Here is a 72,089-nt window from a genome sequence, read left to right as displayed (position 1 = left end):
TTCAATTTAGTCGTAAATAACTCCATTAATTAGTCCAAATAGTCCAAATTAGTTAGTCCATATTGTCGAAATTGTCCAAATTAGTTAGTCCAAATTGTCCAAATAATCCAAATTAGTCTGTCTAACTTTAGTCCAAGAGTGTAACTTTAGTCATTAATAAAGATAAGTGTAATTTTAACAGGAAAAAGTGTAATTTTAACTGAAAGAGGTGTAATTTTAAAGTAAAAAAGTGTAATTTTAAAGTAAAAAAGTGTAATTGTAACATAAATAAGTGTAATTGTAATGGAAAAAAGTATAATTTTAATAGGAAAAAGTATAATTGTAACAAAAAAAAGTGTCATTGTAACAGAAATAAGTGTAATTGTAACAAACAAAAGTGTAATTTTAACAGACAAAAGTGTAATTTTAAGCAACAAAAGTGTAATTTTAGTTACAAAAGTGAAATTGTAACAGACAAAAGTGTAACTTTAGCTAACAAAAGTGTAACTTTAGCTAACAAAAGTGTAATTTTAGCAGAAGAAAGTGTAATTTTTGCATAAAAGAAATGTAATTTTAACAGAAAAAAAGGTAATTTTAATAGAAAAAAGTGTAATTTTAACAGAAAAGAAGTGTAATTTTAACGGAAAAAAAAGCTAATTTTAATAGAAAAAAGTGTAATTTTAATTAAAAAAAGTATAATTTTAACCCAAAAAAGTGTAATTTTAACCAAAAAAAATGTAATTTTAACAGAAATAAGACGATATTTTAGAGTATTAACAAGACAATATAACAAAATTCAAAAATTATCAAAAAATTCACAAGACAATATAACAAAATTCAAAAATGCACCAAAAAAAACGAAATCAAAAAATACGAAATCAAAAAATATGAAACTGACGAAATCAAAAAATATGAAATCTTAAAAAATACGAAATCAAAAAAAAAAAAACGAAACCCAAAAGAAAGAAAGAAAAAGGCGCAGATAACGAACAAAGAAAAGAAGAGATTAATAACAAAAACCAAAACTGAAATAACAAGACAAACAAAATTCAAAAATGAAAAAGACAAAAATGAAATTAATAACAAAAACGAAAACTGAAATAACGAACAAAGAACGACAAAACCGAACTAACAAGACAATAACCAACACAGATTTGATTTAAAAAAAAAAAACAAAACTCAAAAAACGAGAAGAGGCGGTTTTGTGTTGTTGTGGATGGCAGGGAAGGGCAACGGCGGTTTTGTGTTGTTGTTATTGTGTCGGGGTGGTGGTGGGTTTGTTTTTGGTTTTTGAAAGAAGAGGCGGCGGTAGTAGTGGAAGGTGGCGGGTTTGGTGGGCTGAAAAGAAGGTGGTGGTCGTGGGGTGTAAAATGAAGGAGATGTGGATCTGATTTTTTAAGGTTGTTGGTAGTGGTGGTGGGGTCATGCGCGGCAGCAGGAGGAAAGGAGGAGGCGACGTTTGGTGGGCTGAAAAGAAGGTGGAGGCCGTGTGGGCTGCGTCGAGGTAGTGCTGCGGCGGCCGTGGGGTGTGTGGTGACGGTGGGTGGTGACAGGAGGCCGAGGAAGGAGGAAGTATAGGGATAAGCGGAGTGGTAGGTGGCGGTCGGTGGTGGTGGGTGAGGAAGTTTTGTTTGATTTATTTGGTTTTTTTGGTGGTGGTGGTTTTTGGGTTTTTTTTGGTTTTTGGTTTTTTTTTTTGTTTGATGAGATAATGTGAGATATAGAGAGATATGAGGGGTTTGTGATAATGATTTAATGAGGGATGAATGATGATTAGGGAGGAATTTAATTGAGTTGAGAAGCTAATTAGAGTAGATTGGTTTATAGCCCTCCATTGAGATCTAATCTCACCCATTAATTCCCTTCATCCAAAGGCCCTTAGAAAGACTTAGGGACTCAATAGATGTAAGGGACTTAGGAGAACTTTGCTCTCTCTCTCTCTCTCTCTCTCTCTCTCTCTCTCTCTCTCTCTCTCTCTCTCTCTCTCTCTCTCTATATATATATATATATATATATATATATATATATATATATATATATATATATATATATATATATATATAATTCTATATAGAGGCAAGATCCGGTGAGTCCACCTATCTTTTTGAGTCCCGTGAGTCCAAAAAAGTATCACACGCTATACAAAATAATATCAGTCACACGTATTTTACATCATTTATAGTAGTTAATCTCATCTCTAAATCGATTCTCTACATTTCTATCGGATCCAATGATTACATACATTACTATCTTCTAAATGTATCTGGAGTCCAATCTGTGTACTCTCCCTGGAGTTTCAACCGATTCCTGGCTAACACAATGAAGCAACAAAACAAGGTAATTAGAATTTCGACAGACGACAGTCTTGTTAATGATGTTTCCTGGTTTAATATTTTTTTTTTGTATGGTGGTTAATTAAAACAGAATTTATATTTCGGAGAAGTAAGAAAAGTGGTAATAATGGGATTAGCACCAATGGGATGTGCGCCTCACTATCTATGGAAGTATAAGAGCAAGAATGGAGAATGTATTGGCGACATTAATAACATGATCATGGAGTTCAACTTTGTGATGCGGTTCATGGTTGAACAGCTGAACGATGAGCTCTCTGATGCCAACATCATATTCTGTGATGCCTATCAAAATCAAAAAATCAAAAACAAAATTCAGATTCTAAAAAATCACACACCAAAAGTCGATAAGCTCAGCCAAATGGTGAAGGAACGGGTCCTGCCAGAGAGTCTGATCTTTTGATGCTTCCCATGCCACAAATGATGCATCTCGGTGATGATAGGGCAGCAAATTTCGCCCCGCACAAATCACAAACATCATACCCAATGGTCGATAAACGACTAAGAGTGGCAGCACAAAACTGAGACGGGTCTTCCACGGGATCCATGGACTTGTTGGTCAAACCCCTTCTATGATGTACTCGTAAGAAGGGTAGTAAAACTAATCAAGGTATAACATGTTGGTCAACTTGTGGAAATCTTTGGGCAAACATTGAAGGTTTCCTCTGTCCTTGACAAGCTTAAGAAATTTCAAAGCTTGAAGTTCAGTAAGTGAATCGGGTAATGAATTTATGAGTGTGTGAGAAATATCAAGATAGCGTAGGCGTTTTAAGCACTTAATGGAATCAGGGAGCTTCTTGACATCGGTTTGGGCTAATGACAAAACTCGAAGACGAGTGAGAGCCGTAAAAGCAGATGGAGGAATTTTGCCAATGTTGCTTTTACACATAGACAGAAAAGTTCTGAGGCCTGTGAGTTTCTCCAAGTCAACCCACGAAGGTAAGCCAGTATCTTTGTAAGACAAATGACGTATGTTGGTACTATACGCTTGCACTCCTTGAACGAGTTGCAAACATGTTCTAGAAGCAGCTAATTGAGCAAACTTATGACCAAATGGATTCAACTCATATTTTTCCTCTTCATCTGCTGTTTTCATTTGATCTGAAAGTCGAATGATTGACATCCCTTGTAAATCAGTGAAATGGTCGTCGGGAATTTGCAAGTGTCTTAATGTACCTTGGGATGCTTGAACAAAACTGAGACGGGTAGTAAAACTAATCTTCTATGATGTACTCGTAAGAAGGGTAAACTGTGATATTGTTTAGTATAACTCGTGATATTGTTTAGTACAGCCAGTGATATTGTTTATTATAATGTGTGATATTGTTTTGTATAACTTGTGATACTCTTTTATTGGACTCGTGGACTAGATACAATATCACATCTTATACTAAACAATATCACCAACTTAGACTTTAAAAAAAAATTAAAAAAAAAAGTTTTTTTTTTTTTTTTTTTTTTTTGTAAAAAAAGTGATATTTTTGTGTATAACATGTGATACATAAGTGGACTCACGAGACTCAAAAAGATAGGGTGGACTCATGTGATCCTAATTATATATATATATATATATATATATATATATATATATATATATATATATATATATATATATATATATATATATATATATATATATATATAGTATTAGGATCAAGTGAGTCCATGTCTTACACTTGAGTCCATAAGTCCTCATCCAAGCCTTTGGATGAGGAAAATGGGTGGCTTAGATCAAACCTCCTAAAGGGAGATTAATTAGCTAATCTAACTCTCTCTCTCTACTCTTTTTAATTAATCACTAACCCATATCAATTAATCACTAATTTAATACATACACTTTTTCACACAACCATTTCTCTCACCTCTTACACAATTTCATTTCCCTCATCTCTCTAAAATCCAAATAAATCAAAAACCTCCAAAAATCACCCAAAAAAAAACCCAAAAAAACCCAATAAAATCACCCCAAATAATTCACCCTCTCTCCCACTAACCACCACCCCAACCCATCACACACCACCCCACCCAACACCCCACCCGCACACCCACCCACACCACCCACCACAATCGTCACCAACCATCCCGCCACCACGCCGCCACCTTCCTCCTTTCATCGTTTTCGTTTTTTTTTTTTTTTTTTTTTTTTTTTTTTCGTCGATCCGAAGTTTCGATTTTTTTTTTTTTTTTTTTTTTTTTTCGAGTAACATTGTGTGTGGTGGTGTTGTGATGGTGGAGATGTGAGTCTTTTCTAACAACCGTCACCAACCACGCCGTCACCTTCCTTTTCGTTTTTTTTCTTTCTTTCTTTCTTTCCGGCCAGATCTGAAATTTCTGGTTTTTTTTTTTTTTTTTTTTTTCCGAGTAAAGTTGTGTATGGTGTTATTGTGATGGTGGAGATGTGAGTCTTTTCTTAAAACAAATACTAAATGTGGTTTTTTTTTTTATGAAACAAGTACATTATTTACATTAGCATATTTTACATCTATTTTTTTGTTGAAAAGAAATTGTTGGTGTTTTTTTTTTCTTTTTTCTCATATTTGTTGGTGTTTGCTTTTTTTTCCCAGTGATTCGTTTTTTTTTTTTTTTTTTTTTTTTTTTTTTTTAGTTGTGATTGTTGGCTTCTCATTATTTTTTAAATTTTAGATCTAGGTTTTTTCTTCAATTGTTGTTATATTAGATCGTTTTATTTTAGTCTTAGATCTAATAAATAGATCTAAGGTTATTTGTTGATTTTCATCTTAGATGTGCATTTTTTTCTCCTAGAATTACTCTTTTTCCTGCTATTATTACTCTTTTTTCTGTTAGAATTACACTTTTTTCATCTTAGGATTACACTTTTCTCTACTAGAATTACAATTACTCTTTATTAAAATTACACTTTTTTCTATTAAAATTACACTTTTTTCTGTTAAAATTACACTTTCTTCCGTTAAAATTACACTTTTCTCCATTAAAATTACACATTTTTTTGTTAAAATTACACTTTTCTCCATTAAAATAGCACTTTTTTCTGTTAAAATTACACTTTTTTGTTGTTGTTAGAATTACACTTTTTTCTATTAAAATTACACTTTTTTCATTAAAATTACACTTTTTTTTTCTCGTTAAAATTATACTTTTTTCTCGCTAGAATAACACTTTTTTCGGCTAAAATTACACTTTTTCTGCTAAAATTACACTTTTTGTTGTTGTTAGAATTACATTTTTTTCTGTTAAAATTACACTTTTCTCCGCTAAAATTACACTTTTTCTGCTAGAGTTACACCAACTTCTATTGGACTAATGTTACACTCTCAATGGACTTGGTCATATTCTCATATTCTCATTGGACTAATGTTACACTTTCAATGGACTAAAATTACATTCTCAGGGACTGAAATTATACTTTTATGGACTAAAATTACACTTTTCTGGACTAAAATTACATTCTCCTTGACTAAAAATAACAATCTCATTGGAATGAAATTACACTTACCTGGACTAAAATAACACTTTTTGTTGTTAAAATAACACTTGTAAAATGCTAAATTACAATAACTTGTGATAAAATTACAAAAATTCAAAATATTATTCGTTAAAATCACTCGGAAAAGACTGAAGTTAAACTCGTAAAACGCAAAATTCTCGTTAACATTCCTTAAAATTACAAATTTCAAAATAATATCCGTCAAAACCGCTAAAGTGTAACTTAGTAAAAATTGATAGTGTGTGCATCTTTTATCATTTTATGAGAGTGTAATTTTAGTCCCTAAAAGTGTAATTTTAGTCCAAAAAAGTGTAATTTTAGTCTACAAATGTGTAACTTTAATCCACAAATGTATAACTTTAGTCTACAAAAGTGTAATTTTAGTCCACGAAAGTGTAATTTTAGTCCATAAAAGTGTAATTTAAATCCAAATTGTATAACTATAGTCCAAATTTGTGTATCTTTAGTCCAAATTGTGTAATTTTAGTCCAAATTGTGTAATTTTAGTCCAAATTTGTGTAACTTCGGTCCAAATTGTTCTAACTTTAGTCCAAAAGCGTAACTTTAGTCATTGAGAAGTTAACCTTAGTAGAGATAAGTGTAACTTTAATAATAGAGATAAATGTAACTTTAATGAAGACAAGTGTAATTTTAAAGGAAAAAAGTGTAATTTTAACAGAAAAAAGTGTAATTTTAACGGAAAAAAGTATACTTTTAACAGGAAAAAAACTGTGATTTTAACCAAAAAAAGTGTAATTCTAACGGAAAAAAGTGTAATTTTAACGGTGAAAAGTGTAATTTTAACCGAAAAAGTGTAATTTTAACGGAAAAAAGTGTGATATTAACGGAAAAAAAATGTAATTTTAACCGATAAAGTCATTTTAATAGATCCTAAATCACACAATACCAAAAGAAAATTTTAAATACGAAATTTGGCAAATATATAACAAGACGGATATTAACAAAGTTATATCAACAAGAAAAAAGTAAAAAATAAGATTTCATAACTAATAGATTTAGTACTAAAAACCAAAACATCAAAATTGAAAAAAAAAAAAAACAAAACGGAAATGAAAAAAAACGGGTCAATGAAAATTGATCTATTTTAGTAGATCTAAAATTAAAATAAAAAAAAACTCACAAATTTGAAACAATATTATATAGCAAGACGATATAAGGAGAAAAAAAACAACAAAATAAAAATAAAAAGAACACACAAACATCAAGTATTTAAAAAAAAAAAAAAAAAAAAAAAAAAAAAAATTAAAAAATTAAAAAAATGACGTCGGATCGGCGACGGCGGTGGTGGTGGCGGCGGCGGTGGCGGCGGCGGTGGCGGCGGCGGTGGCGGTGGTGGTGGTAGGTGGATGGTGAATGAGGAAAGGATGAGTAAATGATTTATTTGGATTTTTTGGGTTTTTTATTTGTTTGGTTTTTGGGTTTTTTTTTCTTGGGTTTTTTTTTTTTTGGGGGGGTTTTGAGAGAGAAAAGTAGTGAAATGTGTGAGATGAGAGAGAAGTGAGTGAGTGGAAAATATATATAGTGAATTAGTTTTTAATTATGTTGTTAGTGATTAATTAAAATGTGTAGGAGAGAGAGTGGAAAATTAGTGTTAATGGTGCTTTTTGGTTTCAATCTCCACCATCCATATTGGATGATCCAAGGGCCATAGTGAAGACTTAGGGACTCAAAGGCATATGGTGGACTTAGAAGAACTTTGCTCTATATATATATATATATATATATATATATATATATATATATATATATATATATATATATATATATATATAGGTCGGTCAGTGCGAACTAAAGTACGGTGCGAACCGTACGAACTAGCTTCAACCAAGGTTTTTTTTTTTTTTTTTTTCCAGATACACTTTATTTACTTACTAGATACACCTCTTATTCAGATACATTTTATAACATATATAGATACACTTTTTCCACCCTAAAATTCTAAATGCACTTTTACACTTTTTTAACATTAATTTTTTTGGGAGTTTAAAACTAACTCCGAGATACATCTTATACTATTTGCGAATACATTTTATATTATTAGCGGATACACTTTGTGGAAATTGTTACAAGTTTTAACACTAACTCTCGGATACGTTTTTTATTTTTTGCGGATACACATGACATTAAAGCCAGATACACATCTTATCAAACTCAGATACACATGTCATTAAAAGTCAGGTACGTATTTTCAGATACACTAGCTAGTACCTGTGGATACACATGATATTAATACGGGATACACATGTATCCCGTATCAATACCAAGTGTATCCCGTATCAATACCATGTGTATCTGGGGTGGTATTTTGTGTATCCACTTCCACCACCGTCATCAAATCCCCCCCCCCCCCACCACCACCGCCACCACCACTACCACCATTACCACCACTACCAAGCTGAACCGACTAACACCACCGTTATAATTGCACGAATAATCCGAAATCCCATGACGTCATTTTTCGAGTTAGGAACATTATCAATGGTACTAACTCCGTCAACAAATCCCGCAAATCCAACTTTATGCACCCACCGCCAACCACCTCCTCTGCCACGCACGACACCAGGCTCGACGGCACCGCTCTCGCCATCAAGACCTCAACCAACAACCGTGTGTAGCTACACAACCACCAAGATGAACTCGTCTCCGTCGTACATCACCCTAGCCCAACTTGCCACCACACTCCTTTGATATACCTCCTTCAGCACCATGGTTAAACACCACGGTTCCGAGCTCGAACTCGGAATCGAAACCCAAGCACAATTTAGTTTTCTTACCCGATTTAATAATTCGATCTGCAAACAACAAAGTAATATTTCAAAAAAATAACAGTTCCGGCGACATAATCGACAAATTTGGAGCTAGAAAATTGACTTAATCGACATTATTGTCGCCGGCGAAGGCGACGAACAGAGGGGTTAATTCGTCGACGTGGTCACCAACACTTCCGTCCTTTATTAATTATTTAGATCTACTAATTTGACACTGTACAGTGACATCAGGTGGTTTTAGATATCAACGTCTAGCTGGTCGGCGACGTTGGTGAGTGAAGGGCGGCGTCGTGGAGGGAGTGATGGCGAGGGGGTAGTTCACAGTTGCCGGAGAATGAGGAATGCAGAGTTTGTGCGTGTGAGGCAAAGAGATAGAAGGTGATGGCGACGGTGCTGCGGTGATGACGACAGTTCTCCGGTGATGACGGCGGTGTTCCATCGACGGCGGCGATATTGTGGGACCATGACAGTGAGTGTGTGAGATATGGGAGAAGATGTAAGGAGAAGATATGGTTTGTTTTATTTTCCTGTAATGTGAGCCATTCATTTAACTAGTCTAGTGGTTCATATTGAGTGAGCAGAGGATAGGGAACTAGGGGAGTGACGGGCCAGACATTGGATAAGAATGTGAGAGAGTGAAGTCATTGGTATTTGGGCTTTTTTAGTTTTGGGCTGTTAACATGTTAATATGTGTTTTTTAGACAGTTCGTACAGTTCGCACTGAACTTTAGGTTCGCACAGGATCCTATTTCTATATATATATATGTATGTATGTATGTATATGTATATATATATATATATATATATATATATATATATAGAGAGAGAGAGAGAGAGAGAGAGAGAGGAGTTCTAATGAGTCCTCCTCTCCAATTGAGTCCATAAGTCCCTCTAAGGGTCTTTGGATGGACTCAATGAATGGTTGAGATGCATTTGATTAAGGGCTATTAAAAAGAAAAGGAAAATAATGTGGATGGTTGGATTGAGATGGATGGTTGAGATTGAAAATTACCAAAAAAAATTACCACTAATCAAATTTTTATACACTAATTAATTTTTCTTTCTCTCTCTAGCCCCTAATTAATTAGTTTTGAGTTAAGATTTCAGAAGTGTAAATGTAATGTTGTCTGAGTTTAACAAGTGTAAATCTAACATTTTACGAGTGTAAATGTAACATTTTAAGAGTGTAAATTTGATTTTTTGTGACAGAAATTTTGAATTTATATAATTTGAACATTTTACAAGTGTAAATGTGATGTTTTACGAGTGTAAATGTAACATTTTAAGAGTGTAAATTTGATTTTTTGTGACGGAAATTTCGAATTTATATAATTTTAACATTTTACAAGTGTAAATGTGATGTTTTATGAGTGTAAATGTAACATTTTAAGAGTGTAAATTTGATTTTTTGTGACGGAAATTTTGAATTTATATAATTTTAGCATTTTACAAGTGTAAATGTGATGTTTTACGAGTGTAAATGTAATATTTTAAGAATGTAAATTTAATTTTTTGTGACGGAAATTTTGAATTTATATAATTTTAACATTTTACAAGTGTAAATTTGATGTTTTACGAGTGTAAATGTAATATTTTAAGAGTGTAAATTTGATTTTTTGTGACGAAAATTTTGAAATTATATAATTTTAACATTTTACAAGTGTAAATTTGATGTTTTACGAGTATAAATGTAATATTTTAAGAGTGTAATTTTAAAGTTTTTGTGACGGAAATTTTGAATTTATATAATTTTAACATTTTATGACTGTAAATTTGATGTTTTGCAAGTGTAAATGTAAATATTTTAAGAGTGTAAATTTAATTTTTTAGGCAATTTTCTATATCCAAATTTGAATTTATATAATCTTAACATGTTACCAAGTGTAAATGTGATGTTTTACGAGTGTAAATGTTGTATTTTAAGTGTAAATTTGAAGGTTTAAGAGTGTAACTTTGGTCCTTTAATTGTGACTTTGGTCCTTTATAAGTGTAACTTTTGTCCTTTATGAGTAAAACTTTAGTCCGACTACCAAAAAACACCACCACCGTCGTCCTCCACCACCAACTCATATCCACACAAAATATGAGTGCAAATCTATATAATTTTAACAAGTGTAAATGTACAGATATATAAGTGTAAATGTAAAAAATATGACTGTAAATGTAAAGAAGTACGAGTGTAAATCTGAATAATTTTAACAAGTGTAAATGTTCAGATATGCAAGTGTAAATGTAAAGAAATATGAGTGTAAATGTAAAAAATATAAGTGTAAATGTAAAGAAATATGAGTGTAAATCTGAATAATGCATGTAAATGTGAAGAAATATGAGCGTAAATGTAAAGAAATATGAGTGTAAATGTAAAGAATTGTAAGTATAAATCTGAAAAATGCATGTAAATGTAAAGAAATATGAGTGTAAATATAACGAAATACAAGTGTAAATGTAAAAAAATACGAGTATAAATCTGAAACAATAACAATAACATCAACGAATAACAAAAACAGATCTTAAAAAGACTAAGTATCTATTTTATAGATCTAAAAATAAAAGTAGATCTAAAAATTTTTAAAAATTTTTTTGAGTGTAAATTTATATAATTTTAAGAGTGTAATACTAAAAAAAGCCCAAAAAAAAATTAAAGATAAAAAAAAGAACTAAATAAAACCAGATCTGAAATATAAATCTAAAAGAAATTAACAATCACTCCATCCTTTAAAAAAAACAGATCTAAGCTAAAAAAAATAAAAAAAAAAAATGACAAACACATCAACAACCACTATCCATGCCCAAAATCAGATAAAACAATTATTTAACCAAATATACTATCACTAAAAATAAAAGAAATAAAAATTAAATGTTAAAATCAGAAAACCAAAATCACAAAAACTAAATGTTAAAAATAAAAGAAACAAAAACCAAAACCAAAACTAAAGATAACAAAAGAAATAAGGAGAAGGTGGTGGTGGTGATGGCAGCCGCGGCAGAGAAAGAGGGGAATGGGACGGTTGTGGGTGACGGAAAGAGAAGGAAGGCGCCAGATCTGGACGGAGGTAGGTGAGGGGGCGCTAGATCTGTTTTTTTTAGTCGTGTTGTAGGTGTCGGGTTGATAGTGGTGTTTGTGGTGGTTGTGTGGTGGAAAATTAGTGTTGGTTGTTTTGGGGTTGTGAGAATGGCGGTCGTGAGGGTGGTTTTGGCAATGGTGGAGAAAAGGTGGTGCTTTGTGCGGTGGTGTCGGCTGTAGGGATGTGCGGTGGTTGTGTGGTGGAAAAGTAGTGCGGGTAGGGGAGGTCGTGCGGTGGTTGTGGCTCACCGGCTCGAGTGGTGGCAGCCGAGTGGAGGCCGTTTGGGTGACGAGAAAGGAGAAAGAAGGAAGGTGGTGGTGATGTGCGGTGGTTGTGGAGGCACGGGTTTGAGGTGGGGTCGGGGTGAAAGGATTTTTTGATGAAAGGATTTTGGTTTTTGGTGAAAGGATTTTTTGAAATTTTTTTGGTTTTTAGAGAGATGAGATGAATGATAATTGTGTGAGATGAGATACAAGGGAGTGAAAAATAAATGATATGTAGTAAAATTAGTGGTTGATTAGTGAAGGTAGTGAGGGAAAGTGTTTAATTAGCTTTAATCCCCTAATTTTTGCACTAATCATCCCTTTTTCTCTTTCAATCTCAGCCCTTCATCCCATCTTTTTAATAGTCCTAAAGAGGACTTATGGACTCAATGAATTTTGGTGGACTCATTAGATCTCCATGTCTTACATTTGAGTCCATAAGTTCCCTTTAGAGCCATTGGATGAGGAAGATGGAGGGTTGAGATTGGAAGCAAAAAGGAGGGGATTAAAGCTCATTAAACCCACTCTCTCACTACCTATACTAATTAATCACTAACTCTTCCTAATTAACTACTAATTTAATATATATACTTTTCCAAACACCACTTCTCTCTCATATCTCATAATTTCACTCATTTTTTATCTCTCAAAAACCTCTCCTCTCTAAAAAACCAAACAAATTCAAAAACAAAAAAATCAAAAAATTTCCTCCCATTTTCTCTCCAACCCAACCCACCGGCTACCACCACCTCCCCACCCCGCTGCCACTGTGCCACACCGCCTGCCAGCCGCCCACCAACCACCACCATCTCCTTTCTTTTTCTCTGCCGCGTCAAACACCTCCCCCCACGACGACCACACACCACAACAACACCCACACCTCACCACCAGATCTGACGCCTCACCAGCCGCCCCCACAACACCCACACCTCACCACCACCTTCTCCTTTCTTTTTCTCTGCCGCGTCAAACACCTGCTGCCGCCCTATTCTTCCGCCTCTCCTCTAACCCACGCCACCATCAACGACCAACCTCACCTCTGACCCACGTCACCACGTCCTCCAACCGCTGACCCAGAAACCACGCCTGTCGCCGCCCTATTCTTCCGCCTGCCGCCTCCCTCTTCTTCTTTATTTTTTTTTCAGATCTGGGGAAAAGGTGGTGTTGGTGTTTTGTGTTGAACGACTATGGTTGGTGTTGGTGTTCTGTCTTAAACGACCCTTTTGTTTGAGCATTTTTATTTTTTTTCGAAAACCAGATCTGAACATCTTGTTTTTTTGTTTTTTTTTACACAAATTTCCTCTTGAATCACCCACTGTTATTATTTGGTGGTGTTAGTAATTTCTAAATTTTATTTATTTCATATTTTGCTTTTGCCTTCGACTTTTTTTTTTTAATTTCAGTTTTCGTTTTTTTTTTTCTTGTCATTTTTAGATGCATTTTTTTTTCGGGTGATAGCATGAACTTAGGTATATTTTTTAAAATTTTAGATCTCTTTTTTTTTTAAAGATCTAAGTTAATTACACTTTTTGTTTTTGTTAGAATTACACTTTTTTCTGTTAAAATTACACTTTTCTCCGCTAAAATTACACTTTTTTCTGTTAAAATTATACTTTTTTCTGCTAGAATAACACTTTTTTCGGCTAAAATTACACTTTTTGTTGTTAGAATTACACTTTTTTCTGTTAGAATTACACTTTTTTCTGTTAAAATTACACTTTTCTTCATTAAAATTACACTTTTTTCTGTTAAAATTATACTTTTTTCTGCTAGAATAACACTTTTTCGGCTAAAATTACACTTTTTGTTGTTGTTAGAATTACACTTTTTTTCTGTTAAAATTACACTTTTCTCCGCTAAAATTACACTTTTTTCTGTTAAAATTATACTTTTTTCTGCTAGAATAACACTTTTTTCGGCTAAAATTACACTTTTTCTGCTAGAATTACACTTACTACTATTGGACTAATGTTACACTCTCCATGGACTTGGTCATATTCTCATATTCTCATTGGACTAATGTTACTCTCAATGGACTAAAATTACATTCTCAGTGGACTGAAATTACACTTTTTTGGACTAAAATTACATTCTCCTTGACTAAAAATAACAATCTCATTGGACTGAAATTACACTTACCTGGACTAAAATAACACTTTTTGTCATTAAAATAACACTCGTAAAATGCTAAATTACAATAACTTGTGATAAAATGACAAAAATTCAAAATATTATTCGTTAAAATCACTCGGAAAAGATTGAAGTTAAACTTGTAAAACGCTAAATTCTCGAAAATATTCCTTAAAATTACACTTTTTGCTGTTAGAATTACACTCGTAAAATCCTAAAATGTCGAAAACTTGTCTCGAAAAAAAAAACGAAAAAAACCGAAACAGGAAAAATGTTAACAAAATTTTCATAAACTTTGAAGTATAAGACAAAATATGGTGTTAATTGTGTATGATAATGAATTAGTGAATGTATTATTAAAACCAGAGAGAGAAGTGAATTAATTAGTGTTAAGTGTGTTTTTTGCTTTCAATCTCAACCTTCTACCATGCATGATCCAAGGGTTGTGGGAGGGACTTATGGACTCAAAAAATATAAGGGACTTAGGAGAACTTGACACTATATATATATATATATGTGTGTGTGTGTGTGTGTGTGTGTGTGTGTGTGTGTGTGTGTGTGTGTGTGTGTGTGTGTGTGTGTGTGTGTGTGTGTGTGTGTGTGTGTGTGTGTGTGTGTGTGTGTGTGTGTGTGTGTGTGTGTGTGTGTGTGTGTGTGTGTGTGTGTGTGTGTGTGTGTGTGTGTGTGTAGAGGCAAGTTCAAATGAGTCCACCTAAAAAAAATAAGTCCCTAAGTCCTAATTTAAACCATTAGATCTAACAAAATGAATGGTTGAGATTGAAAAGATAAAAACACTCAACAACTAAGTAATTAATGCTACATTAATTCTTTTCTATCATCAATTCAATTTCCCAATCCACCTAATAAATTACTCTCTTTCTCATCACCTCATTTATTCAATTAATTTGCTTCCATTTCAAAAATCTGAATTTTTTATTATTTCGAAATTAATTCCGCGTAAAACAAAAGCGGTTTCATAAAAGGCTCCGTAAATCTTCATTCGGACTCCGATTTAGTTGAAACAAAATCCTAAATTTATTATTTTTTCGAGCCCGTCGCAATGGTAATATTTTCGTATACAATTGAATTTCCAAAATTTTCCAAAATTTTGTGTACTACTAATTACTTTAAGTTACACCCCATTTGCTTGAAATTGTACCCTATTTGGTTGAAGTTACGTCATATCCGCTTAAAATTACACCATATATACTTGAAAATAATTAATTAATTTACTTATATATTTGAAATTTCATAGTAATAAGTGAAATTCTTGAAATTACACCATATCTTAATTAAAGTTGCATTATATCCACTTAAAGTTACACAATTATTGATTTGCAAAGTATCAATTTCAATTGCACCATATTTATTTGAAGTTATACAAGTATCGATTTGAAGTTATACTATATCCACTTAAAGTAACACACTTTAAACATTGAAGTTGCACACTTACAATTGAAATTACACATTGTACATTTAAAGTTACACTCTTTAAACATTAAAGTTACCTTAAACTAATTTAAAGTTAGATTCTTTAAACATTAAAATTACACAATACAAATTTAAAATTACACTCTTTAAACATTATAATTACACATTTTAGTCATTAAAGTTACAAAATACTAATTTAAAGTTACACTCTTTAAACATTAAAGTTACACAATACTGATTTAAAGTTACACACTTTAAACATTAAAGTAACACAATACTGATTTAAAGTTACACAATACTGATTTAAAGTTACACACTTTAAACATTAAAGTTACATAATACTGATTTAAAGTTAAGCTCTTTAAACATTAAAGTTACACAATACTAATTTAAAGTTACACTCTTTAAACATTAACGTTACAAAATACTTTGACTAATTTAAAGTTTCACTCTTTAAATATCAAAGTTACACAATACTAATTTAAAGTTTCACACTTTAAATATTAAAGTTACACAATATTAATTTAAAGTTCACATTTTAAACATTAAAGTTACACAATACTAATTTAAAGTTACAAATTTCTATTAGAAATACACAAATACTAATTTGTGTATACACCTCTAATTGAACTGTACCAGCCACCACCATCACCATCACCATCATCGCGCAACTGCCATCCCCACCATCATAACTAGCGAACTCGACTTTTGCCAACGAGGATATCTTTCAACTCGAAATTTTTCGATCAAGTCACTACCACCGCCACCAAGCTACTAACGCCCTCCAAAATTGTATTGAAAGCCAAAAAAAAGAAACAAGTATTTAAAAAAATTACAAATATATAAATCCGATAGAAGTATTTAATAAATTGATCAATCACAAAGTTTTTTTAACAAACTTATAATAACAATAATAAAGTCAAAGTGTTTATAACATTGAACATTAAGAAAATAGAAAATTGAAATCTTTACAAAACGCCAAGAACAGGAACGTAAATAAATGGAAAAAGAATGAAACTTTATGAAATATAAACTTAAATATATATATATATATATATATATATATATATATATATATATATATATATATATATATATATATATATATATATATATATATATATATAAGCTGAGGTTGAAACGCAGTTGTGGATGCGCCACGTGTCAACCCAAAGATTAAATACGAGTATTAATTACAAATTTGAACATTAAATATAAACATAATAAATGCTTTGTATAAATCTCAAAGAAAATATATTATAATTTAATAAATTTTATTATAAAATTAAATTAAATAATTAGAGTGATTTGATTCTAAATTTATTAAAAAAATTATTTTGATATAAATTCTAAAACGTAAATAATTACGTTCATTGCGAAAAAATGCTTCAAATTGAGTATAATTTTCATTATATTTATTGAAATATTTTTTATTTGTAGAAATGATTAAAGTGAGTGTCTCATAATGTTTTATGTTTACGTAAAAAGACATTTTGAGAAAGTTATAAAACTTAGTGTGATCCCGTGAATTTTCACAAACACTAAGTTATAAAACTTAGTGTGATCCCGTGAATTTTCAAAAAGACATTTTTGAGAAAGTTATAAAACTTTATATCTATATATAAAGTTGGGTTGCAACAATGTAGATTAGACATGTAGCATGCAAAAGAAAATAAATAATTGGAAATTGGAAATAATATAGTACTTTGAAATATAGTAGGTACACAAATTAGTAACTTATCAGTAGTATGTAAAGGAAAATGATAAATTGACTAGAAATGAAATGAGGTGTACTAAATTACTAAATTACTACGCACATTCCCAATGTATGATTTATCTTCCGATACTCCGTATGAGACTACGAGTATACTATTATGTGCAATATTTTGTTTCAATGTAATGTCAACAAACAATGTTCAAAGCACATTTTCCCAATTTTTCATTCAAAAGAGTGGTAGACTCATCATTGAATTATAACTCATATCTTTTTATTGACTACCTTCTCTTCATCCACTTATTTACCCTATAAATTTATTTCTCTCATCAGATTTGAGTCACATCCTTCTTTTTCTCTTTATTTTAAGAAGATTTGCAAAAAGTTTCAAATAAAAACTTAGCATTTACAGTAGTCACATTGATCATTTCCTAAATGTTAAATGTTTTTTTATCATTGATTTGAGTATCATCGTCTAAGATCAAGATGATCCATTAAAAACTTCACCAACCCGACCTCGCTCCCCTGGCAAAATGGCTGCCAAATGCATCGGAAATGATAACCCTTTATTTCAAGGAGAAGACTGAAATTGGTCATACTTCCCATGAAAAACAAATACTATACAACTTCAGTTGTTCAATGAATAGCAGAGTGGAATCACACATTCACACATATATGGTGATATTATTAGGTTCAAGTGCAAGATCAACTATGAGTTCAAGTGAGGACAATTCCCTTACTAATATGATTCTATATTAGTTGTGGATAATTGAATATGTATATATGTGTATGATGATGTTCTCTAAGAATTACAACCAAAAAGGGAAGTTAATGAGATTAGAGGTTTATATTTCCTTATAGTAGAATGAAGGTCAAACTACCAAATTTTCACTTTGTCTTATTTATTCAAATCTTTGCATCCGTTTAGTTATGCATTCTTTCTAAATGTAAAAATTTCAATGGGTTCAATGAATAAAGAGTTCTAAACGGCTAACAATTTTGCATAACAAGCGGTATAGTTGTTGAATAAGTTCAAAACAGTTAGAGAAAATGGTGTAAAAACAATCGAGTTGGTGACAGTTATGCCAAAAATAAAAATATGGTACAACTTTTATTTTATACATCCATGCTTCTTTTCTTTAATTATGCTTATTAATTTTATATATATATATATATATATAGGCTTCTTTTCTTTCATTATGCTTACCCAAACTGATAAAACAAAATCTAATGTATAAAATAGTTGATATTGATACTCCGAACAATTTTACGAATGTTGCCACTATTAGGGACTACTGTATCTATATATAAGTATAATAGAGAAACCACTACCCATTAACTTGTACACATGTCAATCTCTCCTTACTCCTTTTCCCGCCTAACACAACTCTCTTCAACATAACCCTAAAATAATCTCTTATTTACCTTTATCTAATCGCCATTCACTTTTCCTCGCTGTATACATCCATTGCATCCTCCTCCTTCATTCTACTTCTTCATCCTCCAAACACACGATTAGAGTTTAATCAATCAATCTGCATCCACTGACTTTTAAGCCAAATTTCTAAATCTATCCTATTCCCCTACAATTTTCCTATTCAGTTCGTTTCTCTCAACCACTGGCGCTTCGCTTCGCTGCAAAATTGATTGGAGATTATCGAATGCCAATTTTCTTAATGGGGTATTTTCATCGTCTATTAGATTTCGGTAATTAGCTTCAGTCATTTATATGTATCAGATAGGATTATAAATTTGCATTATAATTGACAATTGAATTAAATTGATTAATTATTAACCCTAAAATATACGAAGTACTCCGTATTTCTCTGCAACTTTTTCTACTAAGTACTCTGTTATTGTTTGGGCGATTTATGTGAGATTTGCGTGACATAATGCTTTTGAGGATGTTTTGATGCTCATCACTTTACAATTAAGAGCCCTTATCCATTAAATTTAAGCATTAATTATAGGAAAAGATGCACAAAGTAGTTACTGAAGCATTAGAGTTTTCAAATCAATTGTACGAAGTTCTTAAAGAGGTCAGTTAGGAATCTTACTATTAGTATTAGAAGTGTCGTTGTTTAAGTTTCTGAATTCCGACCAATTGGAAAAGAAAATTTGCAAAGCTATAGTCATCTCTATTATGATTGACTATTGCGAACAATAAATTTAATTAAATGACTTAGGGTTATTTAAGACAGGTATAACGGGGATATTGAAATGGAGGAAGTATTATTTAAGACCGGTATATCGGGGATATTGAAATGGAGGAAGTATTATTTAAGACCGGTATATCGGGGATATTCGTCTTAAACTTAAAACGGGTCAAGTAAGTAGAATAAAACAAACATCCGTCCTAAGGAAGGCTAACAAACTTTAATACTCCCTCCGTATCAGACCAATGATAACACTTACCTAATACGATCGTACCACACCAATGGTAACATTCCTTATTTGGCCCACAACATTACCAAATTATCCTTATATCCATTTGATATTTACATAAAATGTCACTACATACCCCATCTACCAACTCACAATTAAACCCACAATTACATACCCCACAATTACATACCCCACCTATTTTCTTCCTCTTTACCCCTTCTTTTACCCTCTTTTCTTATAAACCCCATCATTATATATATAAAAGAATCTTGTAAAATAGCTGACGTGGCGCAACCATATTTCAGAAAAGTACTCTACAAGGCCTCTCCTTCACTCTCACAATTTCAGTTTTTCTCAGCCAATCAAAACTAACACCATTGCCATGTCAGCTGTCATGTCAACAGTGTGAAATTATTGACTTCTGAACCCAATTTTCCATAAATTACAATTGAACCCAATTTTCCATAAATTACAATTTTCAAAAAAGAAACGTCTGCAATACACAACTACACAAGTCACTGCTACACCTACACTGTCTGCACTCTTTACAATACAGATTACAATTTTCAAAAAAGAAGCGTGGTTCACAAAGAAAAGACTCTAAAACTTCCACCCATCATCTCCCCATTATTATTAACTTTCTCAGAACAAAATTTCAATTCATAACAATTCAAAAAAATCTCATATTATAAAAGAGGAAACTGGAAAAATTCAACAAGTATGTCTTGAGCCTTGAGGAGATAGAAATCCCAGAGAAAACTACAATTGAAAACCATCAATGGAGGAACTTGGAGCTTGCTTTATATATTCAAAGCCAAGAAATCAAACCCCAAAAGTTGGTAGGGGCGAAGGTAGCAATTGCAACCCAATTCAAAAAAAATGTTTTGAGAAACAAATAATTTACAACCCCATAAAATTAATTAGATGTATATAATTATAATTATAATTATACTCCTACTATTAATTCTTAAAATAAAAATATGCTCCATACAAAACGTTGATTTCCTTAATAACCTCTACAATATAGGGAAATATATTCGAAATTTCTATTAAGAAGACAACTTACTAAATTTATTCTCAAGAAAATCAACGCATATTCTAATTCCTATTAAGAAGGCACTTTGATTACTCCGGAATCTTCAGTTTTTTCCTCCCCGATTCCCGATCTCGCTGTCAGATTGATAGTCGCCATTTCAACTGAAAATCTTCCAGTAAAGACGGTCGACAGTCGACAGAGCTTCTTTTGTTTGAGGTAATTACGAAACCTTTGTTCTAAAATTAAATTAATGTTGTGATTCAATGATTTGTGATTGGAAGTATATAGTAATTATTGAATCAATTCATAATAGACGTTTAATACTTAAGTTCCGATTTTGGGGATTAATGTTATGATTTGTGATTTTTAATTGGAGCAGTAGTAGTCTGGGATTTTGGGGGTTTGTGGAGAGTTTTGATTTTGATGATTGTAATTTGGGGAAATAATATGATTGAATTGGGGATCTGGGTTTTAAATTAGGGTTTCAAATTGGGGGAAAATGTGAAGTATGTTTGATTGTCTGATATTGTTGTGTTGAATCTGTTGATTGTTGAATGAATGAAGGAGTAGAAGGACCATATGATTATGAATTGTTGTGTTGAATGAAGGAGTAGAAGGAGGATATTATTGTTTGGTCGTCTGACCATATGATTATGAATTAGGTAGAGTTAGTGTGCAGTGTGTTAGTTTAGTTATGCGTTTTTTTTTTTTTAAATAAAACCTAAAACCGTGTTAAACCGGGTATACGCTTTTCGAGGTCTGGTGACCCGGATACGAAACGGTTTCTAAAAAAAACGTATCGGGTATCCGAAAAAAAACCGTATATACGAAAAGTCGTATAATGAGAACCGTATACCGTATTGTATCCGTATTAAAAATCCGTTTCGGAATTTTTTGCTCAGCCCTGGATATAATTGAACGATGAAGAGAATTTGCAAGACTCAAGTTCAAGTTACAGGTAGATTAGATAGGACCTAGGTAGCACGGACACTCCTCCTAACTAGCCGTTCCGTGTCGGACACCCGACACTCGTCAGACACACGCCTAAAAATGTTATAGTTTAGACGAGGAAAAAATTGTCAAAAGAGATTGATTAGAAGATTGGTTTGGGTGAGAAATGAGAATTAGTTATAGTTAAGGTTGAATTTTACCTTCAATTACGTAAATTTAGTATCAAATACATTAAATTTAGAATCAAATACATTACAAAAATAAAATCATACGTTATTTATAACCATAAAATATGTTTTTTTATTAAATTTAAATAGCGTGTCCCGTGTCCTAAATTTCATGGGATGCCGTATCACGTGTCCGTGTCGTGTCCGTGTCCGTGTCCGTGTCCGTTTTGGTGCTACCTAGGATAGGACTATAGCCTAGGAGTAGTATTATTTGATTTATTGTGGGGCATGCCACTTTAGCATATGGGTTTATAATCAATTAAAAAGAAACTAATGATATAAGAGTAATGCATTTGAAACTAATATATAGGAGATTAGCTTTGTTTGTCTTGCTTTTTTAAAAGAAAATAATTAAAGTTTAAACAAAATGAATACGACAAAAATTTACAACTTGCTGTTCGCTTACTAAAATTACAGTTTAATTAAATATTTGTAGTCAATTATCTTACTCATCGTAATTAGTTTTTGTGTGATGGCAGGAAAGTTTCATGTTTACTTAACGGCTTAACCTGTGAAGTGTTGTATGCCAATCCATGGAAGGACACTTCAAAACCAATGTATGTCCTTACCCGAATGGACAATCAACTACGCATTATGAAAACTCGGGCAAATGGCAAAATATATTGGATGAATATTCTTCTTTCCACCTTCAACAGAGTGATAACATACCTTTTCGGCTCTTCCTGATGAGTTATTTGTGTGAATGCATCAATTTCCGAAAGAGTATTCCACTTTTGATTCTAGACTATTTTATTAATATTGAAGATAGCTTGCAACTTTTATGCACCCAAGTGTTTCTACATCTAAGCTCATATGCTAAATGGTCTATAAGTAAATAGCTTTATTGATGTGATCGAAATAAACATAGATATGTCAATTGGGGCTGGGACGCCAAAATTATAGTACGTCTCTTGAGAGACTGTCTTTCACTACATTAGTTAGAGACAATCAATAAATACATTAAAAGCTCCATAAAAAAAAATACATTAAAAACTAACTAAAAAAGAAAAGATAAAATTAAACAAAAAATGATAACTATCTCTTGCGAGAGAGGTATTTCACTACCATTAAAGAGTCTTCTCTCTTGAGAATTTGGGCACCACAATATACGTGCATATATAGACGTATTAACACGAAGTATACGTTAGTCTCACAAATCTAGCACATAAATTTAATTTTTAAAAATTTAAAACAATCCCGTGATTTTTCACGGGTGTTACACTAGTATAGTATGGAGTACTAATGTTTCTATGAGTAACGAGTTTCCCTATTTCTTAGAAAAAAAACGAAATGGATGTTCATTACTTCTCAACTGTTCAGATTCTCTAGGCCTAATCGAATGGTTGTGAATTTACTTAAAAATGAAAAGGGTTAATGAGTAAAATTGGAATATAGTATATAATAATAATAATAATAATAATAATAATAATAATAATAATAATAATAATAATAATAATAATAATAATAATAATAATAATAATAATAATAATAATAATAATAATAATAATAATAATAATAATAATAATAATAATAATAATAATAATAATAATAATAATAATAATAAACATCTTTGTGAGAGAAAATGGACAACAAAAAAAACGGAGAGAATCCTCTTCCCTCATAGCTTTACAATTAGTAATTGTGTATACATTTTCAAGATGTTTAAATGCTCATCGCAATTTTACAAGTGGAGTACAAAAGTAGTGTGTTATACAAATATGTTGAAGTTTCAATGGTTTTTTTCAAAACGTCATTTCGCGCTTTCAAATAGTTGAATTTCCAAATATTAAGAAGTTTACTCAATATGTAATGTTAAATTGGTAAAAATTTTATGCCACAATTGGCGCTAAATTGTCTTCATAGAAACTATGGAGAAAATAAAATACCCCCTTCATTCAAATGAATTTCATATATTTTATATTTATATGTGAAGTATATTTTAACAAAATTATAAAATTCATTTGAAAAGAGAGAGTACAGGAGTCAAAAGAAGTTAAATAGAGGTGTTTATGCGTAATAAGTTAAATAGTGATGAGAACTCGATGATTTAATAGAGGTGTTTGTAAGAATTTTTATGAGGCTTGGTGTCAACATGTCTTTTTACGTAAACATAAAGCTATTGAATCGACACCAAGCCTCATAAAAGTTCTCATAAACCCGTGAATTTCACGGGTCACAAACCTAGGTAGAATCCCGTAATAAGTTAAATGTGAGATTTTGATAGCTTTAAATAGTGTGATAACGAGTATGTATGTACACAGTGATCGCGAGTGCATTTAAATAATCAAAACAAAAGTAATGATTATAAAATAATATAGAATTATAAACGACATGAAAAAGTAGAAAAAGTGTTATATTTTTCTTTAATATCTTCAATTAAAATATGTATACGTCGAGTATAAATATTGATCATGACTAGCTAAATATTACTTTTAGTTAAATATTTTATATGGCATCTTCTAAATACTTTGAAGTTAAACCTCAAAATATATTATTTAAGAAAGTTTAACCTATTTTATTTACAAGTAAACTCTTAAACATCATTTATATATAGTTGTTTAAAAATACAAAAGGTGCAATTCTTATAGATATGTTTGACACATAACACGTGTAAGACACAATGAAAACATTTGAATAAGTTGAGTTTGAACTCTATATGTTTGATACATTAATATCACACGTTATAAATAAAAACAAAAAATTATATAAAATTGTATTCACATTATTTTGAACAAATATTAATTGATTTGGAACATAAAGTATAGTGAAATGATATAATTTGAGAACTTAATGTTGAATATTGCATTATTCGAATAAATTTTATTTTAATTAATATGATATTTGATCAGTCATAAAATAATTTATAAACATTGATCATACATAATTAATTATCACTTATTAGTTTTAATTAAAACGGTATGTATTTTATTTTAAAACATTGAAGTTAAACCTAAAAAATTAAATTTGAGAAAAATTGATTTATTTTTATTTATAGTTAAAAATATTAAAGGTCATATACAAATTTTGTTATTTTTCTTCAATTATAATAATAAAATTTTAAAACAGGCCGCGCGAAGCGCGAGATACTACCTAGTGTATAGTAATGATTAGATCTAACTACAAATAGAAGAAAAGCATTGAGTTGTGTTGACCACAAAAGAGAGGAGACAAAGAGGTGTTGTAATAATATAAGAGAAAAGGGCAGAGAGCACAACATAGAAGGTATGACTTTAAAATCAACGAGGTTTAATTCGACTACCATAGAAATATTAATTGCTAAATCTTGCTTCGCCAACTTACCTCAAATACTAGTGGCGACGATGAGTCACTTGCATGATAGGCGACGTAACCGGTCATAACTGGGCTCGATATCAACGATGGCGTGTAAATCGCACAGGTTGGGAAACAAGTAAAGAGGAAAAAAAGGGATTGGTAGTGCAGCACGCCGGCGAGGCACATGACGGAGTTCCGGCAGTAGTAATTTCATTCGAGGAGGGAGAGTTTAAGGATGAAAGAGAGTGAGAATTTTTTTTTTAGGGAGAAAAAGAATGGAATATCAGAATGGTTTGAAATTGAATAGGAATGAATAGATGTTGGGAAAGTGAACAGAGATTGGGAATTGTAGAGATTTAATGGAAGTGGGTGAGTGAGTGTATTTTTCTGTTTTAATCTTGACCATTCATTAGGTAAGATCTAATGGTTTAAAATAGGACTTATGGACTTAAGTTACTAAGGTGGACTTAGTTGAACCTAATTCTATATGTATGTATGTATATATATATATATATATATATATATATATATATATATATATATATATATATATATATATATATATATATATATATCAAAGTGCTTATGTGTCAATAGAAAAGATGATGAGACATGAAATGGGACATAGGATAATACAAGTGTGACGAAGGACATGGTTGCAGGGGGCAAGACACGAACTCAGGACTAAGTAAAATAATTACCCGTCTTCGAAGCAGCGTGTCAATTAATTATTTATTAGTTTAGTCAAATAAACTAATTCTAAGATTAGAATTAATTAGCTGTTAGATTAATCTTAGTTACTACACTTACTAGCATAGATCCCGCGCATTGAATGCGCGGTATTTATAGAGTTCTATTTTTGTATTACTTAATCATGTTAAATTAACCTCTCATTAATGTTTCATATTTCACGTCATTATATTTTGATATGAGAAAAAAATGAACTGTAAAATTATTCAAGAAAACTAAGTAAAATTGAACTGTAAAATAATAGTGGTATCTCATTAATTGTTCATTTTTCTCGTTATTGTATTTTGTTTCGAGAAAAAAAAAATTAAAATTGATAATTAATCCAAGAGAAATGAGCAATGTACTGAAATATTTTTTTAAAAAAATTATTTTTTATACCACAAAATTAATGATTCCAATGTATAAATTATCTCAATTTGTTTTTGTCATTAAAGTAATCAAAACGATTTATAATTTTGTTTATACATAGTGTGAGTCAAGTCATTCTCAAATAATAACATCAATAAAAGATTAATATTTTATAGTTTTATATCATTTATATTTTAATTAAATATTATAGTTTAGTGTTTAGTGAAAATTATATAATTTGATCAAAAGATTAATTTTAATGAAATACATTATAATTGTTAATTTTTTTTAGTGAATACAATTAAATTATTAGTAGCTTCCTTATTTAAAAAGATGCTTTTTGTAAGGAAAAAATTGTGAGTTCACCTATTCTTTTAGTAGATATGGGATTAAAGTTAAGTATTTTAATTGTCGATACAGTTGATTAAGAGTTCTAATTAGGAATTTTTTAGCAGTAGGACGTTTTATACGTCAATTAGGGATCATTTTTTAATTAGCTATAAATAGCATCAGCTTGTATCTTACTTAGGTATTGAGTGATAATAAGAAAAAACGCGGCTTTTTGTGCAGCCCGGATTCGACGAACTTTCGATTCAACTTTGTTACTATTTGACGCGTCTCAAGCAATACCCTGAATTATAGTCAATAGGTCTTAACTATAATTCACTATTGTTCGGATTATAGGTTTAAGAGCAATAGCAATAGTAGTTCTTAACATTAGGGTTATCACTAAGAACCTTGTTTTTAAAGTTCTTCTATTGCATTGAAAAGTTGGTTCTTATTTTGAAGAACTAAGTTCTAAAATAAGAACCAAGTTTTTAAATATGGGAATGTGTATAACCAATAAATTAGCTTTGTAAAATGTGAAAAACACTTTAATATTGTCCATTTTTAAGTAAATTTCATTTAAGAACTTTTATATTAAGTTCTTCCATTGTAAACAAAAGTTCTTAAATATTGAAATTGACGTAATATGACATTGCATAAAAAGAACTTTATATAAAGTTCTTCTATTGCTATTGCTCTAATCCGAGCAAATATCCCCTTTTGTGTTAATTATTTTCTGTTAGATTTTTACGCTTATCACGTGATAAGTGTCAAGTTTGTTAAAGATCATTAAGCTTCCGCTACTCGTACTAGGGGTAAGCAAAACCGTATATCCGATACGGTTTTGAAAACCGTATCGGGTATACGGTTTTAAAAATCGCAAAAATCACTATACGGATCCGATAAGGTTTAACCGTGTATACGATTTTCGGGTACCCGGAAAAACCGTGTATACGGAATCCGTATATACAGATACGGTTTGGGGACAAATGCGCAATTAATCATTGTAGTTATTCAAGAGCTAATAATTACCTCTAACGTGACTATCTTTGATGAAGAGCTAATTTTTATTTATTGAGATAAGTTACTAAAATAAGTCATAAAAAAACATTAGGAGTGGAAGTTGAAAGAGGAACTTTGCTTTTTTTTTTTTGTTTTTTTACACAAAAACTTCAAACCGTGTCGAAAACCATATATACGGTTTTGGTTTTGCCCGACCCGGATACGATACGGTTTTATGAACACCGTATCGTATATACGGATTTTCGTATCGTATATACGGAAATCCGTATAACTCAAACCGTATATCGTATCGTATCCGTATTATAAAACCGTATCGTATATTTTGCTCACCCCTAACTTGTATCATTAGTGGTATCGAGCTTCGTCTCTTGAACCTTAACGATATGGATTTTAACAATCCTGAACTTATGAATAACGTCTGTAGGGCGTTGGAGAGTATTCATGAGGCTAATCCATGGGGGCAGCCACGACGAGGTGAACCATCCAGGTCGGTGGATGAGTTGAAGATTAAAGAACTCCCAGAGTTTGTTGGCGGAATTGATCCGGAAGACTACTTTGATTGGGAACGGAAGATAGACCGGATGTTCGATTTTAAAGACTTGGAGGACGAGAAGCGTTGCAAGTATGCTATACTCAAGCTGAGTCGAGGAACATCTCTTTGGTTCGAAAATCTGAAATCTCAGAGGGCACAGTAAGCCAGGCGAAAATCACTTCTTGGGACTCTTTGAAACGTAAATTAAGAAAAAGGTATGTACTCACTACTCATAGATAGGACTTATATCGAAAGATAGCGGATCTGACGCAATGAAAGTTGAGCGTGGGGGAGTACATAAATGAGTTCGAGTATTTGCTAATAAACGAAACATCACTTTGCGTGAAGCAATTTCTATTCGGGATGAATTAATGGATGAGGAGGCAGCAGGTGGAATTTTCACATTCAAGGAGGTTGAGGAGGAAGAGGAGAGCGTGGAGATTTATGAGGCGCCTATTTACGACACGATCTTGGTTGTTCGTTCCTTACAAGCTGTATCAAAGCCTGTTATTAGCGCGGAACAGCAAAATCAACTTTTCTATACAAAGTGTCAGGTAAATGATGATCGTTGGTGTAGCCTGATTATCGATGGCGGAAGTTGTACCAATGCAGCTTCAAGTGAGATGGTGTCTAAACTGGCTTTACCAACCATAGCTCATCCCAAGCCTTATGTTTTACATTAGCTCGATGACGGAATCAAGGTGAACGTATCAAGACAAGTTCAAGCGAGCTTGACGATGAGATTATACCAGGATGAGGTTTTGTGCCTAGTAGTTTGATCGTGACGTAGTGCATCAAGGTAGGAGCAATGAGTATGAGCCACTAGATAAAGGAAAGGTCATCTTGAAGCCTATGACACCCCGGGCAGACCGTAATACGCATTCTGGCCGTGGAAAAAAAAACCGAGTCTGACATTGCTGACAATGGAGGATGAAACTGAACCATTGCTGGACGAGGAGATAAAGTTTGAAAATGTCAACGGTGTTACTTCTACTTTGAATATAATACCAAATAGCAGGGAGAATGATAAAAACCTATTAAGTTCCTACTTAGTTAGAGCTTTAATAGTGGAGAGTGATACAATGGTTAAAAGACCGTCTTATCAATTCGGTTTTGTCTACACGGTTGCTGAGAAAATTTCAAGACTTGTACACGGAGGATGGAGGGATGGCTGGCACAAGGGGAGTTTGAAAATAAAAGGAGCGAACAAGCTGCAAATTAGCATTAATAATGGTTCAATAACGTGTTCAAATTTGTTTCTAATATTCATCATCAGTTACGCGCTGATATCTGTCAGATTAGTCTTTGATCCCGGTGGGTTGGGTTTTCAATAATTGAGGACAATTCCTTCTCAAGAGGGAAGGGATGATACAAGTGTGATGAAGGACACGATTGTACGGGGCAAGGCTCGAACTCAGGACTAAGTAAAATAGCTACCCGTCTTCGAAGCAGCATGTTAGTTAGGTATTTAGTAGTTTAGCCAAATAAAACTAATCCTAAGATTAGAATTAATTAGCTGTTAGATTAATCTTAGTTATTAAAGTTAATTATTTTAATTGTTGATTAGGTTGGTTAGGAGTCCTAAGTAGGACGTTTTTTAGCATTAGGACATTTTATACGTCAATTAGGACTCAGTTTTTAATTAGCTATAAATAGCATCAGCTTGTATCTCAGTTAGGTATTGAGTGATAATAAGAAAAACGCAGCTTTTTGTGCAACCCGGATTCGACGAGCTTTTGATCCAACTTTGTTAGACGCGTCTCAAACAATAACCCGAATTATAGTCAATAGGTCTTGACTATAATTCACCATTGTTCGGATTATAGGTCTAATCCGAGCAAATATCCCTTTTCATGTTCATTATTTTATGTTAGATTGTCACACTTATCACGTGACAAGTTTCAAGTTTGTTAAAGTTCATTAAACTTCCGCTACTCGTATCATAGGATCTGCACTAGTTTTTTTTAGCTCTTTTAAAGCCGATGAATTGAAAGTTTAAAAACCTTCGAGGAGAAGAAAGAAGCTGGATTTTTTTGTAAAAATGTTCGTTAGGTAATATGGTGTACTATTTAATTTAATTGTATACATAAACAATGATATAATCCTTTTATAAGTGACATATGACTTAATAAAATAATATACAAATGATTGAATACAACATGCATAATACTTGGATTATAAGAAGCATATCAAATGGAAACCTTAGCATGTGACTATGTGAGGCATGACATTTGGCAGTAAAAACAATAGCAATAACAAATAAATAGGGGGATATTTAGGTGACCTGGGTTATTGTTATTCAAGAGACAAGAGAGTTATAAATGATTACTATGCTTGCAAATCGATAAACATGGGTAACTTGGATATGGGTAACCTGGATAACGAGAAAGACTAAGTTGAAGATGATGAGCTGAAGAAGAGATTAATGGTTTACGCACATAATTTCTTGTTGTTCTTCATCAATTTTGCATCTGAATTTGCTAGGATTGTATTTGATCCGGGTGGCATTGCAGATATTCAAGAATTGAGGACAATTCATTTCGATGAGGGAGGGGATGATACGATTCTAATGTGCAAGTTGTAGTTAAATTAGGACTCAATAATTAGTTATCTATTTTTATTTTTTTGGCAGTAGTAAAGAAAATGTTGCGTACACAGTACTTATTCGACTACCGGAGTCGGATTTTATTAATACATTATTAGGATAAGTAATTAAACTATAGATGGGGTTGACAACCAAAAAAGGCTTCTTAACGGAACGATCGGAGCTGGCGAATGAGCGAACATTTCTTTTCACTTCTTAATTAACTTAGCTTCGGAGGAGTACCTGTAACAAGACACACTTACGCCACGAGGACGTAGAAAAATTAGATAAATTGTGTCTTGGAAATTCATCCCCTTGGCTATGATTCTTCTTGGAAGTGGCGAGTCTCCATTTCTCGTGCATATGATGAGTAGAAAGTACCTGCAAATCATAGGAGTAATAGGAACGCATGATGGTTTCTCAAACGAGGAAATCTTACACTTCTTAGGACGAGTTGAAAAAATGAAAAGCTGATGGTCATTAGAATCATTCTGAGCTGGAGAGCAAATAGAGGTGGCTTTTTCATTCACCGGAGAGATATGAGTACCAAGAGGAGAAAATTGTCACAAATTGAAGACGCACTTGAACTCACGGCACAGGTAGAGGACGCACTCAAACTTACGCTAGGAATAGCTAGCTTCACGTTGACGATATCTAAAGGAGTCATGTCTTCGTTCATGACCACCCTCATCTTAGATTTTCGTTTTTTAGATCTTCTTCTTCTTCTTCTTCTTCTTCTTCTTCTTCTTCTTCTTCTTCTTCTTCTTCTTCTTACAACGTTCTCTTACAATGTCTCTCTCCGTATTAGCCTCAACATTAAAGATCCGAATTGTTAAAGTTGACAAATCTCGTTTACGGTAAAAGCTCACCTTTTTACCTTCCACCACCTTTTTATAAAATTGTGCGGAGATCCTTAGTCGAGAACTACCTCCTCTCTTTTTATAAATTAATTATCTATTGTTACTAGGGTATAATAAAATAAGGGGTGCCATTGGAAATTCATTAGTTAATAGAATAAGAAGTCGGGTCAAATTAATTGTCCTATTTCCAATAAGTATGTAGTTAGGTACTATAAATAGGATGTTTTGTATTCATTATTTTACAGAATTATTGATAATAAAAAGTTGAAAAACTGATCAAGATTTGCTCAAAATTACAGATTTGAGACGATACTTCAGATCTTTGATTTAACTTAATTCATCGCTTCAAGTTAAAAAGTCTTTAACTTAAGCAATGATATATAAGTCTATTCCGAATAAATATCCCATTGACTAGAAGTCTCAGCGTACTTTACGTCAAATTCCCCATGAAATTTAGCACAAAAATCGTTCGTTGTTTTTTTCCCCTTCTGTATTCGCATCAGGTTGTGATGTGTCACTCGCTCCCATATCACCCCCCGCGGCATCACCACCTACGGCAAGTGATACTCTTAGTAACTACCAGTCCACCACCTACCAAATCAACCCTTACATCCGCCCTAATGACATCTCTAAATGTAACTGTGAAATTATAATACAAGTTTACTTTTTTTGGCACAATTATTGTCAGAGTTCAAAAGCTTCGACTTTTAAAAGCGATAAGAGGAACATAGTAGAGGGGCATGATTTCACCTAAAATTTATTGTACCCTGAGCTGAGTCCCTGGAAATTCGGTTGCATGACAAAACCTTTAGTCAAGAAGCTCACCTTTTGAAATCGAGAGTACTGCCTTGTACAAATTTCTGATTTCCGACAGATTCTCCACCAATAGTAGTGTTGTGCCGTCTTTGACAGGATTGCCAATGTAATTTCGTCTGGCATTATGTCCGCTTTGAACTAATATAATACCACCTCTTTTCCCTCAATAAAAAATATTAGGGCCGTCTTAGGAGGCAATGCAAAAAAATGGCGCATATGTATATTGCAATGCATTAAGCCCATAACATTGTGATAGTAAGCAACCTTGAAAATGCACAAACAAAACGGTAGTAAGCAACCTTGAAAAGAGGCGGGGGACGAACAAAACGGTAGTAAGCAACCTTGAAAATGCACAAACAAAACGGTAGTGAGCAACAATCTTGAACACTCTTATATTCTGTGAAACACCGTCTCAAATACTTGTTAAATCAAATGTAAAATATATCTCAAAGTAACCCTGTCCCATTCAAGACTTGGTGCCAAATCAAATCAAGGAGCGAGCCTTTGTGGATCACGAGGAAAAAGAGATGTCTTCCTAATGTTGTTGAGGTTGCAAAACAGCATAACAACACGCTCCAAGCCCACTCCAAAGCCACCGTGACGCCAAGCACCATACCTGCAAATTATCAGAGTGGTAACTGATTACACCTGCTCAAAATTCTGCCAGTATAAAATACAGTCTGTCCAACATGAAATTTGAATCTAACGAACGACTTTTGTTGCGCTGACAGAACGTAATATATACCCCACAAATGTATAAAATTCAAAAAAAAAAATTTATTCAACTGTAACATACTTTGAGGTTTATTATATGCCTCTTAACTCTATCATCTCCAATACTGTCTCACCCTATAATTCTAGTTTGATAGTAGACTAAGTCTCCATGCCTCCGTTGACCGTTGTGTTCATAAGCCGAACATCATCCTCTTCGATTAAATTTGCAACAAAGCATCATCATCAATCCCTAATCAGCTCCATCTATGATCATCATTAGCAACACCAACTAACAAAGCGTCGCACATCATTATCATGATGTCTACCGATCACAGGGTATTATGTCTACTATCTCCTTTATTGATTTGGGTTTTCTCCAACGTAACATGATGTCTACCGATCACAGGGTACTATGATCGTCAAGGTATGCCATGTAAATATGTGTTATATGAGATGTGGTTATGTGCTGAATTTTGGTCGGATAACCTGCCAACTCTCCTGACTGACGTATACTACATTACTACTATTCATTAACTACCAAGTGATGTACAGAGGCAGACAGAGAGAGAGAGAGAGGGGAGGGGGTCGTTGGAGTTGAAAATCAGCAACTTACTTGAAGGAGTCAAGGTAACTACTAATTGAATCGACATCAATCCCACATGCTTTAGCACGCTGCTCTAAAAGTACAGGGTCATGAACACGTTGAGCTCCTGAAATAATTTCTTCCCCTGAAGGATAGACAGGACAAAAAAAAATCAATGCAGACAAACAATTTACTTATCAGCTATTCACCAAGTACAAACCAGGAATAAACCTCCTGTGGTTGACTACATTTTCACTGTCAGGGATTTCTATTTTGGCTGTAATAAGCCAGTGAAGACTAGAAAAATAAAAATTCCCAGCTGAAAGCACAATATAAGAGGTATAGGAGTAACAAGCGAGAAATGATGAAGTGAAAAAAAGGAGTCTAATTTCTAAGGTTCCTTAATGAATCTCACTTAGTTTAAAAAAGGGCGCCTAGGCACAAGGCGCAGTGAGGCGCCAGCCAGATCGCATCAGACACTGAGGCGCATGGGATACAAAAGGCGCCTGAGGAACACCCAAGGCGCACAAGGCGCAACTAGTGAGGCGCACAAGGCGCATTAGTGTGCAATTCCATATTTTTTTCCAAATTCCTTTATTTTGCCCTTGTTTTCTCCCCCTTATCCTTAATTTTCACTTTTAAAGTACATGTTAGCCCTCTTTAAAATAAAAAAGGGATTATTTTCGCACAAAACTTGATTTTAAAATATGTATGTTCTGAAAAATCAGTGCGCCTCGTGTGCAAAAGGCGCGCGCCTTCGCCTCATGCCTTGCGCTTCAGCCCCTTGGGACCCCATCGCCTCAGTGCGTCTAGCGCCTTCTCAAACTAAGGAATCTCCAAGCCAACAAAATACTTTATCCAAATTGAATTCTATACACAATTCCATTTTGTGCAATTCCATTTGATAGTATACATTTCTTATTTTAGTAATTTTTTAATAGCAAATGTTAAGAGTTATACCCCACCTAAATTGAGTGCCACACTTTGCACTCAAGACCCTACATTTTCTATTTTTCCTACGACTGTGCCAAAAACAAATGTCTAAAATACAATGGATTGGAGGGCAAGTTTTTATCTATTCTCTAAATCATCGTTGTGACACAGCTCATTTTCCCCAAGTTTGCACCAATCAAGCTAACAGTGTTCAACTCTATAATAATTTTTGTGACTTGTATCCTAATCTTAAGGCTCTGATGTTGTTGTATCCTGATCTTAACTTAGAAGGCATTGGGCAAATCAAGGTAACGAGGGGCCTTGGCAAAGAGGCACAAAGCATGAGAAAATAGGCAACTCGTGCATGTGAGGTGCACTGTTTTACGAACCAATTTGCATTTTCAAAATTAAATTTTGTACTATTATAGTGCTAACATGTAAAGAAGTAAAAGGTGGAGATAAATAGATAATGGAGTTTTTAAACAGAAAGGTAATATAAAAGCAGCAGAAAAAAAATGAAAATACACAACAATGCGACTAGTTAGTTGTGCCTTGTATAAAAATTTTAACATAACAAAAAAAAAGATGGGGCAATTATTCATCACGAACAACAATACTTGCCCCAGAATATATAACTTGCTAGTACTGGGGAAAAAATTGAATAAAAATAAAGACCAAATGAAAAGATGCAGCCAAAACAAGAACGGAACTTAAACTGCAAAGATATTTGCCCTTACCTCTTATAAAGACATCAAAGGAATTGCTATAGTTAGGGTCATCGTAGCAAGGCATTGTGTAGAATGGCCTTATAGCTAATGGATACCGGTGGAGTATGTAAAAGTCTGTCTCATATCTGCAAGTAGAAAATCCAATCAATCATCTCCGCTTTCACAGTTTATACTTTGTACAGTCTAACAATTCACTCCATTTTGAAAATATTTTTTACCCCCACTAATTTCTGGAAAGAAGTTTACTATATCATTTTCACAGTTCGACAATCCTCCTTGTCCCTTACAATTAAAGCTGTACTAATTCTTCTTACAGCACAAACAGATCAGATTCCAACTAACAAGTTTATGATGCAACCTACACTTAAAAAATTCAAAACTGACCACTTTGTAAAAAAAGAAAAAAGCTGACAAGATTTAACGGGATAACTAACTTTTCGCGGACCAATGCACCAAGCTTTTTCTCAGTTTCAGTGTTAAGGTCCCCAAAAGGATCAACTTCAGTACCAGCTTCCTGCATAAATGAAGTACGCACATATGGAATTCAAATGTACAGAAAAAATATTGCAGAAAGTAATTCACAATACATTGACGTCAAAAACGATAATGCACTAAAATCAAACCAGACACAAACAGAAGCATTCTACGCTTAAAAGAGAAGCCTTTCAAAATAACATCGCAGATGCACTTGTGTATGCACGTCCATTTTAGGCAATGCCTTGATATATAGTGAAAGACACTAGCTTTAGTAGAAATCCAGAAACATCAATAAGGTGATTAAGAGACAAAAACTAGCGATAGCAGAAACCCAGAAACATCAAACATTTGCAAAAAGTTTACAAGTTTACAAGTAGAATATGAGAATCAAGCTTGTTTAAGATTTCCAAATAAATCAATAAAGCACAGTAACACTCTGTACAAGAGCGGCTAGTAATCAAAAGATCCCAACCATGTTGAAGTCTAAACATAATTGCAATTGCAATTGGCTCCAATAAATGTAGCTACTTGAACCTTAGTGGAGATACAAAAACACAAATCAAAATCAAACCTTTTTGTAAACACAAATTGTATACTGCTAGAACAGTTACTAATTGTGAATCTTAAAATAAACAACAATGATTCTGAATAGTTTTAACATACAAGAAGCAAACTAAATAAACTGTTACCTTAAGCATTTGAACTCCTTCCTCAAATGTGAGCCGCAATGTCCCCCTCAAATACTACACATGAGCAAACCCATAACAATCAATAGCCAAGACATACATTCTACCATACTCGCAAACTTACAAGGATGTTTAAATTCAACTCTAAGTAGGCAGCAACAGCGTACAAATTTAAAGAACAGCTATGCTACAAATTTGAGTTTTGCAGAAGGGAAAAAAAAAAAGCAACGAGAGTTAAAGAAACTCAACCTTCAAAGGTGTAAATGGATACTGCCTAGAAACGGCTTCCAGCTCTTCCTTACAGTCCTTGTTCAAATGGTCAAAAAGGGCCACAAAAAGGTTATCAACTACATCCATAACCTGAAAAAGAAGTTGTAACCCTAGTCAAATAATAATGCAAAATCCAAGAACTCCTAAACTTCTGCTGAGGGATCAGAATATCCAATCTCTACCTCCGAGTAATGCTCTCTAATCACCATTTCAGCATCAAGACCCGTAAATTCACAAAGATGCCTATGAGTAAAGGAGTCCTCTGCTCTAAAAACAGCTCCGATCTCATATACTCTCATAAAATCACCACAAATTGACATTTGTTTGTGAAGTTGAGGAGATTGAGCTAGACATGCAGGCTTCCCTTTGTAGTCAAGTCGGAAAACAGCTGCTCCACCTTCACTAGTTCCTCCCATCAATTTGGGTGTATGGATCCCCACAAAACCCTCATTTCGCAAGAAATCAGTAAATTTCTGCAAAACCCACATATTAATGTTACCAAGGCCATCAATAGAACTTGGAAATGAACTGAAAAAGTTACTCATATTTCATTACATAATTAATTTCACTCTGTAGACGGAATATGGCCTGGTTAGCTAGTGTTCTCACGTCCAAGAACCTGTAAGTCAAACGTGTATCTTGATTAACTCTGACCAATTGTTTGCCCTCCTGCAATCATGCATAAATCAAATAACATGCTAGTTTATTAATTATTTACTTAAAAGTATATGAAGGGTAAAATTCAAGCACAAACCAAGTGTCATGACTCATGAATGAACAAGGAAAGCAGACACAAAAGCAGCCAATATCTCACAAGTTCACTGACAATTTTGACACTTCCCCTTGATCTCGACCACAATTAATAATGGAGTTGGAGTGCCCACAGCAAAGGACTAAATGTTCGGTGAAGTATATAAGAAGCAAGAAAAAAAAACTGACAAAAGAACTTGATGTGGTACGTGCTTGTAATAATCAAGATCAAATTGCATACCATGGTGAGGCAAAACACTACCTACAGTTCCTGCACTAAAGAGGAAAGATTACTGCATACATGGTTCAAGGTGCATACCGCGACAATGATCAATTCCTTCCAAAAACTTTTCATGATCATTTAACGTGCAATCTTCCAGGCTATTTCATGTTTGCTAGTTTGAAATCATATTCATTCACATGCTCATCAATAACATACTCATTATTTTTCCTGCTACTTCAGTTTGTTTTCTTTACTCAAAACAACTTGATTTATTCATCTATGAAGAACCATCCTTCTATGACATCTATGAATGTTTCATATCACTAAAACAAAGGCGATACTTTCACTTTTTTTGTGTCTCTTTTTTTAAAAGAAAATGATTCTAACATGCAATTATGGCTCTTACTCATCCCCGCGCTCAATATCCAGATACAGTAGTATTGTTTCAGTCTTTGAATCTACCTCCACCTAAAGCACTCAGCAGTCCTAGGAAGAGGATTGGCGTGACAACCTCAGCACATGTTAAAATTGTTAATTCCATGTCAGTTACAGCCAACTAATGACACAACACCTTTCACCACCTTTCACCTTAATTACCGTATTGAACTGAGTTGAATTGAGAATTCAAAATTCCATCTCATAAATAAAACCTAGCTGAGTTGTAAAATCTAGCCCTAGCTCAAGAGCTCATATTATATAATAGTAAAATTAACAAAAAGCCGGCGTAGAACAATAATTCACCTTCAAAGCTTCCTCAATCTCAGCGTCACTACGAGCAGCATCTTCGATATTTATAGGCAGAACCGGGGCTGCTCTGCTGACACAATAAATCTTACTCACCTGAATTTCAACCTGCGAAAATCACGCCCCCAATATCTTTATCCAACACTTCAATGCAAAGATGCAACCTACTTTATACAGTTAAAGAGTAGGAAGTCGTATGTACCCAAGCTTACCTTATATTAGCAACACAGAGAGATGGTTTCTGGATGATCTATCTAAAACAAAACTAAAATTTTACTAATGATCTAAAACGAAACATAATTTGTATAGAATACTACCCACAAAGAATATAAAAGGTAATCGAATAATTGTGACGGAAGAAGTATAGAATTACCTGTTGAGTAGTCCCCTTGATGGGCTCATTGGGAACCGAAACGGTCCCAAAGACATCAACAATGGACTCACGACTCAACGAATTGGAAAACCTAACCATCTGCTCACTAACACTCCCAGGCTTAACAGTAAGCACACATTGAACAGTGCTGCCAGTATCACGGACCACAAGAAACGACATCTTCTTCGACACGGCTCGAACAGCATGAACACGGCCGCCAATTAAAACCTCGGTGCCATTGAGCGCCGGCGATAGAGCCTTCACATCGGTCCACTTGTTACCGGACACGGTCTTTGATTGGAGCTCAAGGTCGCCGTATTTGTCGGCCAGCGGGTCACTGATTGATACTTCGGCTACGGCGGCTGCTGCGGCGGCAGCGGCGGCTGCTTCTTGTTTCTTGCGAAGTTTTTCTTGTTTGGCTGCCTCCTTTTTGGCGGCTTTTTTGCTGAGTTCGGGTTCGGGTGCGGATCCCTCTGGTGGAGGAATCGGATTTGGTTCGGAGGACGACATTGTTGTTGAATACAGGAGAGGAGATGGTGGGGCGTTACTAGGGTTTAATGGTTTAATATTACTTTGAAATGTTTGATGATGATATTCTTCTGGGTTTATATTAGGGGTATTCATTTCCAGTTCGGTTCACCGACCGCTAACTTAATTCGGTTCAGGTGCGGTTAGGTTTGGCCAAACTCCGAACCTAAACCGCACCGTTTTTAACGGTTATAAGTGGTTCGGTTAACCGCTTTAAACGGTTATTAGCGGTTCGATTAACGGTTAACCGATAATTGTTCTACGTATACTTTTTTTTCAATTTCCGTTCATTTTTTCAAGTGATTTAATTAAATTTTCAATATATATTATACCTAACCATAAAAGTAGATATACTTTATTATTAATCAGTTTTTGAGTTTTTGAGTTTGAATGCACTAATAAAATGAAATAAGACAACAAATTTTCTATATAATATTTTCATTTTTTGCTTAATTTTTAGTCAAACGGTTCGGTACGGTTAACCTGTTTTCTAAAATAACGAACCTAAATCGAACCGTTTCCATGACATATTTAACGGTTTGGTTCACCGAACCACTTTGTCTAAACGGTTCGGTTAACTGAGCCTAAAAAATACACGGTTTTTCGGTTCGGCTATTACAGTTCGGTTTATTTTGAACACCCCTAGTTTATATATGAGGAAGGCATAATGCCACCCCAAAATTACTAATGACACTTATGTTTGTGAGACGGTGAATAGTAACACATTTCGTCTATTCACAATACATTTCTTATTTCCTTTTTGGTAAAGTTTTATGCTTATAATCACTTCACCCCACAACAATACCCCACAATACTCACACTTTATGCTTATTTTAATCTCCTCATCTCACAACAATACTCCACAATATCTTTCCTCTCTCCAATCACCTCATCCAGAACAATACTTTATACATATTTATTTAAATCAAACCTTAAATCTTGTGTCACCCATGAATAAAGAAGGTTACCAAAACTAGGAGGGAGTATATTCTTAGACTAGGCTTGTATTGTGGTGGCACTAACAAAAAGTGTAGTGACATTATCATTTCCCCTGTATATAGTGGTTGGTTGTTGCGGTTTACATACAAATTGTCGGAGTAGGTGTCTTGAGAGACGGTCTCTCAATAAGTCTCTCAATAGTTTATTGAGAGTTTATTTTATGATTTTCAATTTTAAGAAAAAGAGTGGTACTAAAGTTAATAAAATAGGTACAAACCATGATTAAAGATAAAATGGGTACATTTGTTATGTAGATAGGTACGAAATAATATGTCACGATCAATAATAAAAGGGTCACAAAATACAAATAAAAGGGTACGGGAAAGACTGTTCTCGCAATAACTTATTAAAAAACCGTCCCTCCCAATTTTTAGTGATTCGTCTTAGACCATATTTCGTAGTCTCCTAGGGTTATTTAGCATAACTTTTCAAGGTGTTTTTTTGTTTCCTACTAAAAACAAATTGCCAAATACTCATACATTATTATTTAAAAAAAAAAAAAATTAAAAGCTCAAAAATAATTTTTACCCTTGAAAATAGAAATACTAATTTGATGCTTCAAACTTTTGAAAATCATTTTTTTAGAAACTTAAGCCTCATAAATTAAAGCTCATCTTAAACAAATTAGGCCAAATTAAACACGTGCTCTTAATTTATTAAAATTGAATTTTTGTTTCTTAAGCTTAATTTTTTAAAATTGTTTTTCAAAATTTAGAAGCTTCAAATTGACCTTTTTTTAGGGAAAATGATGTTGTTAAGCTTTTAAGAAATTATTTTTAACTTTTGGATAATTGTGTGATCAATTGTGTTTTTCTGAAAAAAAAAAATATTTTGCAAAGGTAGGCCAACATAATCTTATTATTATAAAAACTACTTTAATTTCTTGATATCATCAAAAACTTGGTTCTTAAATAAGAAATTAGTTCTTATTTTGATAAACTCAATACTACTTACGATGGAAAAAAGTTCTTATTGACAACTTGAGAATAAGGATCACCATTGTACTTTCACTAAATGGATTATTTAGAACGTATTTGAGTCGTGTGTCACTCGTTAGGCACGTGTTCACGTCAATTGAATCATTTCAAATTATGTGATATTTGGATCGGTAGTTATTGTTCATGTGTTTGTTTCAAAGCAATCATTTACCCATTTCGTTAGGCACATGTTCACCTTGATTTCGATGAAAGCGCCTATGACGGTAGAAAACATCTTCTGATAAAAATTTCCATGAGCGTTCTCATACTATTTCCGGCCTATACATACTTCCGGCCAATAGTAGTGTAGCAAAGAGATTTCTCATGTAATGAGCAGGGTCCCACTTACTTGCCTATTCAATTGCATCAACGTACTCGCGGTCATCATCGAGTAGTCCCATGGCATAGCAAACATCTCTAAAAGTATCATGTGGTACTCCATGTACTCTCCTTATGTCTTCATAGCACGTGGGTCCTTTAACATGGTTAAGTAGCACTCTAAGGTAGTATTTTTCCCCTGAATTTGGTGGCACATGATAAATTCTACTTATTGAGAAGCCACGCTTCCTAGGAGTCCACTCTTTAACATCATTATTGCAACAAGAGTTGGAGCATGGGTCTCTCACTTTTCACTTCAGGATAGGGATCTCCATATTTTTGCCATTGATCATATCAAGGTCCAAGTCAGGGAGAAGCCAAATGAGTCCAGGAATGATCAAAATAATCAGTTCATGGAATTGATTACATTCCTGAAAGGGCCAGCAGGCCAGGGTCAACTTCTTTCCTTTGTATCTCAGGTTGTACCCAAAGAAAATTAGTAAATCTTATATCCCTGAAAGGCTTATGATCTTAGCTAAATTGTGTATTTTGAATCATGTTCATATCAGCCAAGTAGCTCAATTTATAATCCCTGCAAGCAGCCTGTACAGAAGAATGTAATGCACAGGCAAGGCTAGATCAGGCTGCCCTATACTCGCTCCAAGGCTTATAAGTGAAGATCCAGGCACTGTTCTTGCCTGATTCCAATTGGAGGAGGAAGCTAACTCATTTATCTTTCATTTGGTATATGGGAGGCTTCCTAATTCAAACTGAGTAGCGAGTTATGGCATCTGCAAGACAGGGCTTATTTGTGACTTTCTGTTGAAAGTTCAGGATAGACCTGTGTGTACTTAAAATTTAATAACTCAAGATTTACTCGGTGATTATGGCTGATTCTTTTTGGACATGAAAGCTAACTCCTTTAGCTTTCATTTGGAACCAATGAGGCATTTTATTTCATCCTGAGCTAAGAGATGTGCCTGATTCCTGAAAATATTCTCTAACCCGGTTTTGGTCCTTCTTCTGATTTGAGGTCCAGGAGCTTCACAAATGCCTATGTCATGAAACCAACGGCTAAGTTGGGTCCTAGGGGGTCCTTAAAGCAACTTTGTCCAGGATAATCGATCTCAAAAACAAATATATCAGAAGTTAGCTTAAGGACTACTTTCAGCTACCCGGATTAAGCCTCCTTGAGGAGTAGGTGCAATGTCGCTTTCAGTCTTCTTCTTTTGGACAAACAAACTCAAGGGAACTCTTGTGGAGCCTTTTGGGATTCTTGCTACTTTAGTTTGGCTCAGAAAACTCAGCAAAGAAGTCTACCCTTTATTCAATAAAGCAAGAGCAAACAAACAAAGAAGATTGCCTTATTATTCCTACTTTATGCTTTATGTTTTTTTTTTGGTAGAATGTAAGGATATATTATATCATCACCAAGCAATAATTACATCGACTCATAAAATTTGGAACATGACAGCTTACATGTAAGCTAAGTCATAAACAACAATCACTTAACACTAATGTAGCCAAGGGAAGGACAGATTGCCATGCCACCTATCTCTACATCTATTCCTGATCACATTTTGAATGATACTTACAACATATTCAGGTCTAAAAATCAGACTGTTAACCCGACACTGATTTCTCACCCACCAAACATTATAAAGAGCAGCTACCAGAATGGCAGCAATAGCATCACCTTCTGCCTGGGACTGGAATGCCTGCCTGCTCCACCAGTCCTCAAAATTTGATGTAGGCAGCTGAGTCATACACCAGTCAGAGAGCAGCTGAATACATCTTCTGCTATAAGGACAGTGGAAAAAGATATGATCATGTGTCTCCTTATCCGTCCCACACAAGTCACACCCATCCTCAGTACTACCAACCAATCTGCAAAGTCTATCCTTAGTGAGTAATCTCTTCCTCATAATCAACCACCCAATGAAGCAGTGTTTAGGGAGGTTAACAGAATTCCAGATCCAAGAATGCCATGACATAGCTGGTAGCATCCCTCTGAACCATTTATAACCACTAGCCACAGAGTAAATGCCATCCTCATCAAGCCACCATGTACCAGCATACACAGAGATCATTTGATTTTTGCATCTGCAAATACTACGCCAGGACCAGCTAGCCCCAGTAGTAGGTTCATAATCTTTCCAGTCAGTTTATTTGATATAGATACTATGGACCCACTTAACCCACAAGTGGTCCTTCTTCTGCATAATCCACCATATATACTTCCCCATTGCTGCACGATTCCAGAGAGTAATGTCAGTAATCCCCAAACCTCCTTGCTCCTTAGGAAAACAAACACTCTCTCATGAAACCAGAGCTGGTACATTTGCATGAATATCCCCTTGCCACAGAAAGTTTCTACAAATGCACTCAATTTTCTTCATAATAGTAGAGGGGAGGATGAAAATTCTGGCCCAGTAAGAATGAAGAGTACTTAGGACTGATTTAATAAGCACTAGTTTACCAGCATAAGAGAGTTTCCTAGCACCCAAAGCCCTAATTCTATCCACTATCCTTTCAACCAGAACATTACATTCAAGGACTGAGAGCTTCCTAGAAGCAATTGGGACCCCCAGGTATTTGAAGGGCAGTGTCCCAATTTTCAGGCCAGAGAGATCAGCAACCTCCTGCAGTAGTCCTTGAATCATCCCATTACCATAGATATTAGACTTACTAGCATTCATTTTCAGACCTGAGGCAGCTGAAAATGTAGCAAAAGCTCTAAGAAGCAGCACAATAGATCTTCTATCACCTTTACAAAAAAGAAGTAAATCATCTGCAAAACACAAATGAGAAAGCTTTAACTTCTTGCAAAGGGGGTGATACTTAAACTCCTCATAATCCTGAACCACATTCATCACTCTGGTTAAATATTCCATACACACTGTAAAGAGCAAGGGGGATAAAGGATCCCCTTGCCTTAAACCCCTCTGCCCCTTGAAGAACCCAAAGATTTCCCCATTAAGAGACAAGGAATAATGTGAGGTGGAAACACATTCCATAATCATGCTGGTGAATTTAGGAGGAAAATTTAAAGCCTTCATCATCTCCTCAAGGAAACTCCATTCCAGAGAATCATAAGCTTTTTGAAGGTTCAGCTTCATGATGACTCTAGGAGAGCAAGAGGATCCATTGTAAAGCTTTGTCAAGTCCTAACAAATCAAAATATTTTCCACTATGTCCCTACCTCTGATGAATGTACTTTGGTTCTGACTAATCACCTCAGGTAAGACCCCCCCCCCCCCCAGTCTGTTGCAAAGAACTTTAGAAATTGCTTTGTAGAGGACATTGCAGCAAGAGATAGGTCGAAATTGATTCACAGAAGTAGGTAACTCCACTTTAGGGATCAGGGTAACCACAGTGTTGTTTACTTGCTTTAACATCTTCCCACTGCTAAAAAAGTCAAGTATGGCATTAGTTACCTCCTCTCCAATTTGAGGCCAAGCATCCTTATAGAATTGGCTACTATACCCATCGGGGCCAGGGGCTTTAGTGCCAGGGATAGAGAAAATTGCTTGTTTCACCTCCTCCCTAGTCACAAGTTTATTGAGAATTAAATGGTGCTCCTCAGTTAATATCTTCCCCTGCCTGACAGTATTTTGATGAACAGGACTAACAGTGGCATGGTCCCCCAGGATATTCTTAAAGTAGCTTTCAAAAGCTAGATTAATAGCCTCCCTAGTATTATGGACTTGTCCATCCTGCCCAGCAATCTGAATAACTTTATTCACACTTCTTCTCTTTTTAATGGAGGCATGGAAAAACCCAGTGTTGTCATCACCCTCATTGATCCAATGTATCTTAGCTTTTTGAGCTAAAAAATTCTGCCTAGCAGACTCCAGAATTTTATATTCTTTCTGAAGTTCCAATTCAGCAGCAATAAGAGCAGAATCAAGGGGGGAAACCCTCAACTTTTTCTAGATATCATGGAGGGCAATGCTTTATGTTTTTACCCTTGTACTTTTAACATTAGTAAGTCAGCTATCTAAGGACTTTGGGTCAGTTTTACTTGTACTCTTGTAAGACCTTTTGCAGCCCTTAGATGTAGCCTTGAATGACTAAGATTAGGAGCCTTGGTCTATATAAATCAAGCATCTATCCTTGTAATAATCAGATTATGTTGAATGAAAAAAGTTGAGCTATCACTCAAAAATGAAATCTTATCAACTTGAGCAAATGGCCTAGTTGAAAGTCAGGCTTAGTGATACCTTGTGCTTGCTTAGGTATTGATTAAGGACCTGGTGACAAGGCTTGAACAAATCTGTGCTTGCTTGATTTGTCCTTGTTTTGTTGTTAAGCTTAAACTGAAATAATCTGTGCTTGCTTGATTATTTCAGCCTAAGTTATCCAAATGGTTAGCCTAATTTCCTGTGCTTGCTTGGGAATTAAGTTGATGATTATATCCTTTTATTTGTTGCAAATTATTCCAGAAAATTGTCTCACAAAAACAGTCTTAATTTCCTTTGTTTGTCTAAGAATTTAATCCTTATTTTGTAGTGTTGCCACTCTGATTTTGAACAGACCTATATGTTGCTGGTTTCATCTTTGAATCCCTCAAAATATAAGAGACCCCATAATTTACACTGCAAATTCTGGTAATCGGAGCAAGGTTATAACACAATTCCATCTTGTGTTAGTCTTGGGTAGATTCAAGCCTTTGTGAGTTCCTTATATTCCCTAACTACTTTACAAATACAAAAACAGCCCATTGAGTGAATAAAAATTATCAAAGCTTTGGTTTGATTTTTGGAAAATCTGTTTTACTTGAGTTGTTGTCATTCTGAATTTTCATGGGAAAATCAGTAGCTATTGGTGTTGTTCCTTTTGTTCCATGGTCAAAGAGGAAGCCTTGTGAACTTGGCTCCATTTCCAAGTCCTTAGAAGCTGTCATGGGAAGGTTAGAAGCCTTAAGAAGAGGATATGACATTAGAGTGCATACAAAGAAGGCAACCAGTAGCCATGGAGTTCCAAGGAAACCAAAGCCACCTGATTTGTACCAAGGAGAGCACCACCTGCTTCTTGAGTGTTCTAAGTCCTCTCCTGCCCTTACAGGTATAGGTATGACACCATTACTTCCTTCTTTTAATGGTGAAAACGGTAGAACATTTGTGTCTTGGTTATATAGTGTTGAATGCTATTTTGAGAACAAATGTTTTTCTGAGGAAAGGAAGCTTGAACTGGTTGTGTCTTATTTAAAGGGTGTTGCTTTGTTGTGGTATAATACTCTTAAATTTTCAAGGAGAATGGAAGGGAAGAGTAGGATAAGATCTTGGTTTAAACTTGAAATGAATATGAGATTAAAATTTCTACCTTGCTCTACCATGAATGATTTGTGGGTTGAACTTAAAACCCTTAAGCAGAATTCCTTGAGTGTTGTTGAATATGCTAAGTTATTTGAGGAATTACACTTTGTGTGTGACAAAGAAGTTGATTCTGTCCAAGGGGGAATCAGATTTTATCTTGGCTTGAAATCTGAAATTGCTAGGAGAATTAACTTAGAAATGATGCATTCATATAGTGAATTGCTTGAGTTGGCTTTGTGTGTGGAAAAGAGCTTAGCAAGATCTAGGAATCATGAGGTCTTAGCTAAAAGGGAAAGTTTGGAAGCTATGAAAAAAGTTGGGAATGAGGAGGGTTTAAACCAAAGAGTTGTCAGGCCATGCTTGGATGTTGCTTGTCCTAAGCCTAAAAGCATTGAACAAGATATCAAGGGAGCTTATGCTACCTGTCCTGCTGTTTTGAAAAGTCTGCATCATAATATTGAAACCACACTTAGCTCTACATTTGAAGCTGCCAAACAAGAGGAAGAACAGGCCTGCACCAACCCTGACCTGCCTCATAGTGCAAGCACGGGGCAACTTACTGATCAAGTCCCTTTAAAGTTATTTGTGAATCAAGGGTTGCCTGACCGTCAAAGCTTGAAGTCTGGACAGGCCATGGTGATGTTCAGAGGTAAAGTTTGTTGGGATATGATCAAGGGTAAAGGAACAGGAGAGTCTTGGGTTGTTCCATACTCAAATGTGCCAAATCTGAAGCCATGCACCAGACCTGATCTTTGTTTTAAAACCAGCTGCTTGGGAAGTAAAACTTGTATTCTTTCAACCCCTCACTTCCATTTTTATATGTTGGTAAGGTTACAAGTTAGCCTTAATTATTTGGGTCCAATTCCATACATGTTAAGAGTGAAAAATGATGATATGAGCTGTGACCTTCACAAGTTGTCTTTTGGTAATGTTGTGAAATATTTTAGGAAGTTTGGAGGCTTGAAAAATAATTCTTGGGTGTTCTCAATGTTGCTAAGTAGGATGTCCATTTCTGAAATGTTCATTCTTATTCATCCAAAGTGAAAATTAATTTTTGATAGTGAAATGGACCAGTTTAAACCCTGCTGTCCAGTTTTGAACTTGTTTAGTTTAGAGGTGAATATTATGAAAATTCCTTGTGAGAATTTGTTAAACTTGTTTGGGATATCAAGTGTAATTTCTCTACATGATCTTGGAAGAGTTTCAGGCATTCTGGTTCTATTCAATGGAGTAACTCATTGGGGTTCATGCAAGGGTAAACCACATGGGGATTGTTGGGCTGTTACCTGCTCAAACATGTCAGGCATGGTTTCAGGCATCAGCCTACATTTAGGTTTTGAAATCCACGTAATGGGAGGAATTTCAACTCCTCTTATTATACACCCACCAAATAAAAAAGCCAAACAACACCTAGCCTACTTGGAAAACAAAAGAGTGAAGTCATTTCTGGAAACTCCACAAAAAAGTGAGGCAAATCAAAACTTGGGGAATGTCCAAATCCTTAAATGTCAAATGAACAAAGAACAACTTCGAAATTCCTTTAAGCCTGATTTGTTTAAAGAGTTTGGTGGCAAGAAAATATTTGATCCAGGAGGAACATTGCATCCTACTACTCTTGAGGATTATGATTGTGCATGTGAGTATTCTATCAATGGTGGCCTGCAAGTTCAACTTGGAATTCAGCTTCTTAAGTGGCCGCTTGAGATGGCCAGGCATATCCTTAAATTGCCTAAAAACAGTGACCTGCAATTTCACCTTGGAATTAAGTCTCTTGGGAAGTTAGGGTAGGTTCTCAAGCCAGTTGATCCAGGTTCTCATGCTTGGGGTTGTGAAGAACCATCAGGAAAATCAAACCAGGGAAGGGAGCTTGGGAATGGTACACCACAACTCTTGCCATTTGCCATTTTTATTTATGATCCAGGTGGAAGTTATGTTACTTGGTCTCTAGAAGTAGCATTCAAGCTTAAAAGGGCTTGAGTCTTCTGAAGCTTCATGGAGATGCATTTTAAGTGGGATTTACTTGCTTTCAATAAAAGGGGTGAAATCATTTTGAATAAATGACTTGATATGCATTCGAAATTTGAGGATAATTTTTTTCAACCTGGGGTGGTTGCAACAGGAGTTGGAGCATGAGTCTCTCACTTTTTACTTCAGGATATGGATCTCCATATTTTTGCCATTGATCATATCAAGGTCCAAGTCAGGGAGAAGCCAAATGAGTCCAGGAATGATCAAAATAATTAGTTCATGGAATTGATTACATTCCTGAAAGGGCCAGCAAGCCAGGGTCAACTTCTTTCCTTTGTATCTCAGGCTGTACCCAAGGGAAATTAGTAAATCTTATTGTTCCGGGTGTAATTCCGGAGCAGGATTCGTTACCACGTAAGCTTGTAGAATGACGACTTTGCTTGACTCTTCCTTTCGGCCTCTCCTGAAACATTGAACAAACTGAGGGCTCGGCTTGGTACCGAGCGAACTCACTCCGACGCTCAAGTCAGTAAACTTAAAAGGGATTAAGTTGTGTGTTACTTGGCACAAAGTATATTGTAGAGAGATAAGGGAGTTTATACCAGATTAGTGTGTTTAATTGATTATTTTCGGATCCTTTTCTCAATGAGAGAAGTGGAGTATTTATAGACTTTCACCTTTTGTCACGTAGTGGCCAAGTGGCAGAGCAGGTGGAAAGACTGTTCTACCCTCGGCCGAGGGACCTATGGCAGGCCGGCGGACCTGGTTGACTCCATGCCGAAGGGTCTTGGATATGAGTACGCGGATATGTCTCCCGGCTGGCTAGTTGCCTAGCCGAGACCCAAGTGACGGGCCGACAGGCTGCGTCGGCTAAGATGTCTAATACGTTGACTTGCTGTGGATATCTTTGACCTTGCTCAATGTGTTGACTCGGTCAGCGGGTGCAGAATATGCCTCATCAATTTGCGGCCAGCGTAGTCTATGCCGTGGTATGGACCTTCGATGAGTGTTGAGCGTATTCTGCGCAAGTAAAATTTTCTTCCCCGACTTCTTCTTCCTCGGCTTGCTTCTGCCCAGGCCGTATCATATCCCCCCTCCACATGGATGTGTAATGGACATCAAATGTGGAAAAGAAAATGGCGCTGGCCGAGACCGAGGTTGTGAGTGCCGTGTGCTTTTGATTGCCCCCGGCCGGTGCTGCCAAGCTCGGTTGAACAGCGGGCCGTTTGGCAAGTAGATACCAAGGATCGTGTTGAAGAAGATACGTCGATTGGCATTCTGTCAAGGAGCGTGTTGAAAAAGTTTTGTAACTGTTTGTCGATTGACATTCCATGGCTGCATGCTTGACACGTGGCTCGGCGTTGATTGGTTGACGCTTCATGGGCTTTGCCCTGATTGGTCCGTTTCATGGGCTTTGCTCTATAAATAGAGCAGTTAGCCCCTGATTTTGGCCGCCAAAAATTCACTTTCTCGAAAAAAATTTCTTCTCTCTAGCCTTCTTTGACGAAACTTCTCTCTAGTCTTCAAAGCGCTACTCGGCGTAACACTTTTCCAAGGTAAACAAACAAATTTTTCAACTTTTATTTGTTAAGTATTTGTTGTCATGTCTTCTCGCGATCTTTGGACCTAGTACTTCTGCGCCGGGGGGCTCCCCGTCGCGCCCTGATGAAGAGGAGGCACTGGTTGTCACTCCGTTAACCGTTGGGGGTCCCAGGCCGCTTTCTCCTGAGATTGATCCAAAATATTTGGAGGATTTCGAGGATGATGGTGATGATGTTGATGATGATGGTGATGATAAGGAAAGGGCTCATTCTGATGAGGGGAGGCCGCATCTCTTGGATCACGACGACGCCTGTAAGATCAGTCCAGATCGTGGTTGGACGAACAAGTTCGCCAATTGTTCTGGTTCTGAACTTTTTGAAGATCATTACTCCTTCGGCAGGGGGTATAAGATTGTTATTCCTAAAGAGGGTCAGGCCGTCTGTTGCCCTCCCCCGGGTTGTATCGGCGTATACATCAAACACCTGGAGTATGGGCTTCGGTTTCCTCTGAATGAGTACGTTGTTGCCATTATTAAAGCCATGAACGTCGCCGTGGCCCAACTGCATCCGTTGGCCATCAGGACGATTGTTGGTTTTGTATGGTTGTGTCTTTTCAAAGGGGAGGTCCCAACGGTGAACCTCTTTCGCCGCTTCACCACCTTCGACGAAATGTCGTGGGTGGCACGGGTGGTATAGCATACGACCGAGCGGGTTATATCACCGTATCTAAGCTTACTTCTTGCAAGGACTGGAAGGGGCGGTGGGTATACGTCGAGGTTCCGGAGGATTATCCACTGCCCCGGTCCTTCCAGCACCGTGTCAATTTGCGGTGTGAGAGTCGGGGGGAGCGTGAGAAATATGTCTCCCGGAATAAGCTTAAGATGGACGCCTTGAAGGTCTATCTTAATGAGGATGAAAGGTGGGCAATGAAGCTGTTTGAGGCCGAGAAGGATGGGACGCCGAAGGGATGGATGCCCCCAACGCAGATCATTCTTCAGGATGAGTCCGCTCACTTCTGCCTTGTCGGCCTCATCCGGCCCTCGAACGGGGTGAGTGGGGTCGGTGTGAGGCCCATCTCTGCTTTTAATGTTTCTGTTTTTGAACTTTGATTTATTTCTTTTACTTAACTCTTGCTTCGTTTCCTTTGCAGACCGCTTTGGCCCGGAACTGTCTATTGACGTCCTCGAGAGGTTGGGACTTGATAAGAACAGGAGAGTTGTTAAGTTGCATCCTAAGGCCGCGGCACGTGATCGCAGACCGGCCCCAAACGAACTCATGGATCAGCAGTTGAAGGTTTTGGATGCGGGGGCGGCTCAGAGGAAGATCGCCGGTAACGTGCCGCGCCGAAAGCCAAGAGCAACGTCTACGGCGGCGACGGCGTCAACTTCAGTTCAACCTTCAATCTCTGCAGTCCAAAAGGAGAAGGTGGTGGTCGTTGTTGATGTCGAAGAGGAGGTCACCGTTGCAGAGGAATCTCCTCTTTTACGTAAGAGAAAAGACACAGCGTCTGCTGCTGCCGCTGCTACCGAGGCCGGTAAAGAAATGGGTTCTCCAACCAAGAAGGCCAAGCCTGGTACGGATCTAACCTGTGGCTCAGATTTAGCTGGTTCATTAGGCGTTCCTGATGACAGACTTTCTGACATGTCAATGAATGTTGACATGGATGCTTTGTCCGAATTTTTTGTAGATCAACCGCCGCCGTCTACCGGTCCCTCTGAATGGCAGTTAGAGAAGCGGCCTGTGCAGACGGGTGATAAAAGTGCCACCATCGTCTCCTCCTCCCCGAAGCCTTCCCCCGCCCAGATTAGGGCAGAGGGCATAAAGTTGTCCAAGATGCTGGCGAAGTGGGCTGACGTGGCCGGTGCTCACATTATGGAGCAAGAAAAGGTCATGGCTGAAGCTGCCCCTGTGCTTGAACGGCTTAGGCTCGAGCTTGCCGCCTCTAAGAAGGAGGCCGAAGAGTCGGCGAAGGACTTCCAGGCTGCTAAGAAAGGCCTTCTTGCTGAGCGAAAGCTTAGGGAGGAAGCTGACAAGGCGGTCCTAGCCGAGAGGGCCAAGGTTGAGGCTGCGGAGGCTGACGTCGCTAAGCTGCGGGAGGAGCGGGACAAGCTTCAGGCTGCTTTCGACTTTGCTGTTGATAAGAGGGAAGAATGGAAGTCTCTGTATTTGGCTCAGTCAAAGGCGCACAGGAATACAAGGGCTACCCTCGCCCAGAGGGAGATGGACATTGAGACGCTCCAAACTGACGTCATCCCTAACATGTGCGCCCAATACCGGGACCAGGCCGAAGAAGCTACCAGGGAAGTAATCAGAGAGCTCTTTCCTGACGGCTCCTTCCCGTGGCAAAAATTTGACCACCTTCTTTGGATGATAAGGCGGCCGCAAGAGGAGGCAAAGGCGAAGAAGGCCGCCGAGGAGGTGCGGAGAAAGGCGGCCCATCTTTGAAAAGGTGAAGGCGGCCGGGGAGGAAGGCCGAGAGGGCGGCACTGAAGGCTGCTAAGTCGGCTTCGGGTCGCCCATCGATGGTGATGTCTTTATCTGCTGGCGATGGTGAGCAGAAACAGGCATAGGGAGACGGGCGGTCGTCACCGGATTCACCCGGCCCTTCAGACAGTTTCAGCTGTTCGGGGGCCAACTATTGAGCCTTTCCTCCCTGCCATCTTTTTTGGCGCTTTCAATTCTTAAGTCCGTAACCTTTTGCTGTACCTTTCCTTTTTTTGTTGAACTTTGGTAGGTAGTGTTTAGGCTATCCTTATGGGGACGGCCGTCGACTTCTTTCTTGTATTATCTGTGAACATTTTTAATAAGAGTTTGTTTATTTTGCCTCTGGCTTGGCCGAGGTCTTTATCTCATTTTCGTCTGAGTTGTCTCCTTGCGTTTTTAACATATTGAGTGCCTTTTGTTTTACCTTCGGCCTGGCCGAGGCAGTTAGGATGCACATCTCAATTGTACTTAAACATCTTTAAACATGTTGGCGTGTCGGTCGCTTCCTCCTTCACTCTCGGCCCTAGCCGAGGCGTCAGATTTGCGCTTCCCAACCGCCGTTGTGAACATGTTAGCGTATCGGTCGTTGTGTCCCCGTCACTCTCGGTCTGGCCGAGGCAATCGGGGTTACGGCGCGACAGCGTTCGTATCTGTAGACGTGTTGATCGCTTCCTCTTTCACTCTCGGACTGGCCGAGGCGTCCGATTCGCGTTTCTCAACCGTACTTATACGTTCCTAAGCATGTTGGTCGTTGTGGCGAGTAACAACTGCTGTGGGCAAGTCGCGTTTCCCTCGTCACTCCCGGCTTTGGCCGAGGCAACCGAGTTCACGTTTTGACTGCTTTCCGTATCTATAGACATATTGATCGCTTCCTCTGCCACTCCCGGATTGGCCGGGGCAGTCAGATTTGCGTCTCAACAGTGCTTATACGCTTTTATACTTCGGTAGTGACTGTCCGGCTTTGGCCGCGGCGTCTACTCTGGCATGACCATGGAAGGGACAAGTATCTTGATGGAAAACTTGGATCATTTTTATAAGGTATGATCATGCGTTGGGGTGCCCACAACGGTCTCGGACACCTCCGCCGCTATACAAAATATTTCCTTAAGTTGTCCGTGTTCCAATGGCTCATTAAAGGCACTCCCTCCATGTCTGTCAGCCGGTATGTCCCCGGCCTCATTTCTTCAACCACTTTGTAGGGTCCTTCCAAGTTGGCCGTCATTTTACTATGGATGTTTCCTTTGTTGGTTGCGGCTGACTTCCTTAGGACTAGATCTTCTACTTTTAAGTCTCTTTTGTGGACCCTACGGTTGTATGCTCTTCTCATTCGGTTTTGATACAATGCCAAGTTAAGCCGTGCCGTGTCTCGGCTTTCTTCGACCAGGTCTAGGGAGGCTTTCAGGCCTTCCTCATTTTCGACCGGGTTAAAGGTTTGCGTTATGAATGTCGGCACCGATGCTTCAATTGGCAGGACGGCTTCAGACCCATAGACTAGGTGGAATGGACTGTACCCCGTTGCTTCTTTCTCCGTGGTTCTAAGGGACCACAGGACGCCGGGTAGTTCATCAGCCCACCTTCCCTTTAGATCTTCAACCTTCTTTTTCAGCCCGTTTAGGATTGTTTTATTAGCTGCTTCCGCCTGCCCGTTGCTCTGAGGGTGGCAGACGGAGGAGTATGCGAACTTGATACCGAGCTCTTCTAGCCAGTTCATCACCATGTCACTCCAAAACTCTCGGCCGTGGTCAAATACCATGACTTGGGGTAACCCAAAACGAGTTATGATGTTTTCCCAGATTACCTTTCTCACGGCCGCCGTGGTCTTGGCAGGTACCGCGACAGCTTCGACCCATTTGGTGAAGTAGTCAACGGCGACGATCAGGTACTTCCTTCCTCCGGAGGCCGTCGGAAATGGCCCTAATAAATCCATCCCCTACTGTGAAAGGCTTATGATCTTAGCTAAATTGTGGATTTTGAATCATGTTCATATCAGCTAAGTAGCTCAAGTTATAATCCCTGCAAGCAGCCCGTACAGAAGAATGCAATGCACAGACTAGACTCAATCAGGCTGACCTATACTCGCTCCAAGGCTTATAAGTGAAGATCCAGGCATTGTTCTTGCCTGATTCTAATTGGAGGAGGAAGATAACTCATTTATATTTCATTTGGTATATGGGAGGCTTCCTAATTCAAACTGAGCAGTGAGTTCTGGCGTCTGCAAGACAAGGCTTATTTGTGACTTTCTGCTGAAAGTTCAGGATAGACCTGTGTGTACTTAAAATTTAATAACTCAAGATTTACTCGGTGATTATGGCTGATTCTTTTTAGACATGAAAGCTAACTCATTTAGCTTTCATTTGGAACCATTGAGGCATTTTATTTCATCTTGAGCTAAGAGATGTGCCTACTACAAGATGTGCCTGATTCCTGAAAATGTTCTCTAACCCGGTTTTGGTCCTTCTTCTGATTTGAGGTCCAGGAGCTTCACAAATGCCTATGTCATGAAACCAACGGCTAAGTTTGGTCCTAGGGGGTCCTTAAAGCAACTTTGTCCAGGATAATCGATCTCAAAAACAAATATATCAGAAGTTAGCTTAAGGACTACTTTCAGCTACCCGGATTAAGCCTCCTTGGGGAGTAGGTGCAATGTCGCTTTAAGTCTTCTTCTTTTGGACAAACAAGCTCAAGGGAACTCTTGTGGAGCCTTTTGGGATTCTTGCTACTTCAGTTTGGCTCAGAAAACTCAGCAAAGAAGTCTACCCTTTATTCAATAAAGCAAGAGCAAACAAACAAAGAAGATTGTCTTAGTATTCCTACTTTATGCTTTATGTTTTTACCCTTGTACTTTTAACATTAGTAAGTCAGCCATCTAAGGACTTTGGGTCACTTTTACTTGTACTCTTGTAAGACCTTTTACAGCTCTTAGATGTAGCCTTGAACGGCTAATATTAGGAGCCTTGGTCTATATAAACCAAGCATCTATCCTTGTAATAATCAGATTATGTTGAATGAAAAAAGTTGAGTTGTCACTCAAAAATGAAATCTTATCAACTTGAACAAATGGCCTAGTTAAAAGTCAGGCTTAGTGATACCTTGTGCTTGCTTAGGTATTGATTAAGGACCTGGTGGCAAGGCTTGAACAAATATGTGCTTGCTTGATTTGTCCTTGTTTTGTTGTTAAGCTTAAACTGAAATAATCTGTGCTTGCTTGATTATTTCAGCCTAAGTTATCCAAATTGTTAGCCGAATTTCGTGTGCTTTCTTGGGAATTAAGTTGATAATTATATCCTTTTATTTGTTGCAAATTATTCCAGAAAATTGTCTCACAAAAACAGTCTTAATTTCCTTTGTTTGTCTAAGAATTTAATCCTTGTTTTGTAGTGTTGCCACTCTGATTCTGAACAACCTTATAGGTTGTTGGTTTCTCAAAATATAAGAGACCCCATAGTTTACACTGCAATTATGCCACACGTATTTTGTTGGAAATTCTACGTACGTCAGTAGTCGTGCATTAACATCTATGCTGTTACGCCCCATCCAAGCCAAAAACATTGTTCTATCTGTGGAAGGTCTATCTATCACATCTTCAATATCATCGTCGTCCTCAAAAACCACACTTTGTTCATCGGGGAGGTGAAAACTCAACCTCTCTATTGGGGGATATCTATAGTGTATTGGATACCCCAAAATACGCCATACAACTTCACATGCTGAGATGTAGCGACAATCATAGTAATTCTTAATTTCATCAATATCTCCCATTTGAGAAATAGATGCGGTTACGCGATCATGTCCTTTATTGATATTTTAAATAAGTACTTGATTGACGACGTTTGGTTGCACCTCTCTACGTTGATGTGAGCACGATACTTGATCAGAAGTGTAGGATTATATGGTACAACATGTCTATTATCTAGAGTTTTTCCTTTCTTCTCTATAGACGTACCATCATTTCTCCTTCTGTAAACTGGAAATCCATCTGCATCTAAGGACGTGTGTTCCGTATAATCCTTAGGGTAGTACTTAGAGCATTTTCCATCTATCATTCACGGTGACTTTGTGTAACCCACACCACATGGGCCGTGTATCATAAATTCAGTAACAACATGATACAAAAGTGGTTCATTCTCTTTGTCTGGTATCTCAGCCCTTATAAATCTATCAACGCCATTCGTGTTCTGAATTTTGTTGTCTAGATGCAACCACAACACGATATGAACATGGGGTAGTCCTCTTTTTTGAAATTCTATAGTGTAGACGACTACAACACAAATTAATAAGATACATTAGGATACATATAAACTAATAAGTAACTAATTAACTAACTAACTAACTAACTAACTAACTAACTATTTATATATATATATATATAAATAGAAATATAAAGAAAAAAAAAACATACCAGCCTGCACTTTACCAAAGATTTTTTTTCTTGATGTCCCTGATAAACTGATCAAGCTTTATCTTGAATACCCGAGTTATAATATCGGGTCTCTCATCGGGGTTAAGACCTCTCTCTTTTACATGTCTTACAATTTCTGGCCACATTGGGTTACATGTGAATGTAATAAATAAATCAGGGAAACTAAACCATTTACAATTTGCCATAGCATCTCCGTAATTTTCAATCTTGTTTCGATCTGCGTTAGGGAAGGATGAAGGTAACACAATCCTTTTTCCAATGGATGATGGTCCATCTTCACCTCTGTTAATAGCATCTGTGAGATTCCTTTTAATGTCAGTTCAAAATTTCCGCTGGTTCATTCTAATGTATGTAAGCCTCTATGTTTCCATCATTGTGAAAATGTCAACCAAAAATTGGTGGAATAATTTGCGTGCACACAATATAGTAGTAGGTTCACCCAATTTTTCATGAATTCGAAAAGCAAAAAACTCCCTCATACTAATCCTTTTCCTTTTGCCTGAGGTATTGTCACTTTTACCAATCTCAACAGTATATCTGTCCTCCCCTCTAGAAAATAAAATAGGGTATTGCATAGCAAGGTACTGCAGATGAAGTTCATTTATTCTCTGGAAGGTGCCGTTTTTCTCCTCAAGTATTAAATCTCTTTCATCATAAGTGCCAACAACACCAATGATTAACATTGCAACCTCGTTTGTAGTTGGTAGGTTGTATGTTCGAGCATCTTTTTGCCTTCTTCCTATGAGCCTTAGCTTTAAATTTGTATTATCATCGTCATCATATCCCAAACGATCTCTTGTCATTCTAAATGATTTTGTCAGAGAGTTATATCGATCTAGCATATCTTGAATACTTTTGACAATGGCCTCGTTCAAAGGATTTTGTCTGCAATAATTGAAGATGTGGTATAGCATTAACATTATTAGGTTAATCTAAATTTATGCCATATATATTTAGGTAACAACACAACATGTTACGAACCTGAAATGACTCATTCTATTTTCAACCTCATGGTCAGTGTCATAAATGTACAATTGAGCGGATTTTGGAGACGAACCCTCTTCTGGTAGAAGACTCCCGATTCGATGATAGTTTTGACCATGGAGTCTAAAAGTATATGGCCACCTCCCTTGATTAACCGAATTATCGATCTTTCCTCCCATTGAAGTAAATGAAAACATCATGTTGTAAGCCCGAATATTTGCTAAAAAGTGCTTACTTTTTGCATCCTTGTTAGAATATATATTAGTAAGTGTATCTGGTGGACTTGTTAATAGAGACAAGGTGACATTCCCGTTCCCGCAACATCCATCGAATTTCGGAGAAGGGGTATTCTGATTCTTCACAGTTCTTTCTTCGTACCACATTAAGGCTTTGAATTTTCCACATGTCCACCCAATGTCCCAATATCCTGTGCCAGTATAGTAACATATAATAAGCGTGATTATACTTATATAAAGAAAGATAGTAAGTAAAGCATGTTCATACCTTCGTAATTTTCTTCTTCATCCTCACTTGCTTCGGACTCTTCATGTATTCTCTCTTCATGTATTCTGGTCCTACTATTAATGGTAGAATGAATGGTATTCTGGTCACTTAGTACATCGATCATATTGGAATAATTCGTTTATGTTTGTTTATTCCCTTGATTAATGTTTCTTCTAATCAAGTTATTTACTGTCCAGATTTGCAACACATGCTTTCCAGACATTAAAGGTGAGCGGCTTGAGCTTCCTTGGTGCATTGGAATATTTAAACCTACATAAACGATGAGTAACACATTATATTACAATAATAAGTCCATAATTTTTTTTATCTATCTATACAATATAGTTAAAAGGCTAGATTAAAGCATTTAATTTAATTCCATGTGACATTAGCATTTAATTTAATGTCACATGATATTTTATACCCCGCTAATTTTTATTCATTTTTATTGATTATTTAATTATTAATTATCAATCATTATTAGATTATTGGTTATTTGATATAATTCTTTAAAAAAAATGAATGATTACTAAAAATCCTTACAAAAATTGTCATTACATATTGTGTAACATATAAATCAAGAAAATAAAAGGACATCATTAATATTTTTAAATTAAATGTATATATTAAATATTTGATGAGCTAAAAAAACCTAAAAAAAGATGCACCTTACCAAAATTCACATAAAAGTTTCATAATTTACAATTATATTTCACATTTTAATTTAAATTTTTGGAAGAGAACATAAATGTTAAGTGAATCGGTTAAATTTTTTCATATTAACATAGCTCATAAAATTAAAGTATACATTTATTTATTTCTTTAAAATCTATATAATAATAATAGTATAAAAGAGCTAACATTGAGTACATTTTTAAATGACATGTGATATAAGCACATGATTTCAAAAAGCCATATTATAAGTCTCATTATATCATAATTATTTTCTTTTATGTCCCCTAATATTTATTCTTACAATTGCAATATTAGAAAAAAAAATTAAAGAAGACAATAAACTTTTTATCTTCTTCCACTTCAATACTTTATTCAATTCACCACAAGCATTTAACCATAGTTTTCATCTTCTTTCTCCATAACTCATTTCTCAAGTTCCTTTATAATGATTCATATTTTTAGTTTACCTTAAAACTTTTGATGATATTGTGTCTTCTTAATTACTTTTTTTTTTCTTGAGATGATAATGTTTATTCCATGAGCACAATAATAGACATGCCTTTTTATTATAATTTTTTATCAGCCTACAGTTCATTCGTTTTTCTTATGTTCTCTTTTCCATTATAAGATTTTACTATATTGGTCAAACTCATTTGATAATATTTTAAATATACTCGATATATCTTATGCAATTTTATATTTCATGTACAATTGATTTTAGCATAATACTAATTTGTACAATTGATTGAATTTTCAGGAACATGACATACTTGGAGATCAATACGTGCAAATGACAATCGACAAGTATGTGAATTTTTTAAGAGGTAGCATGATGTTTCTCATTTTTTTCTTGAAATTTCTTTTTTGGGAGATTTTATATTTTAATTATTAATATAAAACTCATTTGATAATATTTTACATATACTCGGTATATCTTATGCAATTTTGAATTTCGTGTACAATTGATTTTGGCATAATACTAATTTGTACAAATTATTGAATTTTCAGGAGCATGACATACTTGGAGATCAATACGTGCTAATGACAATCGACAAATATGTGGATTTTTTAAGAAGTAGCATGATGTTTCTCATTGTTTTCTTGGAATTTCTTTTTTTGGGAGATTTTTTATTTTAATTATTAATACATGACAATCGGTGAGTACATAACACAATTTAAAAATTATCAATTTTTTTTATTTCAGATATTATTTCAATATCAGTTAACGCGATATTTGATGTTGGAGGATGTGTTCATATGGACCATCAAATCTGAAGCTCTTGAATGGAGAAATCACCATATTGAGGATGTATTTTTATGCCGTTGATCATTTTAATTGATATTAGCCTATCTATTTTTGTCCCAATAATTATGCTGAGGTTTTTAGCCTATTTGTTATTCTTGGCCTTTTAGCTGTAGTGATAGTATCGACACAACATTGACAGATAATTCTTACAAGAGAAAACAAAAACCATCAAATGATAATTAAATTTGAAATGAAGAGACACGTATTCAATGTATTCAATTACTATATTAGTCTTACTTCATTCACTTTGTTAGGCTATTTTTGTTTTACCCATTGAAGGAGAAAAACTAGACCGCCTTTGGTAAATTGGTGGTTAAGAAACTCCTCAATCTCCGGAGCACCAATATCTTGAAGTTACATAATACATAACCCATGTATAAGTATTAATCATTGATTTCTATATAAATAACTTATGTCTATATACATGTAATTAGACTATTTAATTTGAGTATGATGAATTAAGAATGCAAATCATTAATGAATTTACGAGTTAGCATAAATCATGAATCATCAGAGCAATGAGCAACGTCTTCCGTTCAGCATATACATTCAAAAAAACTCTCTATTAAATGCCTAAATCCCATTAATTTACTAGGTTGTTAATAGAGGAGAAGAAGAGTTACTCATGATTAGATTTTCATTTTTATCTCTTACAAAGACCCACATTTTAACGACAAATACAATGCCTCTATTCCCCACTAATCTCATATTATTATTATTATTATTGTTTATATTACCTTGTTATTATGTTCAATCTCATAATTTCCATCTATTTTATCGTCTGCAATGTTTTCAAATCAAAATCTGTTTATACAAGTAGTATTAACAAAAAAGAAAATTTGTATAGGACCCGTGATTTTTCACGGGTTTTAAAACTAGTATATATTAATATGGAAGATACATAGTGTTATACCTGGTGTGTAACTAACATTTGGACTCGTTATAACAACAATTGTATCGGGATGCTCCATTTCCATTTGATAATTGTCTTGATCAATGTTTCTTGTAATTGAGCTAATTATTCTCCGTCTTTGCAGAACATGTTTCCTAGATGTTAGAGGTGTGAGGGTTAAGCTTTGAAGTGCTGGAGTATATGGTCACGCAGACCACAAAAAGAGTAAGAAATTCAAATTTAAAATACTTTTAAATAAAAGTTCAGTTAATTATTTAGTCAATAAAATAGTGATATGCACACAGCATATTAACATATCTGATGAGGCTGTCGCAACCTATCAAAAATAACCAACTAGGTCTCTAACTAATATAGTCAGGGAAGTAGGGATCGTATCCACAAGGAGGCTAATTGCGATCTATTTGCTAATTCAAGTATGTATAAGTAACTAAATGGGGTTCGTTTGATTTTTGTTCCAAACTTAATCAATAAAATAAAAGGTTTAAAGAGAGAAATTGAGTCGAGAAAAGTATAAGAGAAAGGATTTAGGACATCGGTTCAACATGGATTATTACGGGTTATAGGTAGGGTCATATGTCAGTCTCAATTACCGGTCTATAAGGTAGTGAAAAGGTCCTCTCGGTCCGCTATTCGCCCTAGAATGCTTCTAGTGGGCTCTCGCAACTTACTAGGGCACTCTAATGTGTATGACAGGTCTAACCCTTTCCAGGCTTTCGATCTTAGGTCGGGGCTTACCAGTACAATTAATCAATTACGTCGACTTACCTAATTAAAAGCAATTGAATGTCACAATTAACAACATAGACCAATTATATCGACCAATCTAATCACCCAATTAAGACCGTCTCAATCCATGTCTCCCCTAAATCCTAGCAAAAGGTGATTTAGCTATTCATATTGAAACTTGCGATAACAATTGAATAAGATGATAGAGGGAAGGAATACATAATTAAATTAATTGAGAAATTAAATAACATAAAATAAAACTAACAATAATAAGAAGAGAAAATATAGCAATTAAACAAGATGAACGAAAAGGAGAAAAGGGAATTAAAATTACCAAATGAATCCGAGTCTGAGCAATAGAGAAAAAGGGAGAAAGTCTAGATCTAAAAGTTGTAGAGAATTATTACGTAGTGAAGTTTTTAATTGTCTACTTGCATAAAGTGAAGTGTAAAAGTGTGACCTAATTAAAAGATTACAAGAGCTTTTATACCAAGCGCAAATAAAAGAAATAAGCTAAACATAAGAAGTCGTCTATCCGTGTAGAGTTGGTCGATCGACATAGATAGGAGCGTCGATCGACAGAGTAGTAAACACTCCAAAAACAAAGCTCCTGTGTCTAACGACATATGTGCTATTGTCGATCGACATAGGTGGAGTGTCGATCGACACCATGTATAGAAGTCGATCGACAAGGCAATGGGTGTCGATAGACTTAGCTGAAAGCTCTCCAACACAATCTCCCTGTGTCGATTAACTATGTCTATCGACAACTAACACTCTATCTATCGACAACTGACACTCTGTCTATAGACAGTGTGTATAAAGCTTTAGTATTTGCTCTCCTAAGCTCGTCTAGACTTTTCTTCTGTTCCTTTACCGAACGGATTTGGCTCCCAAATGCATAAATGAGTCTCAAAACCTGCAAGAGACATGAAACACAACCAAGTAGAAAATACGGGAAGAAATAGAATGGAATAATAAAATAAGCTCATAGAAATGCGTGCCAAACATGTGAATAAACGCATACAAAAGGCACGCATCAAACCTCCCCAAACCAAACCCTTGCTTGTCCCCAAGCAAGAAATAGACACAAGACACAGAAAAGGGAACTAATGGAGCAGCATATAACTCAGAGCTAGCTATACAAAAGACTCGTTAAACCAATTTAATGCAAGAGACTACCCATGCTAAGGAATGAATTCCAAAGTTATAAAGCACAAAAATCAAGTGCAAACGAGTTAAACTAATGACCGAAAGCTACCAAACCGTCGACCTTGCAAGACCATCTATATCGAACTCTCACGGGTCATTCATCTCTCATTCAAGAACATGGTGAATACAAATTTTGTAAGAGAGAAGGAAAATAGTCACTCACCTAACTACGACCTACAAAAGCATGCATGCAATCTAACATGATAGATATCTCTAGCTACTGTACACATACACTCAAACCAAACGAGGTCCAAAACACATATCGAGGACTTACATATGAATGTGAGGTGAGGTAATTGGGTAATAAGGGGCAAAATAGTTTGGATATGTGGAGGTAAAAGCCAAGCTAACACCCAACACAACCAAAAGTAGCCATATCCCGCTTATAAACACAACTTGAAGAACCAACGCTACTACAAATATAGGCAACTACAATGGCCCTTTAACGACGCTTATTCACGAAAATCATCAAAAGACGTTGTATAATGGATGGCGCGAATTTTACCAAACTTAATTACAACGGTTCTGTGTTGTTAACCGTTGTTATTGGTTTTAACAACGGGTCATACTTTCAAAACCGTTGTTAATATAAAAACTAATAACAACGGTTACATTTTAACCGTTGTTAATAATTTGGCGCAAAATTAATGAAAAGTAATTACAACGGTTTGTTTAGAACCTGTTGTTATTAGGTTATAACAACGGTTGTATACTGAGTAACCATTGTTATTAATGTATTACAAATCTTAAGAACAACATATTGCTTTATTCTGCTATACGCTACAAAACACAAACACAAGCTAATACTGCTACTATATCATCCTCCATTCCTCCCTGATCGTCTCTCTGTCTTCATCTCCGTCACTGTTGTCACCGTCTTCTCTCCCTCATCGTGTTTATCAATCAGGTATATATGTTTCTTAGCAACGCTTATAGATATAGGATTTTTTGGGTTATTATCTAATTTGTTGATAATTTAGCTTAATTGCTTTCCTGAATTTCGTTTATTTGTTTGCCTATTATTACGAATGTAGAATAATGACTCGAACTTGGATGATTGATGCAAATATGAGTGACCGCAACTATATGGATGGTTTAGCTGAATTTTATGAAGTCGTTTCGAACAATTTGAAAGGTTCTTCTAGTATTGCATGTCCTTGTGAAAGATGTGGTAATATTAGCTATATGGCTTTTCCGGACGTTAAAATACACCTAGAAAAGTGGAGATTTAGTCGATCCTATACACATTGGATTTTTCATGGGGAACCATTAGAGGAAGAGAATAACTCTGAAGAAGATGATGTTGAGGTACACGAAAGGTTAACTGATGATCCTGAGTTTGCCGAGTTTTTTGAGTTGGAAGAGTTGGAAGTAGAGAAGTTGAATGTTGGGTCTATAGATAATGAAGAGAATGATGATGAGTCGAATGTTTTTGAAGATGTAGGTGATGACACTTGTAATTGGGATGACCATAACAACATGTATGAGAAGTTGTGTGAGTCTGAAGCACCTCTGTATCCTGGTTGTAAGTTCACAAAAATGTCAGCTGTGGTGAAGTTGTATAATATCAAGGGGGCAAATGGGGTGAGTGACACGTGTTTCAGTAGTTTTTTAGCCTTGATAAAGGAGTTGCTTCCTGATGGTAATGTTCTACCTGTTAAGACATATGAGGCGAAAAAACTAATAAGAGGAGTGGATATGAAATATGAGAAAATACACGCATGTCCAAATGATTGCATATTGTATCGGAAATTATATCAAAACTTAACCAATTGCCCTAAATGTTTGGAGTGGCGTTATAAGGATAAGGAAGGGATCCCGGCTAAGGTGTTGTGGTATTTTCCATTGATACCAAGAGTCATAAGGATTTATGCGAATCCCGATGATTCAAAAATGTTAACTTGGCATGAAACAGGAAGAATAAATGATGGAAAGCTAAGACACCCGACAGATGGTATGCAATGGAAATTGTTCGACGCTAAGTATCCCGAGTTCGGTAATGAACCTAGGAACTTATGTCTAGCGCTGTCCACTGATGGAATGAACCCACACGGAAACATGAGTAGCCAACATAGTACTTGGCCAGTAGTGTTGGCTATTTATAACTTACCTCCATATGTGTGCATGAAAAGAAAGTATTTGATGTTGTCGTTGTTAAGTTCCGGCCCTAAACAACCTGGAAATGATATAGATGTCTATTTGGAACCTCTTCTAGATGATTTGAGAATGTTGTGGGATAGTGGGATAGAAGTATTTGATGCATATAAGAACGAAACTTTCAATTTGAGAGCGATGTTATTGTGTACAATATCTGACTATCCGGCTTATGGTGACCTTTTTGGGCACACAGTTCATGGGAAAGAGGCTTGTCCATTGTGTGGGGAGGATATCGTGTCTGAATACTTGAAGTCTTCTCGTAAGTATGTGTATATGGGAAATAGGAGGTTCTTGTATCATGACCATTGTTATCGCAAGGTGCAGAAAGCATTCAATTGAAGACAAGAACTTCGTCAACCTCCTAGAATTTTGAGTGGGCATGAAGTTTATCAGAAAGTAAAGCATATTGAGATAGATTATGGGAAGAAGAGCGGCTCTAAATTGTCTACTCATGGGTATAAGAAAAGATCCATATTTTTTGATAAACTTCCATATTGTCCTGACCTGGAGGTCAGGCATTGCCTCGATTTCATGCACATTGAGAAAAATGTCTGTGATAATATTATTGATAAGTGCATATTTTATACATTTTAACCCCTTATATTAGTTTAATTTTACATATCATTTAGCACTTATCAAAGTGTTTTTAAGCTAATATTGTGTTTCTAGTGCAATTGTGTGTTCAAGTGTGTTTTGTAGGAAAATAAGCTAAATGAGCTAAAGTACTATAAAATGTGCTAACACTAGAAGCAAGGCTAAGTATGAGAGCAAGATTGGGCTAAGTGTTGGAAGTGCATGGATTTTGCATGAAGAAAGTGTTGGATCAAAATGAAAATACAAGCAAAGTCATTGTGCAAAGTCAAGCACAAATTCAAAGTCCAAATTATGGTGGAAACTATTGGATGCTAAGAAGAGCTTAGGATGCTAATATCACATTTAACCAAGTGAATTATGATGGAATTAGTGGCTCACTTAGGATTCCTTTGGTAATTAATCAAGCAATTAAGAAAAAATATTTGGGGTTGACTCCTTTTATTTACTCTATGTTTCACCCCTTATTTCTTATATAAAGGGTGTAGACTTCAACACACCATTCACACACAATTCTTACATATATTTCTATTCCAAAATTCTCTCTAAATATTAGTAGTTTAGTTTAGTTTATATTAGTTTATTACAACATGTCTATTATCAAGTTCAAGATTTATTCCAAGTTATTTCCATTTGTAATTGTTCTTCTATTTCCATTCAAGGTAATTCTATCTTTATTTTAATTATGTTATTTATCATTTTATTTAGCATTAGTTTAGTTTATATTTTCACAATGTTAGAGTAGTTGCATTTGTCTAAGGAGTAAGGGAAACCATGCAAGATTAAGTAATATATAAATGTCAAAATGAGGTTAAGTTAATATTGATAAATTGTTTCTATCACATGTTTGCATCGTCACGTTTAATCTATGTTTAAAGGCCTTATTCATTGATTAAGTTTGTTCATTCATTCTAAAAGTCGGGAGGCACGGAATTGAATTAGACAAAGCATGTGTAGTAGGACGACCTAGTCATGGACGAGAGTTTCTCTAGGACCCGGTCTATGGTTGACACTAATATCGTAAGGTGGGTGTCTTTAAGCCTAAATAATTGACAATATTATTATTACCAAGTTTAACATAATCATATATTTACGTAATTGGCATGTGTGACCCGACCTCCCTAGAAATTTTATTTATTATTGTTTTATTACATCAAACCAATCAACCAAAGCAAACGTTAATCTACCAAGGTAAAATTTAATCCATAACAACTAAATTATAAACTCCCGTCTCCTTTGGGTTCGACCCCTAAGTACTACATTCATTTGTTGTCTAGGGTATAAATATTATCTTTGTATAGGTGTGCGATAGCCTATCAAATTTTGGCGCCGTTGCCGGGGAGACAGTTTTGTTTGCTAATTAGTTGTTGAATTTTATCTTATTTTATTTTGTCTCGAGGAATACTTGTTCCTTGGGATCATCTCACGGTTTTCTTTGTAGTTTTAGTGCCTATTTTTGTAGGTGATAAAGATATTGGCCTTACATAATGAGTTACGAATTCATCCCACAACTCCAAGATGAGCCTTTTCCTGACTATCTTGATCGATTCTACTACTTTTGCGATAGTCTCATCTCCTTTGGACATGTCCTTGATGGGGATTACTTGGGTCATTTCGTGCTTGGCGGCATGGATTTCGAGACCCGTGGATTGGCTCTAAAATTGAGTAATGGGAGTCTCTACTACATGATTGGGCCGAAACTTTGGAATTTCTTAGATTTCATGGCTTCCGAATGTCGGGAATTAGCACGCCAATTCCATTATTGGTGCATTGAAGAAGAGCTTAAAGTATTACAGGCTCGTTTGGGAAGAAATTCTCAAGGGAAACCGAGACGACGTGAGCCTATCTTCTCTCATTTTGCTTTTCTACCTCCCCATTGTGAGTCTTTTGCTATTAACGATTTTGAGCTATTGGATGATGATGATGGTCCGATTTTATCTTTTAAAATCCCCCTAGTGTCATTCAAAAAGAAAATGTAGAGACTCATGTTGATGACATTAACCCCATAGTAGATGAGTCACCTTCTATAAATGAATTTGTCGAGATTCTTTGTAATTCTAACGAGGTTTCTCCCGAGTCTTTTGACCCCATTGACAATTTATTTGTAGAAGATATTGTTGATCCATTTGAGGAGGATAGAGGTCTAAGCACTTTCGACTTAGAAATTAAGTGGGATAAACCTCCCATTTTTGATGATCCTCTCCTCTTTCATTCTACTTACCACCCATTGGAGACCATTTATGATTATAATTTGTGCTCTAACGATTTATTGTATAGTCTTAAGCATGATGCTCCATCTCTTGCTGACGAATGGAGTGATACAGTGGTAATATTTGAAGTCTCTCTTGCGCCCATCGATAAGATTTATAAATTTTTACCCTTGCTCTTTCATGTTTTAATCTTATCAATTGCGTACATATGTTTTCATGTTGCTCATGCACAGGTATATGATTTACTTCTAAGGGCATTGACGTGCTTTTTAGAGGACGATGGAGGATCCATTAGAAAAAAATAGTTTGTTTTTATTTCACTTTTTACGCAATTTCATGTTTTATTAGAATTAGGAATAAATATTAGACTAATTAGCTATTTTGAGTTGTGATTTGTAGGTGTTGGAAGAGGAGAAGAGGCGTTTTGAAGGATAGCATACTACTCCATGTTGTAACCCCGTTCGGGGTCGTAACATTTCCGTTTAAAAGCAAAAAAAAAAAAAAAAAAAAAAAAAAAAAAAAAATTCAAAAAGTCAACGGTCAACCCCGATCGGGGTTGACCACCCCGATCGGGGTCGTGACTTTCTTCCTTATTACGCATTTTAATAAAAAGACGGGATATGCTAATCTTTTCCATATGCTACAAAAGCAAGGGACGGTACTTCTTATCTCTATTTTTTCTTCATTTTTCAATCAAATCACCTCCGAAAACCTCTTTTAGCATCAAGGACCTCGTATCCACCGGATTTTTGACCCATTTTTTTTGATGAGATGCTAAGTGGAGGAATCCCCCAATGTTTATGCTAGCTTGGCGGAGGCTCGTTAGTCTAGTACGTTTTCTTTGTTTTACATTTTCGTTTATTTCTCGCAACCTATTAAATACGACCTCTTGTCCTTCTTGTTTATTTGCTTTGCGCCATTTTTATGGTTTAGTTGGGTAATTTAATTGTTGGCACATTGAGGACAATGTTGTGTTTAGCTTGGGGGGAGATTGCATTCGCATATTAGTTAGTTTGCATTTAGTTAGTATAGATTTAGTGAGAATTTTTGAAAAATTTGTGTGAATTTTTGCTTCTAATTCTTTGCTTGTCCTACTCATGCCCTCTTGTTTGTCCCATTTTTGGCTTGATAGCTCTTGATTCGCTACTTTTGACGGGATATAGCATGCATGGGGATGTTTTGACATAGTAGGTGGAAGATGGAAATTAAACTAAGTAGGCTTGATCTTGACTTTTGGCAAGCTACAAAATTGGTAAGGTAGAACCTCCTTAAAGGCCATTTCATCTTTATTTGGTCTCACTTAAGTGAATGGTAGGTCTCCTTATGGTGTGTGTTACATCAAAACGCACAAATATGGTCTTCTTTTCATCTCTTTTAAGCATTACTTTCATTTTGCTATGCATTTTTGAAGCCAAATTCACATTGATAAATTTGACCATTTTCTAGCCCCTTTCACATGTTCTTATTCCCTAGCTACATATAAATAGACTACCCTTGTTAAGCTAGTAGCTAAGTTCTTTGGTGATTGGATGCTCAAAATTGGGATAATCTTTAAAATCTATATCATTGTGAAATTGGTTTGCCGGATATGTCATTGATTTCCGGTGTTATGAAAGAAAAAATTGGAGTAAGAAAAGAAAAAAAAAAGAGTCTGAAAAGAATGAAAAAAAAGGAGAAAAAAAGAAAAAAAATGAAAAAGAATAAAGTGTTGTAATTTGGAAGAAAGAAAGAAGAGGTTGTGTTATCAAGAGTTCTCATGTGTTTATCAATATCTTATGGAGAATTTTTCATGATTAGTAATGTAAGAAGTCATTTGTCAATTTGATTTCTTTTTGGGTTATTTGGGTTGGATTAAGCATCCTTTTATGGTTGTTGCTAGCTTAACCTTAGCTCCACATACCATAATTCTTTTGTTCCCCCTTATTTCCCATATCACAATAAAGCCTTCTTCTTACCATTTGGCTTCACATTTTGCTTGCATTTGATTGTTTTGGCTTATGATTTGATTGATTACCATATTAGATTGCGGGCACACTCTCATGAGTCGAGGATTGTTGAGCGATTAATCACAAAAATGTCCTTTTACACAAAATTGAGTTATGAGTGGACCGTGAGAGTCCGAAATTCAAAAGATCACGCAAGAGCCGAAAATTTTACTTGAAATCTTCTACGCTACGCCGCCATATAAATCTCATCCATGATTTTGCTTATCCTTATGCCCATGTTGTTTCGGGATTTGAATCAATTGCTTGTTAGCTACTTGGGATTTGCAATGTTGGGATGATCTTGCTTGAGGACAAGCAATGACTTAGCTTGGGGGAGTTTGATAAGTGCATATTTTATACATTTTAACCCCTTATATTAGTTTAATTTTACATATCATTTAGCACTTATCAAAGTGTTTTTAAGCTAATATTGTGTTTCTAGTGCAATTGTGTGTTCAAGTGTGTTTTGTAGGAAAATGAGCTAAATGAGCTAAAGTACTATAAAATGTGCTAACACTAGAAGCAAGGCTAAGTATGAGAGCAAGATTGGGCTAAGTGTTGGAAGTGCATGGATTTTGCATGAAGAAAGTGTTGGATCAAAATGAAAATACAAGCAAAGTCATTGTGCAAAGTCAAGCACAAATTCAAAGTCCAAATTATGGTGGACACTATTGGATGCTAAGAAGAGCTTAGGATGCTAATATCACATTTAACCAAGTGAATTATGATGGAATTAGTGGCTCACTTAGGATTCCTTTGGTAATTAATCAAGCAATTAAGAGAAAATATTTGGGGTTGACTCCTTTTATTTACTCTATGTTTCACCCCTTATTTCTTATATAAAGGGTGTAGACTTCAACACACCATTCACACACAATTCTTACACATATTTCTATTCCAAAATTCTCTCTAAATATTAGTAGTTTAGTTTAGTTTATATTAGTTTATTACAACATGTCTATTATCAAGTTCAAGATTTATTCCAAGTTATTTCCATTTGTAATTGTTCTTCTATTTCCATTCAAGGTAATTCTATCTTTATTTTAATTATGTTATTTATCATTTTATTTAGCATTAGTTTAGTTTATATTTTCACAATGTTAGAGTAGTTGCATTTGTCTAAGGAGTAAGGGAAACCATGCAAGATTAAGTAATATATAAATGTCAAAATGAGGTTAAGTTAATATTGATAAATTGTTTCTATCACATGTTTGCATCGTCACATTTAATCTATGTTTAAAGGCCTTATTCATTGATTAAGTTTGTTCATTCATTCTAAAAGTCGAGAGGCACGGAATTGAATTAGACAAAGCATGTGTAGTAGGACGACCTAGTCATGGACGAGAGTTTCTCTAGGACCCGGTCTATGGTTGACACTAATATCGTAAGGTGGGTGTCTTTAAGCCTAAACAATTGACAATATTATTATTACCAAGTTTAACATAATCATATATTTACGTAATTGGCATGTGTGACCCGACCTCCCTAGACA

General features: G+C 35.4%; 3 protein-coding genes across 3 annotated transcripts; all 3 read right to left on the bottom strand.

The window, feature by feature from the left end:
• Positions 1-32,616: 32,616 nt before the first annotated feature.
• Positions 32,617-39,370, bottom strand: LOC141647910 (aspartate--tRNA ligase 2, cytoplasmic-like). The gene is made up of 10 exons (XM_074456280.1): positions 38,782-39,370; positions 38,406-38,516; positions 37,247-37,360; positions 36,874-37,164; positions 36,671-36,781; positions 36,425-36,478; positions 35,693-35,772; positions 35,268-35,383; positions 33,628-33,742; positions 32,617-32,916 (listed from the first exon to the last, which is right to left on the bottom strand). Exons 1-10 carry the CDS (start codon positions 39,289-39,291, stop codon positions 32,790-32,792), a joined length of 1,629 nt encoding a protein of 542 aa, XP_074312381.1. The 5' UTR covers positions 39,292-39,370; the 3' UTR covers positions 32,617-32,789.
• A 2,811-nt stretch (positions 39,371-42,181) lies between these two features.
• On the bottom strand, positions 42,182-43,693 carry LOC141649577 (uncharacterized). Its single transcript, XM_074458263.1, has 2 exons — positions 43,199-43,693; positions 42,182-42,301 (listed from the first exon to the last, which is right to left on the bottom strand). The coding sequence occupies exons 1-2, from the start codon at positions 43,691-43,693 to the stop codon at positions 42,182-42,184; spliced, it is 615 nt and encodes a 204-aa protein (XP_074314364.1).
• A 13,264-nt stretch (positions 43,694-56,957) lies between these two features.
• LOC141649576 (uncharacterized) lies at positions 56,958-58,946 on the bottom strand. The gene is made up of 5 exons (XM_074458262.1): positions 58,823-58,946; positions 58,316-58,745; positions 57,774-58,219; positions 57,510-57,629; positions 56,958-57,172 (listed from the first exon to the last, which is right to left on the bottom strand). The coding sequence occupies exons 1-5, from the start codon at positions 58,944-58,946 to the stop codon at positions 56,958-56,960; spliced, it is 1,335 nt and encodes a 444-aa protein (XP_074314363.1).
• Positions 58,947-72,089: the final 13,143 nt, after the last annotated feature.

Source organism: Silene latifolia, chromosome 3 (genome assembly GCF_048544455.1).
Source record: "Silene latifolia isolate original U9 population chromosome 3, ASM4854445v1, whole genome shotgun sequence".
In the NCBI taxonomy this organism is placed as follows: Eukaryota; Viridiplantae; Streptophyta; class Magnoliopsida; order Caryophyllales; family Caryophyllaceae; genus Silene; species Silene latifolia.
This window is presented reverse-complemented; position numbering and strand designations above follow the sequence as displayed.

What these genes read in the sequence shown, in the direction of transcription:
- LOC141649577 (XM_074458263.1), bottom strand. Translation starts at nt 43,693, where the DNA reads ATGATCTCTGTGTATGCTGGTACATGGTGGCTTGATGAGGATGGCATT. An exon ending in TTTTTAGACCTGAATATGTT is followed by an intron (nt 42,302 to 43,198) that starts GTAAGTATCATT and finishes AATTGGAATCAG; the next exon opens with GCAAGAACAGTGCCTGGATC.
- LOC141649576 (XM_074458262.1), bottom strand. Translation starts at nt 58,946, where the DNA reads ATGATCGATGTACTAAGTGACCAGAATACCATTCATTCTACCATTAAT. An exon ending in TGAAGAAGAAAATTACGAAG is followed by an intron (nt 58,746 to 58,822) that starts GTATGAACATGC and finishes ATACTGGCACAG; the next exon opens with GATATTGGGACATTGGGTGG. An exon ending in AATAGAATGAGTCATTTCAG is followed by an intron (nt 58,220 to 58,315) that starts GTTCGTAACATG and finishes CAATTATTGCAG; the next exon opens with ACAAAATCCTTTGAACGAGG.
- LOC141647910 (XM_074456280.1), bottom strand. Translation starts at nt 39,291, where the DNA reads ATGTCGTCCTCCGAACCAAATCCGATTCCTCCACCAGAGGGATCCGCA. An exon ending in TACAGAGTGAAATTAATTAT is followed by an intron (nt 37,165 to 37,246) that starts GTAATGAAATAT and finishes TGGGTTTTGCAG; the next exon opens with AAATTTACTGATTTCTTGCG. An exon ending in ATCCATTTACACCTTTGAAG is followed by an intron (nt 36,479 to 36,670) that starts GTTGAGTTTCTT and finishes GCTCATGTGTAG; the next exon opens with TATTTGAGGGGGACATTGCG.